General features: G+C 44.3%; 1 protein-coding gene and 1 long non-coding RNA gene across 7 annotated transcripts; one reads left to right on the forward strand and one right to left on the reverse strand.

The window, feature by feature from the left end:
* The first annotated feature begins 26078 nt into the window (after positions 1 to 26078).
* On the forward strand, positions 26079 to 45411 carry Akr1b10 (aldo-keto reductase family 1 member B10). Of its 5 annotated transcripts, none has more exon segments than NM_001013084.2 (11): positions 26079 to 26158; positions 27826 to 28027; positions 30309 to 30476; positions 31802 to 31918; positions 33088 to 33165; positions 36490 to 36612; positions 36878 to 36984; positions 37398 to 37479; positions 38423 to 38506; positions 39045 to 39127; positions 41172 to 42138. In NM_001013084.2, coding segments are annotated over 10 exon segments (951 nt in total). In that variant the 5' UTR covers positions 26079 to 26158; positions 27826 to 27961; the 3' UTR covers positions 41215 to 42138.
* An 11982-nt stretch (positions 45412 to 57393) lies between these two features.
* On the reverse strand, positions 57394 to 64427 carry LOC148006256 (uncharacterized). Of its 2 annotated transcripts, none has more exons than XR_015686455.1 (2): positions 63894 to 64427; positions 57394 to 59026 (listed from the first exon to the last, which is right to left on the reverse strand). It is a non-coding gene; the product is annotated as an uncharacterized LOC148006256 (long non-coding RNA). The 2 variants fall into 2 exon arrangements; XR_015686456.1 differs by lacking the exon at positions 63894 to 64427 and adding an exon at positions 59341 to 60740.
* Positions 64428 to 71651: the final 7224 nt, after the last annotated feature.

A 71651-nucleotide genomic window follows, 5' to 3' on the forward strand; every position in this document is an offset into this window, starting at 1 on the left:
TTGGGACAGGGTTTCTCTGGGTAGTCCTGGCTGTCCTAGATTTCCCTCTGTAAGCCAGGCTGGCCTTGAACTCACAGAGATCTGCCTGTGACCTTGGCTGAGATCTCATACCATTTTTACTAGATCCTGTGCCATTCTAACTCTGTGTGGCTTTAGTTTTCTGTCTATAAGAGCCTGCTCCCCACGAAGGCAAGGGCTGTGGAATCTAATAGGAGCACTCATAATTATCAGCTCATCTATAAGGCTACCCCATTCTCTAAGGACAACTTCTCTAGGTCTAACTGTAAAATACTAATAGTGACAATGTGCTGGCATGGTGTTGCACACGTATTTACTCTCAGCACCGAGGAGGCTGAGGCAGGAAGATCGCAGCAAAATCTGGGCTGGCTCTGGCAACCTCTGGACATAGCAACTTAGTCCTTTTCTCTTCCTTCCTCTCTTTAGTACATACACACATACAAACATACAGACACGCACACATGCATACAAGACATACACAAAGACACACATATCATCCAAACACACACAGAGACACACACATGCATGCAAACACACACACACACACACACACACAAACACACACACACATATACAAAAGAATCACACACATCGCTCACTTGATTCTCAGAAAACACTGCCAGTCAAGTGTCCTCTCCCAGGTTCAGAGACAGAAGGAGAGACCTATGGGTTGGAAGTCACAACTCCCTGAAAGTACATCCTCCAAAGTAAGTTCCACTTCTGCCTGCTGCAGCTCTGTGACAGGCTCTTTCTAACCCTGCACCCTCTACTGTTTGACTCATTGCAAGAGTTCCTAAAGGCCCTGGGTCCCTCTGGTGACCATGTCCTTCACTTTTGCCTGAGCTCTGACAGAGAAAAGTGATCTCAGGAAACCAAACCTTCCTGCTCCTGCTCTGATCCCTTCATTAAGGTGCAGCATCTCAGCTCAGCTTCATCTGTTCATGAATGAACAACACAAGAAAGCCCTGTCTCTGTGGAAGCTCTCAGGCTCTGGAGTCTTGAAACTTACGTCTGTTCTCCCAGGAAGCTGGGAGCCAAGCTCTGGGACAAGTATGCAAACACTGACTGCATCCTAATTGTCAGCTGGCAACACCATCCCTTTAGAATTCACCAGACAAGGAGGCCCACACTCACAACTGCTAACTCTACCAGCTCTGATGAGCTGAAGGGTTTGCTTTGGCCCAGGGGAGGCCTGTGGGGAAGGCCTGCCCTGGGGCGAGCCTGGGCTGGCAGCAGAGCCACATCTAACACAAGGGCAGGTCTAGCTGTGGGCCTTGGGCTGCAGAAGAGAGGATGGGGCTGGTTAGGGAGCTGCAGCCTTGGTCAGCCAGCCTGGACTCAGGGATTAATATGTATTCAAGTTCTCCCAGTCTTCAGTGTTATAGTCTAGCTAATCCCAGGAATTCTGCCCCCAGTGAATCCTTAGGAAATCCTGTGTTTATAAAAGCCACCCTCATGTGTTTTCCTTCTATACATCTCAATTCTGAGTTCAGAGACACAAAAGCCAACAGAGAATCTAGCTGGCTACACTAGTTACTTCTCTGTTGCTGTGATAAGACATCAGGACCAAAGCAAGGTCTCGAACACCTCCTTTGGGCTTATGTTCCAGAGGTTTAGAGCCCATAATGCAAGGCTGAGACAGCAGGGGAGCATATTGGCAGGACTGGATGTTGAGATTACAAGCAAAAAGGGGGGAGGGGATGGAGAGAGAGGGAGAGGGAGGAGGGAACACTGGGTAGGTTAGGATTTTTAACCCCCAAGTCTGCCCCCAACGGTGTCCTTCCCCCAGCAAGGCTTCACCATTTGAACCTCCAAAGAGCATCACCCCTGGAGTCCAGTGTTCAATGCTCAGTCTATGGAGAGCATTCTCATTCAAACCACCTCTGGCTTATGTCTGTGACAGACTCAGTACTTCAATGTTTTTGTTTTTTTTTTTTTTAGAAAGATGTACTTGGACTGGAGAGATGGCTCAGTGGTTAAGAGCACTGACTGCTCTTCAATTCCCAGCAACCACATGTTGGCTCACAATCATCTGTAAGGAGATTGGATGCCCTCTTCTGGTGTGTTTGGAGACAGCTATAGTGTACTTACATAACAAACAAACAAACAAACAAACAAACAAACAAACCTTAAAAAAGAAATGTGTACAGCTAATGGAAGCCATTTAATTTAGCACATTAATTTCAATTTTATTGATTTAAGAGTGAACTATTCCGCTAATTTAAGTTAGCTGACAGATTAAATGAAAGCACTTTAAAATGTGGCATCTTTAAGCTAATTTTGGTGACTTTCAAGAGCCAAGACAAGCTATCTTACAGAATTTTAGCTTGTTCTGATACCAAGGTCCAGTAGGTAGCACTGCAAATTCAGAATAAAATTTCAAAACTTTCATTTTGCTTGTCTAATCATGAAGGACCTTGGAGTGAGGTATGCATCCGCAAAGGGGATGCCTCACTGGCTGGTTCAGCTTTCAGTACTCTGCGTCATAGGGAAATTCTTCCATGTTGACTGTCCTGCAGCCACAAGCACAGACGAAACATTAGTGCCACCTAATAGTTAATGCTCTTTGATTCTTAACATGGTCCCGTGTATCCAGGTCATCTTGGTTCTTACATAATGGAAAGCAACTCTGAACTTATGGGCCTCCTGCCTCTGTGGAGGACTCCAGAGAACTGTGACTACAGGCCTGTGCCACCAGGCCTGGTTTTATTTCTTTTATTTACTTATTTATTTTTAGTTATTTCTCTTCTGTATTGAGATTATAATATAATTACATCACTCCTCCTCCTCCCTCTGAAATCTGCCATATACCCCTTCTGATCACTTAGGAATATATGTACATACATAAAAGTATGTGTATGTACCAACAATGAATGAAAAAGAGGCCATGAACTTGAACACTCAAGCATCCTGCCGTGTGCTGACCAGTGTGCCTTCCGTCACCTCTGAAAGGCCGAGACCTGCCCGGCGACAGGACATCCACCCTCTTTCTCTTCACAGTCCACAGGCTCCCCCTCCTCACTTGTCTGGCCATGTTGCTTCGTGCCATTTTCTTTCTTTCTTTCTTTTTTTTTTTTTTTTTGGTTCTTTTTTTCGGAGCTGGGGACCGAACCCAGGGCCTTGCGCTTCCTAGGTAAGCGCTCTACCACTGAGCTAAATCCCCATATGAAAGTTTGCTATACAGCATCCTGGGCTGGCATTTGTGTTCTCTTAGAGTCTGCATGACATCTGTCCAGGTCCATTTGGCTCTTAGAGTCTCTGTTGAAGTTGGGTATAATTCTAATAGGTCTGCCTTTATATGTTACTTGGCCCTTTCCCCTTACACTTCCTAATACTCTTTCTTTGTTCTGTGCATTTAGTGTATTGATTATTGTGTGATGAGAGGATTGTCCTTTCTGGTCCGATCTATTTGGTGTTTTGTAGGTTTCTTGTACACTTAGAGGCATCTCTTTCTTTAGGCTAGGGAAGTTTTCTTCTATGATATTTTTGAAGTTATTTTCTGAAATCTCCCTTTTCTATTCCCATTATTCTTAGGTTTGGTCTATTCACAGTGTTCCAGATTTCCTGATTGTTTTCCCCCCGGGGAGCTTCTCCAGCTGACCTAGCCTCCTAGCTACAGGTGCAGGGCTCCAAAGGCCGATTGAAACTGCTTTTTATTTATTTTTTCCTTTTTTGAAACAAGTTAAAACCAAATCAAGGTGTGAACGATCAGCAGATAAGGTTTTTACCATTTTTTCTTTTTCTTTTTTTTTAAATATTTATTTATTTATTATGTACATCCATACACTTTCTGTCTGCATGTGTGCCTGCAGGCCAGAAGATGACCCCAGATCTCATTATAGATGGTTGTGAGCCACCATGTGGTTGCTGGGAATTGAACTCAGGACCTTTGGAAGAGCAGTCAGTGCTCTTAACCGCTGAGCCAACTCTCCAGCCCCACCATTTTTTCTTTTAAACATGAAACAAAATATTTAAGCAACGAGAAACAAAGACCACAGATATAAACTGACAGACACGAACAGCTTGGTGCACCAAGGACAGACAATAGACATAACTAGATTGTGTCACACCAAAGGGACCCAGATATCCTACCTATGGAACCCAGAACCAGAAATAAGCATTTCTCCAATAGGTGCCAGCAAAGTGCTAGGACGTCTCCTGCCTTCCTCTGTCCCTAGGAGATCTCTGAAAAAGCATAAGCTCATTTTCCTCCTCTTTCTCCAAAGCATCCACAGAGAGTCCAGGAGGACTGTTTATCTCAAATCCATTCTCTCTCATGTTTAGGGTGTAAACTATCTCTAGTCTGGGTCCAAAGACTAAAACATAACTCTAAAAGAACACATATGCAAAACCACTTTACGTCATCGACGTCGTCTTCTTCGTCTTCTTCTTCATCTTCTTCTTCTTTTTCTCCTTCTCCTCCTCCTTCTTCTCCTTCTCCTCCTCCTCCTTCTTCTCCCTCTCCTCCTTCTTCTCCTTCTCCTCCTCCTCCTCCTCCTCCTTCTCCTCCTCCTCCTTCTCCTCCTTCTCCTCCTTCTTCTTTACAAGTTTTACTCATGCTAGCTCAAATCACCAAGGCCTTTTTTGGCCCTTACCCCAAAACATCCCGTCCCTCCTTCGTCGCCTGCTGGCTTCCAAGGTCGTCATGTCAGAAATTTTCACAATCTCCATTTGTCGATGCTCGAACTGGGCATGGCACCCATAACCGGGTGTAAGCCTGCGGGATTAAAAAACACACACATGCGGGTCATTTGTGTTACAAAAGAATGCCAATTCTGTAGCTTTATTCACCAAACATCTACCCCAATTTGACCGAGTGGAAAATTCTATGAAGCACAATGGGAAAATCCAGCTTAAGGCTTCAGTAACAAAAGACCAAATACTTTCCCCAAATTTACTGGGGAGAAATCCAGGAAGACCAGCCTAAGTCTCAGGAAAAAAGACTGAGAACAAAAGACAGGAAGGAATGGACCATGGCCCAGGTGTATGCCCAGGTGAGTCAGGACCCACCCAGGGCGTTCCTTTTTTAGGAACAAAAGGTTTCTACATGTATCCGCAGGGCTCAGCAGAGGTCAAACCCTGCAGGAGACCAAGAAGGGTCCCACAAGGGGGTCAAACACTGTAGGGGACACAGGAGGCTCCCACAACCACTAAGTCTTCAGTTCCATTAGAGTCTTTGCTGGGGCTTTTGTGGCCTGTGTGAATTCTCAAATGCTGGGAGCTAATGTAGCCTCTGAGGTCCATAGAACCAGCATGACCTCAAGGAAAGCAGAGGTATTCTTGGGTCCCTGGTGCTGGTGTAGCCTCTGAGAAAACAGGTGGAGCTGTGGTTTGTATTATAGAGCCCAGGGGATGGACGTGCAGCTTATGGTATGTTTAAAGGGGGTTGGAGGGCATAGGGCAGGGTCTATCTGGGGTCCCAGGTACCTCATGGCCTCCTGGAAAGCAGGTAAAATTTCATCTTACTTTCTCTTTTTCTTTTTAAAAAGGTTTATATATTTATTTAGTTATATGAGTACACTGTTGCTATCTTCAGACACACCAGAAGAGGGCATCGGATCCCATTACAGATGGTTGGGAGCCACCGTGTGGTTGCTCGGAATGGAACTCAGGACCTCTGGGAGAGCAATCAGTGCTATTAACCGCTGAGCCATCTCTCCAGCCCTTCACCTTACTTTATTAACTTTTCCTTACTGCCTCCATTCTTCCCACTAGAATAAATCCCACCACAGCATTCTTTGCTCTAAATAGAGCACCTCAAGTATTCATAAACTACTTTAAAGTCTTCTTCAGGTTAAATTAGATGTAATGTTTTAAAAAATTGTAACATGGTAGCCTAATCTATTAATGGTTGTTTCTTATTTATTGTACTTACATTAGCCCAAATCTCTTTTCAAATGTGGTCCCCAGGACTGAACATTATATTCAGGATGAAGCTGCATCGATTTAATTGTGTTTTCATGACTGCAACCTGTATCTCTATTAAAGAGGCTGTAGCTGAATATGATGGCTTACACCTGTGCTCCCAGATGCTGACACTGGAAGACGGCTGTGAGCTCAAGGCTAGCCTGGGCCACACAAGCTCATAAACGAACAACCATGAGTAGGTGTAACCGTGATTTTGGTTGCCTAACATTTAGAGATTATTTTCATCACGCAATCCTTACAATCAAACAGCTCCCCTTTACTCTGAAGCACTGCATTTAACTGGGTCTAAGTTCATGGTACTGGTAGCAATCAATATTGCTAATATCATATTTCAAAGAAGACATTTTAACTCTTACTCCCATGACCTATGACTCTTCTAGTTCTTTTTTTTCTTTTTCTTTTTTCTTTTTTTCGGAGGTGGGGACCGAACCCAGGGCCTTGTGCTTGCTAGGCAAGCGCTCTACCACTGAGCTATATCCCCAACCCCGACTCTTCTAGTTCTATACAACCAGAATGGGCATAAGAGTTGCCTTCTAGTTTTTTTGTTTTTTTTTTTTTTTTAAGTTCCTGAAAGAGGATTGGCTACAAGCAGAGTCCTGGCATTCCACCAGAAACTTCCTTCAGTGTTGGGACATAAACATGGATCAGGTGGGGGTGGTCTGCCACCAAACTGCTTCCACCCCTATCCTCCAGGGCCTGAAGATGCCCCTCCATTATCCTACCCCTCTAGACTACAGGGTAAGACCTCCTGTTGGAAGTCCTGGTATCACAAAATCATCATCCTGTGACAGCCAGTGCCATTTCTACCACTCATGCTTCATACACCAAGCTTGCTGCTGGTAGAGCCGTGTGTCAATTTTACAAAAATAAATAGAATAGAGTAAAATAAAATAAAATACGGTCTGGGGGAAGTATAGAAAGTTTTCAGCAAAGATGCTCTTTCTGATGTAGGCGTTGTCAGAAGACAGATGTTCTGACAACAAAGTCAGTTGAGAAAACAGTGAGGTAAGAGAGTTCCCTGGTTTTACCTATCTCCAAAAGCTTGTTGGCAACTCATTATCCAGTCATAAGAGCGGCACTCTTAGGAGGCATGGCCTTGTTTGAGTAAGTGTGTCACTGTAGAGGTGTGCTGTGAGGTCACATATGATTGAGCCATGACCATTGGGAGACACAGTCTCCTTCATGATGTAGACCTCTAGGCTCCTCCAGCACCATGGCTGCCTGCTGCCATGCTTCCTGCCATGATGAAATGGACTGAACCTCTGTAACTGTAAGCCAGACACAATGAAATGTTTGCCTTTATAAGAGTTGTCTTGGACATGGAGTCTTTTCACAGCTATGCAACCCAAATTAAGACACACGCTGAGCTCTCTCACTGGCTTTATAAACAGTCTAAGGGGTGTAATCTGGATAGGAAATGTACCTGATACCTGGCTAATCTCATTTATTTGTAGATGATCGAGCCAAGTCAAGAAGCTAGCTAGACCTAGTTTTTGTTGGTTTTAATTTTTTGAGACAGAGTCTTGCTATACAGTTCCAGCTACCCTAGGATTCATGTTTTTTCAGTCGAGCCTGGCCTCAACTCAGGAGTTTCTCTTGCTTTAGTGCCACACCCACTCCAGTGGAGTCTGCATGACATGAAGCTCTTGTGCTTCGTTTCTATCCACAACAGAGGCCTGTGCCTGGAATGGCTTGGCCTCCTGGAGGTCCTGGCCGTCTCCCTACAAATAGATGATGACTGGGGTCTATGCTTGCGGTGGAGGTGCCTTCTGTGTTCTAGCCTTGGTGATCTTAGCAACCTTAAGTCTGTCAACAATATCTGATTTTAAGAACATAGCCGTGTGGGAAGATGGTCATGTACCTTTAGATGTCTCAGGAACTGAAAGTTCAGAGACAGAAACGTCTCACACCATCATGATCCTGATAAACTCAAAGGCTGCTATGAATTCAACTGCTACACCCATTAGCTCCCAGTAAATAGGAGAGAAATTAATTGCAATTACTAACAACATGACTGTTCCAGAAAAGCCTTACCCCCCTTTTGAATAAGTTTTGTTTAGCATGATTCAAAACAGTAACGATTCTTTTAAAAAGATCATAGACAAGTTCCAACAAGTTGAACAAACTTATCAAGAGTTAACTATGGTTACAAAAGTTTCCTTACTATTCTGAGGGGCCGTAAATATAGAGTTTAAACTTTATTATGACAAAGATAAATGATGAATACATACAAGTCTGGCAGTATAACTGCAGTTTTCTAAACTATTGTTTGCGGCTGAGAATTGTTTCTAGACTGTACGTTCTGCTTTCCTCCTTGCAAGAGACATTTGGTGGGGTAATGAATAAGAGCTGGATGACTGCCAATTATGATGTACCTGTTCTAACTGCTTAAATCTATGCTAAGAAGTAAAGCTTTTTGCAGCAGCACACACCTCGAGTTTGTGTCTGTCTGTCGTGCCGAATCCGTTCTCTACCTGAAATCCAAGCCTTGGTCCCTCTGCTGACACACTCCCCTGGGTGGTCTATGACACTTTAGTCCCCCAGGTGGTGGGATTACAGACACACATTACAATGCCAGGCTTAAAAAGCAGAACTGAGTAGACCTTGCAACAACTGTATACTAAGCCACTACTGTTCAGGGTCTGGCCATATAATCTTGGCGCTTGAGAGGCTGAGGCAGGAGGACTGCCACATGTTCAAGGATATTCTGGATCACAGAGTGGGATTTCATCAGTTGGTCTGAGTTGCCAGCCAACATTACTCCTTGCAAAATTTTCACTAATTATGTCCACTGGAAAGCTCTACTCACCAAAGTCCCCCACTCAGAATTCTCTTTATTGCAGCAAGACTACTTTTAATAGTAATTTAAAACCTTTTAAACTACAACAGCATCATGCATCATGCAGTACTTCTAAAACTTGCACCTAGTTTTGTTAGTCAGTAATGAAGGGCAACCTGAGAGATCCTAGCCATGAAAACACCTCCTTCCAAGCAGGGCTCCCAGATAGCATCTCAAGAAACTCCCTGCTCATCCCACTGCACAGACGCTGGGGGAGACAGTTTTCGCTTCCGCATCACCCTGCAGAAGTCCTGCTTATGCAGCTGGCTGCTGCTCCTCACACACCCCATCATAGCTTTGTCCAGCAGATGGCAGTTTACACCACGAAGAGGTACCTGGGTCTGGCCTTTGCTTATGGGTATTTATAGGTCCCCACATATGCACATAGCACCTCATTAAAAGTACCTACCTATAAGAATAATATATACAATAATTCCTAAGAGTCTTAGTTTGGTTGTACTAATACAAGTCTTACTTTCTGTCCGGGACCAGACTGCCGGACTAGGCAAAGCTAGAATCCTGCCCTGAGCAGATTTGTGAGAAGGCCTTGACCTTTTCAAAGAACAGGTTCCCTGAAGACTGTTGCCTCATTGTCTAAGAAGACTATCTTGCAGTTTAGAGATTCACCTTATGTCCTTGGGCACTTCCCAGTCCCCGTCCCCCTCCCCCCCTGTTCCCCCCACCCCCACCCTAAGCTTTAGTTCCTGCTTCAGGGCTTTAAAAGCTGTACACTCCTCTCAATAAATAGACCTTGACAAGGACACTGCTTGGTCTCGCTCCTCTTTCTCGCCTGTTCTCCCGCAGGTATGGGTCCCCGCTGGCGGGGGCAACTTTCTACTCCAAGTCACAATCCAGTTGCCCTCACGTATGTATCTACCGGCAGACTCATTTTCAACTGCCCATGCTGTAAGATCCATATCTGTTCATGAATTATCTACTCCATTCACTCACAAATGAATAGTATTGAATATGGATTGCTCTGAAAACTGAACTACGTTAACTGGGCTTGGCGTCTCGCTGTCAGGAAGATCCCAGACTCAATTGCAAAGGTATATAGTACAGATAGTTTGAGTTAAAAGCTGAGGAAAAATATGGGCCATGGTGCTTACTTCCTAGATTTAACCCAGAGGATGTCAGAACGGGGAAAGGGACACGGAAGACAGACTCAGATGGGTGGGGAGATCTTTCCAGGCACGGAAGGCAACAGTAGAGAGGGACATCAACCAGCTACGATGGCCTCTATACACAATGTTCTCTGACTTCCACAATAACAGCTATGATATAAACACAGTGTGGGGCCCAAAGTTTCCAGCTCTCCTCACCCAGGAGTGTAGGCATTTATCCTTAGCTTGTGAGAATGATGGTGCTTCCCACACAACACAGGACACACGTGACCTTGACTTCATTCATTCCCCAAGGATCTCTACCTCCCCTAGGCATTACACTGTCCAGGCCCTCTGGAGGAGTCATAACACCCTTCTCCTATGCAAAAAGATCCAGTCCTGTTTGTTACTTCGAGTTGCTCAATGCCAACCAAAAGTTGCAAAGGTTCAAAGGCTCAGATTCACTGTGCTAGAAGCAGCCTTCCTAAGGCATCACATCCGATGCCATCAAATGCCACAAACACTGAAACAACTCTCTGAACTTTCCCTATGTCCACCAGGAGGTTAAGTCCAACTTGATTTAAAGACATGAGCTCATGCTGACAAGGGCTTGCTAGATTCTGAAAAGCCAAGGCCAGCCACAGTGATCCACTGGGTGGAGTGACCAACCATCCTTCATGTCCTCCTGATAATTTCGTGTTTATGGCATCAGCCATTTCCCGTGTCTTTATACCCTCATGCTTATCGTATTCATGGCATGCAGTGTATGTATTTTGTTTGGAATTTGGAGTATTCACCTTTCCTAGGCCCAGCACCTTTCCAGGGGGGAAAATTCAGAAGAAGAAAATGTATTGTGGGAAATACTCAGTATTTTCTTCCCATTCACAGTCTCTTTAATGCTGGTCTCCTCCAGAGATAGAGTAAGAGGGCAGAATAGAAAGTGACCACTCCCAACCTCCTTCACTCATTCATCAGCAGGAATTCAGCTCAGAACTCAGTGGGAGAGCATTTGCCCAGGCTGTGGGAGAAGCTGAAGGGAAGAAGACAAAGAGAGTGAGGAAGAATGGGGTGGGGTGGGGGGATGGAGTGGGGACATTCTCTTGGAGACAGAGGAGGAGGTTTGGGATGAGGAACAGTCAGAAGGAGGATAGGGAGGGGGATAACAACTGGACTGTAAAAAAGATTAAAGAATAATAATAAAAAGATAAAGAAAATGAGTAAGATTAGGGATAAAAAGGAGGAGGAAGAGAGAGAAGAAGAAGAAGAAGAAGAAGAAGAAGAAGAAGAAGAAGAAGAAGAAGAAGAAGAAGAAGAAGAAGAAGGAGAAGGAGAAGAAGAAGAAGAAGAAGAAGAAGAAGAAGAAGAAGAAGAAGAAGAAGAAGAAGAAGAAGAAGAAGAAGAAGAAGAAGAAGAAGAAGAAGGGGGGGGCAGGGGAGACTTAGGTTGGCACTAGCATTCCCAGGGAAGTATGCTGAAGAGGGAGATGATGGAGTCATCCCCACTTTAAGGTGAATTGAGCTGGGCAGTGTGAGCCTTTAATCCCAGCACTCTGGAGCAAGCACAGGCAGATCTCGAGTTCGATACCAGTGTGGTCTACAGAGCGAGTTCCAAGACAACCAGGACTACACAGAGAAACCTTGTCTCGGAAAAGTAAGAAACAAGTTGAATAATGTTAAAGAAAATCTTAGTGATGCAGTGATATGTGTTAAAGTGTGTCACAGAGGGTTTTATTGAAAATCATATGGAAAGTTCCCTTCTGTGGGGAGAGAGAGCAGCTGCAACACTGTATACAATGAGCAAATCAGAATGGCCAGCCTGGAGCAGTCTAGAATTGGCAGTGGAAAATGGCAGTGGAAAATTACCAAGGGGAGGCGCCAGCAGCAAGGATGGTGCTGATCTAACAGGATTTTTGAGGAAGGGTACTCAGACATGCCCCTGCGGGGAGGAGGGTGGTGGAGAGTAGGAAGCTAATCAGATACCAAGGACAAGGAGTTCTTACCAAAATGACTCCACAGAGTTCTTTGACAAACTGGATTCTGGAGGAGGTTCTCCGATGGACCTAGCAGGCATTCAGGTGCCTGACCAGTTTGGCCAAGCAAAGAATCTTTGTCTAAGTTCTCCATGGGTTAAGCTACAAGAAGGGAGTAGAGAATCCTTGGGGCCAGGGTCTGGGCAATCTGAAACCGACTGTGGAAGACGCAGACCAAGGAAGACCCTGGGAGCAACAGTGTAGCTGATTCTTAGCAGAGAGAAAACCAGAAAGTGCCTAGTGAGGCTGAGCAGAACACTGAGGGCAACTGGGTAGGAAACCGAGGGGGTGGGGGAGGGAGAGGAGGGAGAAACTGAGACAGAGTAGCAGATGAACGAATGCAGTGAACGGCAGGTTTGGGGGAGGTTGATCTGGGAAATAAACACATCTCAGGCAGCTGGAGATCCACAGTTTCTTTCCATCTGTGTCCTGTCTGTCTCTTCTGACCTGGAAAAGGAGATCAAAGCCTTGGGTCAGGGGGAAGGGGCAAAGGAACAGCAGGTGAATTGGTGAATTTACAGTCCCTGCCTGTCACCTGCTTCTGAAACTAAGCTGTCCTTTCCTTGTGGGCTGTGGGTGTCCCTGGGCAAGGCAGCTTGTCTGTCAGTCCAAGTCATCCATTGGTACTGCTAAGCACAGTCTTTCTTCCCAAAGGATGCCACAAAGCCACTGACAAGGACCACAGGAGGACCCTGGGAGGGCTGACACTGCAAGTCCCTTAACTGCAGGACAGAGACCCTAGAAGGAATTCCCAGCACTTACTTCCCACAGTAAACTGACTCAGCAGGAAACTAACAGCACTTCCTCTAGAACCCAAGGAGCTGAATAGGGAGCGACATCACTCTGGGCAAAGGGTCTTCAGAGATTTGAGCTCTTAGAGAAAAGCCCCAAACAGATTCCATTTTGTGTTTTGTTAACCCCTGAAAATGCTGACATTTCTTTCTACTCTTTCAAACAGTTACCTAACAAACTCACCAGAGGGTAATCAATTTATGTTAAAAAGCCACATATCTGTGTGTTTATACAAACTACCTATTGTCTATGATGGTAATATCTCTCTCTCTCTATCTCTCTATCTCTCTCCCTGCCTCCCTCCCTCCCTCCCCCCTCTCTCTCGCTCCCTCCCTCTCCTTTGCCTCCCTCTCTCTCTTGCCCTACACACACACACACACACACACACACACACACACACACACACACACACACACACTGGGCATCTTGTCCCAGTGTTCCTTTGCTCAGCCATCACAGGAAGGCAAATATAGCTGAATGGTTGGAGAGCTTGGGAGGCCCCTGCAAAACAAATGTCAGATCTTGCCACCAGAGCCCAAGAGGGGCCAGCCTTCCTCTGTTGAAGCCAGAAACCAGCCAGAATATTGTCCTGTGTTGTTGCAGGGTGCAAGGCTGGGAGAGGATTGGGACCGGAAACAGGTGTTGTGGGTATCAGGTGTCCAGAGGTCCTGCCAAGCCCCTCAGACTCTCTGTGAACAGGAATCACCCAGGAATGTCATACACAACCTGATTCTGCCTCTGCGGGTGTGAGGCCGAAGTCCTATTTTCTGTGATAGTCATCATGGATGCCGAGGAGGGTGTCAGCTTCTAACCTTGCTTGGAGAAGGAGGGGAGGCACACAGAACAAACAAAAGCTGGAAGATATGAGTCTGAGTCTGAAAATTGTTTTGTTCCATTGCTGGGCCTGGTTTTCAATTTCAAACTGTGTTCTAAATGGTTAATTGCATGTGCATAGTTCAGAACTCGGTCTCTGAGCCAGGAAGGAGGACCCCAGGGTATTAATTTTGCTTTAAAGTTATGTTCTTGGAAAGCCTGCTGTGTGGTCTGTGCTCCCCTCTGCTGGTCATGACTTGCATTCACATAGTAAACCCTGCCCATCTGTGTTGGGTGGAATTTTCTTGTCACATTGGGGAGAACTGCCTAGGCTGTTCGAAGCAAGGAAGTCATTACAGACTTACATTTCTGAAGTCAAAAGTTAAGAGATGAGGCAGATTCCAGGACTGTTGGAATTTATTCTAATAGCACAACCCAACATAGGTCTATGGCCTTTAAAGGCCTTTTAAATTTTTTTTCAAGGTTTTTATTAGTGTGTGTGTGTGTGTGTGTGTGTGTGTGTGCGCGCGCGCGCCTAAGGACAACTTATGGGGATTGGTTCTCTCCTACCAAGTGTCTATTGGGCTGAACTCAGGCCATTGGCTGGTAGCAGTCACTTTTACATGCTGAGTCTTCTCACTGGACCTGTCTACTTCTTTTCCCAGTTGGGGGTGGGGGACAGTCTTACTTTGATAGCTTCTGTGAGCCTCCTAATGCTGAATGAGCAGACATGAAAATGTCCATACAGGGCTAGGTACAGTGGGCCATGTCTTTAATTCCAGTACTATGGAGGCAGAAGCAGGTGGGTATTGTTGAACTCAAAGGTATCCCAGTACACAGAGTGAGTTTCAGAACAGCTAGGGCTACACAGTGAGAACCTTTTTCAAAGGAACATATATATATATATGTATATGTGTATATATATATACACATATATCAAAAGTCAGGATTCCCTTAGATTTAAACAGACAGTTGAATCACCCAACAATTCCATACAAGCTTGTCCATACTCTTATACTAATTTTTACAAATTTTATATTCCCTAACCTATAGCTATATGTATCTTATTGAGTATGATCTACCGTGTGATAAAGAACCATTGTTAAACCAGGCATTGTGGCACATTGCAATTCTGGCTACTTGCAAGGATAAAGAAGAATGTTGATAAGTCTGGCCTATAGAGCCAACTTATTGAGGCCCTGTTTCAAAGTAAAATACTCCCCGGTTGTCTCAGCCACCTCACAATGGAGGCGGTGGTAATGGACCAAGACCTGCTTGGTAGCTGAATCCACCTGGGCCTTGATAAAATCAGTTAACTTTCTAAGCACCCATGGACCAAAGAAGAGGAATAGCAGGAGTCCTATAAAGGGACCCAGGATACTGTAGAAGAGTGGTGAGCAGGGGAGAGGCAGAAAACCAATTTTTATACCAGGCTTCATTCTTTTCTCTTTCTCTTTGTCTCTTTTGTAGACTTTCTCTAACTTTTTGTAGGCTGTTTTCTACTAATCCGGTCTTATCAGCATAAAAGCAACATTCCTCCTTGAGGGCTGCAAAGAGCCCTCCCTGTTGGAGAAAGAGAAGATCTAATCCCCTTCTATTTTGTAGAACCTCAGCCAAGGAAGCGACTGACTCTTTAAGATAGGTTATTCCTTGTTGAAGCTCACTGATGTCCCTGTCTATGGCGGCACTGAGCTGATGATAACTCTGTTGGGAGGTGATCAGGGAGGCAACCCCAGTTCCTCTCCCCACAGCTGACAGGCCTAGGAGTACTGCAAGAGTCACAGCAGTGATGGGTTCTCTCTTTGTACTCGTGGAGGTGCCTCTTTCCCAGAACTGCAGGAACTCAAGATTGGGCCAGGGAACTCGTGCAGCGGTGGTGGAGTTGGCAGACACCACATCTCTGGTGCCATTAAGAATCACCCAGGTATAGTTGAAGATCTGGTGAGGCGATGTAGCAAGGGCAGACGTGATGATGCTTCCAGGGATCCAGATGAAGGGAAACATGGTCAGCATGATCTGTAATTAAGCATAGTTAGACTTTTCCTCAGGGTTGTCCCCTGGGTGGGTTAAAGGCCTTAACAAGGCACTCATGTAGCCAACGGGCTCCCCCAGTCTTTGAATCATAAATGCAGGCTGATCCATGTCCCCAAATGAGGACCAGATCAGGGCCATATCATTGGGATGTTAACAGGTCCTTCCATAGGACTGGTGCATTATCATAAGAATTATGGGGGTGCCACAGGCGGTTGCTGCAGTTTTTCCATCCTTGTCCATGACAAGGTAGTTAAGGACAAAGAGTGCATGATTTATTGAATTTTTTTGATTACCGGGGAGGGGGAATAATATTCCCCCATTTGACTATAATTTATGGATCATATTTTTAAGGGTTTGGTGAGCACTTTCAACTATACCCTGTCCCTGAGGATTATAAGGAATGCCTGTGACATGTTTAATTCCGAGTTGGGAACAAAAGTCTTTAAAATTAGAGCTAGTATATCCAGGTTCATTATCTGTTTTAACAATCTTAGTTTGAGGTAAAACTCTGAGGCAAGCCAGAAGATGATTTATAACATGTTTGGTGGCCTCCCCTGTTTGCAGGGATGCATAGATAAAGCCGCTAAGGGTATCAATGGTGACATGAATATATTTTAATTTACCAAAGGAGGGAAGATGGGTGAGATCCATTTGCCAGAGCTCTCCAGGAACCAGCCCACGGGGGTTGACCCCTAGGTGGGGGTCAGGCAGTAGGGTCACGCAGCCTTTGCAATTATGGACTATTTGGCGAGCCTGTTCACCGGTGATCTTATATTTAATCCTAAGGGTTTGTGCATTAAAGTGATGTAAGTAATGTGCTTTTTGGGCAAGTGTAAGGGACGTAGAGAAGGCCCCCTGGGCCAAGGCCACGAGCTGGGTGAGGCGATCAACGGCATTATTACCATCGGCCAAGGGGCCTGGCAATTTGATATGTGCTCGGATGTGTCCCACAAAGAAGGGGCAAGAACGCCTCTGAATATACTTTTGTAAGGTGGCAAACAGGGGGGCAGGATCGGTGGTAGGCCAAATATAGGGTACTGTTCCTAACAGGGGAATAGAAAAGGCAAGATATGAGCTATCTGTATATAGGTTAAAGGGTGCAATATCCACAAAATATTGTGAGGATAGCTTGAAGCTCTACCAGCTGAACAGAATCTAAAGGGGTGGAGAACTGTTGTATTTGACCATCAATGGAAAATGTGCCTTGTCTATTAGAGGAGCTGTCTGTAAAGACAAGGTGGACTCCCGACATAGTGTGATCACATGTTACCTTTGGAAAGACCACTGGGACTGTAATTTTGTGAAAAAATTGTATCAACTTATCTGAGGGGTAATGATTATCTTACCCTGAAAGGCAATGCATCTAATTGTCCATTCATCTACATGTTGACTGAGCCAAGAGACCTGGGAGGGGCGATAGGGTAAAATTAAAGCATCGGGGTCCCTACCAAAGAGCTTATGGGACTGTTCTCTTCCAAGACGTATGATTTGTGCCACCAGGATGGGTGGGAAGGACCCTAGTTGAGGAGGCAGGTAAATGTATCCAGTAAAGAGGATATTGCTGCTAAAAAACTGCTTTGGGAAGAAGGGGGTAGGAAGGACATCATTGGAAAATGTTGAGAATACCAGTGAAAAATCACAAGGAGGAGCTTCCTGTTTCTCAAGATTGTTTAACTTTATGGTCCGCTAGTTCCTGGGAGAAGTTTCCTGCTTCTCAAGATTGTTCTCTAAGATTTTAATCTAACTTTATGGTCAGCTAGTTCCTCGGAGAGAGTTGCCAAACCCGCTGATGCAATTACCCATTCTATAGTCCTAGGAGAAGCTTCCTGGAACATACAATTCTAGGGCCTAACCAGTTTTTTTCTTCTACTGTGAACCTTTGTCTAGCGGGGAGGCAACCTTAAAACTTCTACCTTTTATTCCCCACTTCTTCTAGTGGCTAGTTCTAATCATAGAACTAAATTAAAACATGATATTGCTGATGTAACATCAAAATCTGAACAGCACTTACTCTTTCTCTAATGAAGGTAACTAGCTTATTTAACACACATGGACTTAAAATAAGAAACAAAAGCAAAATTAAGAAGGGTCCCATAAGGGAAGATATCAGAGTAGTCATCCAAGGAGATCTACTAAACCAGCTCTTGAACCATCCCTGATGGTCTCTGTCTCTCTGTCTTTTGTCTAACCTTTTTTTAAGTTTAGTCATGGAGTCTTTAGTTACTCCTGAATGGTCTACATAAAAGCAACATTCTTCTTTTAGTGTAGCACACAGACCTCCTTCTTTAGGGAATATCAGGTCTAATCTCTTATTCTGAAGGACTACCTCTGAGATGAAGGTTAGGGATTCTTGGAAGTCAGCTAAAAAGTCTTTTTTACTCTTTTTATATCTAAGTCAATGGCAGTTCTGAATTCTCCATAAGCCTTGTGTTGCAGGGCAACAGCAGATGTCCTTGTAGCTGCCCTTGCAGTACCTAGACTCAGCCTTAAGATAGCCCTAAGTAATTCTCAACTCTCTTTTGTGTCTTACTAAGTCTTTAGCATCAGGATTTCAATCTGGACACTATATGAACCTATACACCAAGGTCATGACTGTCTTTTAGAACTTCTAAACTTATACAGATTGTGATCCCTGAGGCACAGAACCAAGAAGTGTTAGGAGTACTAACATATGCAATGTTACATCATTTGCAATAGAAGTCAAGCCTATCCCCACACGTATCCCGATGGAACCTAGGGCAAACATGAAATCCTTGTTTCTAAAGCACACTCCTCAAGTGAGCATTATCGATTTCCTGTAACAGCTATTAACAAGCATCTCAAGTGGGATGGTGAGAAAACAAGAAGAGAGTTCAGAAAATAGAGGTCCACTGAAGAGCACAAATAGCATTCAGTCACACAGAAAGACAATCAAAAGATTAACAGACAAAAAACACAAAAGTGCGCACAAAAACAAAAAATGAGGGCTGCCGCAAGATTGCCACAAAACCGGACTGATTCAGATGGCAGCTTCCATGAGCTCACCAAAGACAGATGTAGGGGAGCAGATTCCACATCACTCCTCCTTCCCAACCAGAATCTTCCCATTGTCCAAGTCACAAGTAACACAAAACAAAGACCTAAGACACACAGACAAAGACATATGCGTGTGGAAGGCCCTTCATATTCAAATGGTAACATACATTCATACTGATGGCTTTCTCTCCCTGACACCCAACCATTGCTGCCTGGTTCTCAAACTCCAAGTCTGAATTGCAGGCTTCCCTGATGACATCTGACCCCTGTGACTCCCTCTTTACCTTTGCAGTCCTCAAGATAAATGGTTTGAGCTGGAGATCCTTCTCCCTCCTCCAAACCAGCTCCAGCTAGCTAGACAAGCTGTTACCAAAGGGTTTCTCCATGTTGTTCTGCTGTGACATATTCTTAAAGTGTTAACAAGCAAAAGATAATGACATCAGACTGTGAAACTCAGGGCTAACGCACAGTGAGTCCTCAGTCTGCTCTGTTTCTACTGAAGCCTTCAGTGGGCTGATCTCAGCCAGAATTCTGTTAGCAGAGATGAAAAGCTTTTCTGAGGGGTGTGAGTCCATGACACAACAAAAATGTGTACGTAAATCGTTTAGGAAATTCTTTACCTAGACCTTAAAAATATAATAAAGATAAAAGATGGTTGTAATGGTGAAAAATAGACCAAAAAAATGCAAGGTTTAATTAAAGAACTGACAACATAGCTTCCTAGAAGCTGAAGAGGAAGAAAACCTGGCCCAGGAAGTTCTTGAAGCAGTGCTGGGAGCAACTCTCTACCTACTCAAGAATGGTGCTTGGTGTGGTCGACAAGGGCTGTTACAGATCACTTCCTGCCACCAGTCTTGTCTTTATAAATTATAGGAAAGAGCCAGCTCCAGTGATCACAGTTTTTTAAAAACTGTGTACTCTAGCATACCAACACGGAGAGCTCTGTAACTCCCTGAACGTATTGAGGTTGAAAGTATTTGTATGACAGACGAGGAGAAGAGTTTTCTAGGCTATGATAAGGCCCAGGTGAATTTACTTGAAAAGGTGTCAATCAATAAAAATAGAAGAAAACTGAAAAGAAAAGAAGAGAACAGAAAAGAAAAGAAGAGAAGAGAAGAGAAAAGAAAAGAAAAGAAAGAAAGTTAGTTCAAGGCTAGTCTGGGCTAAATGAGACCCTGCTTTTCAAAAGAAAAAAAAAGACTATCAGTTTTGAATTTAAGAAATAGCATCTCAATAAAATGCATCGTTAATCCAACTATTGCATATGGAGACTTTAATCTAGCATACAGTTGACTTTCCAAGGTCTCAGTAGCCTAAGGGTGCAGGAGGGGTCACTTTACTACAAACATCTCCAGCTCTCTCTACCTGGGAGCATCCAGGGCCTGCTCAGCTGCACTTAGGACACCAAATGTCCCCCATGGGGTGCCTCTTGGCTTAATTAACCTCCCAGGCTGGCTGTTGTAAGAAAAGCCTGTCTCAAAGCCCACAGCCTCTCTCCTTGTCTTTCTTCAGAGCTGCACTACAGACCCACAGTGCTTTGTGTTGGGGGTGGGTCAGGAGCTCCCTATGCCTGTCCCGACCCCATGTGCTTTCTCATTTCAGAAACAACTTTTACCCTCTATTCTGGCTTCAGCATGGATGTCTAGAAGGCAGGGACGGCATCAGAGCATACAGTACAGTGGCTGGATGTCACCAGGAACAAGTGCAGGTCACAAAGTCATCGTTCTAGGAACTCTAAACCAGCAGAGAGCCCTGTGGCTATCCATTGTTACAAGGTAGGGACAACTTGGGAAGCAGTAGGTGTCTTCCAAGAGAGAAGCTTGGTTACTAAATGCTCTATCAACTTTGAGACAATGAATTTCTCAATTATACTCATGTATTTAACATGAATGTCTTGGGTTGAAGGAGGAGGCCCTGCCTCCAACAGAATAACCAGTTGCAAATAGCCAGGCCAAACGTCCCCTGCAAACGAGGGGTGTAATGTGGTTTGAGGACATTGTCTGCTTGCTCCATTCCTTCCACTCTGGTCATCTCCAGCTGCTAACTGCATACCTGTGGAAGTCCCTCCACCTGTTCTCACTGCTGCCAGGGTCAGCATTAATACTGTCAAAGAGGTGGGGCTTACGTGAAATATGCAATAGCCAGGCCAGCGGCCTTTAGGCCCAGGGACTTCTAGAATTCTTCTGTCACATTCTGTGCAAGCCTAAGGGGGAGCCGACTCCTGAGAGTTGTACTCTGAACTCCATATGGCACATACGTGTCCACACTCATGCACATGCGCGTACACATGCACAACAATAATAAACAAACACGTTAAAAATAACCAACTATAAACCAGGAATAAATTGGAAAAGCAATGAAGGTAGAAAGAATCTAATCAAGCCTTTAGTAAACTTTATGTAGCTTATTCAGAGTATGGGACTGGAGAGGTGGCTCAGTAGGTAAGAGCACTTTGTGCTCTTCTAGAGGACCAGCACCCACACTGTGGCTCACAACTATCAGTAACTTCAGTCTAAGGGCACTAGGCACAGTCACGACGCACGGACATACATGTAGGTACAACATTCATACACATTAAGCAGACAAAATCCTAAAAAAAAACAAACAAAACTGCCACTAACACACACACACACACACACACACACACACACACACACACACATACACACACACAAATACACTACCTTGCTGTATTAACCCATAATGATGTCCCATCATGGCAAAGCCTTTGTCATTTTCCCTCAGAGTTATAACAGGCTCCAGCCCTGTCAGCAGTGTTCCAATGCCACTTGAACTGAATCCTGAATGGCAGTCCTTACAGTCAAGACCCTGTTGTTGCTTTCTCCTCTGGAAACAGTCAATAGGCCAAAAGGTTCCCCTTGTTTCCTTCCCCCCAATGAATAAGTTCCTGTTTATATTAACTAGCATTTCAACGTTCAGCCACGGTTAAACTGCTGAATCATGCTGAGACAAGAGAAAAACCAACACAGAAGAAATCTCTACACCCTTCCAGAAGGAAATGGATAAGCATATGTGGTACATGTGACAACAGAATGGTAATAATGGGAAATCAGAAATGAGATGCCAAACCACTGGGTGTGGTCCCCTAAGTGTACATGGTTATGCTATGGAATGGTAATCTGGAAAGGCTTAAAATATTTGATTTGTAATTATGTGTATTGTGTGGATATGCATACAGGAGTGAAGACAGTTACAGGTGGCGGTTATGAGTCATCTAATGTGGGTGCAGGACGATCTTAAGGACTGAGACATCTCTCCAGCCAGGAACACACTGGAAAGTAAGAAGACAGGAGACAGAAGCTTCTGTAAGCCACACCTGTAATGCCAGTGTTCAGATGGTAGACTCGGGAGGATCAAAATTCAAAGTCATCCCCAACTGTATAGAGATAGATTATCTCCCTTGATGAAATATAAACCAATTCAGGCTGAATTTAAAAGTAGATAAAGGCAGGTTTATTGGAGGCAGCTCTCAGGTGGGTTCACTGATCTCACAGGAGGAGGCTAGGGAAGGCTCTGTGGAGACTGGGAGACAGAAAGCACTCACAGAAATGCAGTGGGAGAGAGAGGAGGAGGAGAGGGAGAGAGGGAGAGAGGGAGAGAGGGAGAGAGGGAGAGAGGGAGAGAGGGAGAGAGGGAGAGAGGGAGAGAGGGAGAGAGGGAGAGAGGGAGAGAGGGAGAGAGGGAGAGAGGGAGAGAGGGAGAGAGGGAGAGAGGGAGAGAGGGAGAGAGGGAGAGAGGGAGAGAGGGAGAGAGGGAGAGAGGGAGAGAGGGAGAAACCAAAATGTCTGGATTATATAGTGAAGAGCCCAGCCCCTGGGCAGCAAAATTCATGATAGAGGCCTGGCTTTGCCAGCCAAGCCCTTTAATGGATAGGGACTGAGAGATGCTGGGGGAACATGGAGGCCAGCTCCGCTTTGGAATGTTAAAGAGGCACCTTAGCCACTAGTCCCTGGGTCTGAAACCCAACACACAGCAAATTCAATGTCTGAGAAAGGAGAGACGAAACGGGGAAAGAGAAAAAGGAGGAAAAGCTAAGGAGCAATCCACTAGGCAGTACTACTAGTCATCCTCGGAGAAGCATCAGGCCTGCGGAATACAGCACGGCACAGGGCTCCTGTGTGGGAGTCTGGAGCGGCTCTGTCCCTTCTGAGGTTGACCTTTGCTTGGCAGAAGTGAATCAAGCTAAGCAGAGTGCTATCTAGAAATCTGGATAGTGGGTCAGATAAACAAGTTGACTGTAAAGAGAGTTACAGATAGCCCAAGGCACTCTGGCCTTTGACCTACAGCATCCCCTCCTCCACAGTGTTGTCTAGTGAGCCAACAGGAGAGAGCTTGTGGCATTTTTAGAATGAATAAATGTAGCTTCTTCAATCGAGTGTGGTGTAGACACTTGCTTCTCACCTTTACTTCCTTTTTACATGGGTTAAAATCTGCTATATGTAGCATTTTCTCCAAGTGTCGGTGGGATATCAATGGGGTAGGAGGGCCATTAAAAAAAGTGTCATGGTGTGAGTTCGGCTTGGTCATGACATCTCCCTGACGTTTGTCATCCTATGAATTGATTTATTGGGTCCTCAGTTACTGTCAGCCTTCCTAAAATGCCCACATCACCATCAGATCCGTAGACACAGAGCCTCCAGCTTGGCTCACTCTCTCGAGAACGTGAAGGTGTACACACACCGCACATTTAACAATGCTGCCTATAAATATTTCTAGTCAGCCCGTGTCCCGGTCAGCTAGCTTCCCCAGACATTTGACCTCCTCTCTCTGTGCTGTTGTGGAGACACACTGAAGGTGCCTTAGGCACGTACCTGGCTACCTGCCACTGTCCCTGGAAGTCCGTGGTGGGTCGGGGCTTCCATTCCCGCCTTGATATTTCGGTCCTAGGCTCACCTTGGGAAATGGGGTACGGTGTTCTTATGATGTGGGGCTTCTCGAATCAGCTAGGTATCCCAGTCCCACCCCAATGTTATTGCTGATACCTATTTCTAAATTAGGAATATGATCATTTTTATTCTCTTAAAACTCCTTCAAAAACTTTGGTTTATTCTGATTTTTCTGTCTCTTCTTTATAGAGGGCACGCATTAGTTTTAAAATAACAATAAAAGGGGTTGGGGATTTAGCTCAGTGGTAGAGTGCTTGCCTAGCGGCGCAAGGCCCTGGGTTCAGTCCTCAGGTCCGAGAAAAAGAAACTAATAAAAGAAAATAACAATAAAGTACAAATCAGGCACATTTACACATGGTTCTTGAAGAATTCTAAACATTGGGGGTGAGAATGTATTATTCTATAAATGATGGAAATTTCCATTCAGAAAAAAAAAATACCAATTGGACCTATACCCTTCAGGATAAACTGATCTAAATTGTACTCCTACTGCTATACGCCTATCCCTAGGACACAAGACACTGTTTCACTGCAGTGATATACCTTGACATATTATTTATACATAATAGAAACCAGGTGGAAATCAGGTAGATTCCTAAGAATAGTAGAAATGGCAGAATAAATGAGCATAACATATAATATAATATTAAAGGGTTTGGCATAAAGGAAATTTTGAAATGACTCTCTATAAATGTGTAGAAAAGCTAGCCTCGTGGCGTCAGCTTTGAACATGCGAGTGCAGTGCGGAACAACTGACACACGCCGAGAGGAGACCAGCAAACTGCACTGGGCAACAGCTTCTCAAGTGATGGAATAAAGGTGCTTTATGTTCCCATCTTATAGTTGCCTTTCTTTTTTTTTTTATTGTCCTCAGTGAAATAGAATATTGATAATCACAGAAGTCTGGTCGTTAAATGTAAGCACAAAAAATGTCAAAGCTCATGTATACAGTTAGACAGCTGGTCAAATTTCAGATTCAGAGAGAGAGGAAGAATATTATCAAAGTAAGGATCCCGTCTTGCCTTTGTCTCCTGAGCACTGAATTACAGACATGTTGTTGGTCCTGACTACCTGCATGGATGTTCGGGTTTGGAAACTCAGGTCCCACGCTTGCGGAACAAAGGCACTACTGAAGGAGCCACCTGTCCAGCCCCTCTTTTCTTTTCCTTTATTCTTTTTCCTTCCTTCCCCTGTCCACTTCTTCCCTCCCTACCTTCTTTCCTCCCTCTCTTCCATTGTATCTTCTTTTTCTTTTTTTTTTTTTTTAAGACAGAGACTTTCTAGCTTAGATGGGGCTGACTTAAAAATCCTTTTGTAATCAAGGATGGCTTTCAACTTCTGTGGTGCTTTGAATGAGAATGGCCCCTCATAGACACATATATTTGGATGCTTGGTTGTAGGTTGATGCCTATATGAGGTGAGGGCTGGCACACATTAGGTCAAGGCCATGATCAGACAATAAAAAACTAAGATGGGGACAAAGATTTTGTAAGGCAGGAGAGAAGGGGAAGGGAAGTAGAATGAAGGTGGAGATGGGAAGGATAACCTGATCTGGGTGATGTTGGATGGCGAGTATCCTGTTATGTATATTTTTTTAAGAAATGGATTTCTATAAGTAAATTTATCTTATCTAGGTGGGTGGTTTATATCCTTATTAATTGTTTATTGTGCGGATGTATTGTGGATTGAGAATTTAACATATAAATCTGATTGTTGGGTTACAGTTTGTTGAGTCTTGGTTTTACAGGGTAACTGGAACCAGAGAGTTCAAGGCTAGTGGAGAGCCGCCGGGAGAGATACTAACCAGAGATAAATTACGCTTAGTTCCATTCGGCCCCATGGGTGCCGGAACTAACTCTAGGGACCAGAGTGGCAAGGCGCCACGCTGAAACGGCACACTGCCTGGGTCTGAGAGTACTTGGGGGCAGTGTGGAGATAAAGATAACCCACAGTTCCATGTGGCCCTGCGGGTACCAGCACTAGCGAGAGTTAAAAAGGTTCCGTCTTTTTAAAATATTTATCGCAACAGTTGGTCATCAGGGAATGGAACCGTTTAAGAAGGATTAGAAGGATTAGGAGGTCTGGTGTTGTTGGAAGAAGTTTATCACTGTGTGTGTGTGTGTGTGTGTGTGTGTGTGTGTAAAACCCCATGGCAGACATAGTCTCTCTCAGCCTGTTACCTATGGATTAGTATATAAAGCTCTCAGCTTCTGCTCTAGCACCATGCCTGTCCAGTGATGGTTATGACTAACCCTTCAAAACGGTAAACAAGCCCCCTATTAAATGATTCCTTTAAAAGAGTTGCCTTGGCCATAGTATCTCTTCATAGCAACAGAGCAGTGACTTAGACAACTTTCAATCATCCTACCAGCAGCTGGTATTATAGGCATGAACCATCAGGCAGGGGTGGCAAGTGTCCAACCTATTAGACCAAAGGTCATTCTTACCCCTTGATGAATTAATGGACCAGGCCACCCAGTGTTCATTCATGCGGTCACTTATCAGTCTTCCCTGGGTTTAGGGTGGGGGTGGGGGATAGGCTCATAGGTCACTTTCTAACCAAAGGTAATAAGTTTATCATCTTGAGTATTATACAGCTCACTTCTGAGTTAAAAGGGAAAGTTCTAGCCATGCGTGGTGGTGCTCCTCTTTAATCCCAGTTCTTGGGAAGCAGAAGAAGGTAAGTTTAAGGCCTGCTTGGTCTACATAATGATCTCCAGACCAATATCAGGTACATAGTGAGACTCTGTCTCAAGGGAGGTGGGAGAGACAGAGGTTCTCCTTTCCAGTGTCCTTTCTCCCAAGAGGCATCTGAATAGAGGCTGTTCCTTTGCTCTAAGCCTTTGCAAGCCACCAAAGTCCAGTCAGAGGTCATAGTCTCTTGTTCGCACTATCAACAATTTTACTCTCCTTTCATTTATCATCATTATAAATCTATACCTTTTCCCTCCAAGACCTCTTCAGCCACTGGGAAGTCCATGTCCTTGCAGCAATATGGGAAATGTCAGTGCTTCTCTTTCAGACCTTTTCAAGTCTGGGTTATGTCGAGTGAGTTAAGAGACAGAGAAATATATCAAGTACCTGTTTCTGGAACATGTCTATGTAGGTCTGGTTCAGACATTACCAGGTTTAGCATTGAAAACTCCAAAGGTTTTAGGTTTGGTGTCCACACTTGTAATCCCAGCATTCAGGAGACCAAGGCAGGGGGATCTTGAGTTTGAGGCATGAGTTTTGCGTAGTGAACTCTAGGCTAGACTAGAATATATAATAAGATCTTTAATTTTAAAATATTAATAAATAAAAGCAAGGAAAAGTATGAAATATGGTGAAGCAGGAAGACTTACCAGCAACTGTCGATTTTCCTCTTGCCCAATTCCACAGCAGAAGCGAAATTCAGGTGAATGTTGTAGCTAGATTTTTTTATTATTCTTCCAAAGCAGATGTTTTAGTTGTTTACTGTAACTTTCCCCAAAGCTCATTATTACTCTGAGGATGATTTTATATATATATCATATATTCATCTCTCTCTCTCTCTCTCTATCTATATATATATATATATATATATGGTAAATATCCAAAGTGTCATCCATGAGGGAGCTTTTTAAGGTCACTTGGTCTTGCCAACTTGTTCTGTCCTGGATGACTCTTGTATGAGTATCCTGTCTTAAAGTACTCAGCTCTTCTCTTCACCTTTCTCCAGAGCCTTTGTGTTGAGAGGCCTGCCTTCTCCCAACACTCCCCCCCCCCACACACACACACAGCATAGCAGTAGCTGTAGTGAGAGAAGATGCACCTAATTCTCAAGAGACTTGAGGCCCCAGGGAAAAGGGAGGTCTCCAGGGGGGGGGGGTGGCAACGGGGAGGAGGAATGGGATGAGGAACTGTGTGGGGACCTAAAGGGGAGGCAACGACAGGAATGTAAATAAAAAAAATAATAAGAATTGAAAAAAAATTCTGCAAGGATAGATCTTACACTAGTATCTCTTGTTATTAATATTGTAGCTAACGAAATAGTGGTTTCAAAAATAATTGATGTGGCTGGTCCGACAGTAGTGGACTTATCAGTACTAATCGATATCCAAATGATTAATTGCTTGCCTTGAATTTTTTTCTTAGCTGAAAACTTGTTGGACGCACACAGAGTTCACTAGAATATGTCCACTCTCACAGCAATGACCTTCCTTAAATAAACCTATGCGTTCATCTTTCACGGCCTGTTATTTTTGTCTACACACTGGCACAGGCTCTGCTGCGGGAGCCTTGCACTCCGCAGCAGGGAAACTTTGTATTCCGCAGTGTTTACGCTGATCAGACCTAAGAAAAGCTGAAAAGCGCTTTCTGTGCCAGTGCCCGCCCCTAGGCTGTAGCTGCTTGCCAGTAGGAAGAAGAGCCTGTCTCCTCAAGGACACGGAACCAGTCGCCAGATTCCTAATTTGGGCCAGAGTCGTCTGTCTGCTACCTTTGAACCGTTTCTGCAGCAAACATGGCCGCCTTCGTGAAGCTCAGTACCAAAGCCAAGATGCCCATTGTGGGCCTGGGCACCTGGAAGGTGAGTGCGCAGTCTTTGGACAGCTACCTCTTTCAAGTGGAGACAGGTCTTGGCATTTCCTCCCCTTTGCACAGTATCTGCCCGGTGAGGGTCAGGGTGGGAGTGGGGGTGGGGATGGGGGTGGGGCAGGTTAGATCTCTAAAGCCAGGACCTAAGTTGCTTTCAGCTTTTGTGCTGCTTCAGGCCTCAAAGCTGGCTTATACCTTCCCTAACAAGTGTCGGGTTCCCAGCTAGTTCTGGATTTTACAAAGAACAACAACAACAACAACAAAATCATCTCCAGGGTATTATTCTCTTTGCAAGCTTCTCCTTGGAGTTACTTCGCAATTTACAGGTTTGGGCTGTGTATCTGTTTCTGGTTGAATTATTTAGAACCAGAACACTGAGCTCCAAATGACCTTGCTCCCCTTGCTACCCACTGCCTACTTCAGAGTAGCCTGGAAGCCTGTGAAATCTCAGTCTCAGACCCCAGCACAGGCTACCAAATTGGCACCTTCACTTTACAAAGACCCTGGCTAATTCCCACAAATTAAAGCCTGAGGAGGATCAGGGTGACAGATAGCCTGGGCGGGAGTCAGCTCAGTGTTAGCATTCTAAGCTCCACCCCCACAGTTACCTGGCAACAGTCAGATTATGCTCCAACCCCACAGTTACCTGGCAACAGCCAGGTATGCCTGACACTATAAAAGAGGCTGCTTGCCCCCTCCTCTCTCTCTTGTTCTCTTGCCCTTTTGCTCTTCCCCTCTTGCCCCTTTGTCCCTTCTCTCCCCATTCCCCTCCCCACTTCTCTCCATGTCCTCATGGCTGACCTCTATTCTTCTATTTCTCTACTTCTCTCTTTGCCCCTACTACCCTCTTAACTCCCCAACCCATGTCCTGAATAAACTCTATTCTATACTATACCGTTGTTGTGTGGCTGGTCCCTCAGGCGGAGGGGATGCCTTAGCATGGGTGTGCAGAGACACCCCCTTCCCCCACACCTCTGTAGAAAATACCCCCCCATCTTTTATAAACACAACACTCGGGTCCCACCCTGGCTGTGTTCATCTCTCCTGGCAAGCTGCTCTGAGGCCCATCCCAATGCTTAGTGAAGCAGTTTTACACCAAACCAGAAATTTCACATCCATCCAAACGACCACTAGCCACTTGCAGATCTCCAGGGAATCTGCTCACATGGGGAACTTCACAGAGATGAACTTACAGAATTTCAACAGCAGACACAGAGACTATAAAGGAGTTGGTTTCAGGATGAGGAGCCGATGCTGCCAGAAAGGACAATGTGCTGCTCAGTGCTCCTGCAGGAGGGTGGGGCTTTGGGCCTGGACCCCGTGCTTCTGAGTGGCTGGCAGCAATTCTTTGTCTCACTCAGTGATGGTCCAGCTGTGGACCTCTGTTTTATGAACTTCTTGATGTCTGACAACTACGTAAAGGATCTCTAGACTCTGCAAGAGACGGATTTATTTATTTGTTGTTGTCTGAGATAGGCCCATGTAGCTCTGACAGAGAGCTTAGTAGGCAGCTGAAACTGGTCTTGCCCTCATACCTCTACCTCCCAAATGCTTGAAATTGCAAGCAAGAGCCATCTCACGGAGAAGCTGAGGTTCCAGGCTGGCCCAAACTCTCTGTCCCCTGCCTTTACCTCCCTTGTGCTTTGATTCCGGTATGCACGGTTATGCTTGGCCATCAGTGAGTTTTGAGGTCGTGGTTCTGAGGCAGCCTCTCGCTCGCAGTGTAGCATGGCTAGTTTGGAAATTCTTGTGTAGAACAAGCTGCTCTCGAAATCACAGCAGTCGCCCAGCCTCTGCATCTATACCTCCGGGATTGAAGGCATGTATTACCACCATGCCTGGCTTAACTTTTTTTTTTAACCTTTTTTCATTTGTTAGTATATTTCTGTGCTTGCAAACATGTTCATAAAAGTGATCGAGTACTTTCATGCCATGGTGTGCATGTGGCCTTTGAAAGGTTAATATGCAAGAATCAGTTCTCTCTTCCTACTATGGGGGTTCTGAGACTTGAGCTCAGGCCCTAGATTTGGCAGCAAGCCATATTCCATAAATGAAACCAATTACATTATATGCTAACCATACAAATTAATAAAATAAAATAGTTTACTCTTTTCTTTTTAAACGTTTTCCAAAGTATGTTTTTCCCCAACCCCAATGGCCATTTGAAATAGATCCCAGCAAGACTGTGGTTTAGAGAATCTGGTCCATGTGGAGCATGTTAGGGGAGGACTTGGAAGAGTGGCTTCCAATGTTCTTTTTTTATTGCATTTCAGTCTCCCCCAGATAAAGTCAAGGAAGCTGTGAAGGCAGCCATTGATGCTGGATATCGCCACTTTGACTGTGCCTATGTGTATCAGAACGAGAGTGAGGTGGGAGAAGCCATCCAAGAGAAGATCAAAGAGAAGGCTGTGAGGAGGGAGGACCTCTTCATCGTCAGCAAGGTACAATGACTTGGTGGACATGACTTCAAGGCAAGTGGAAGTATCTAGGTATGGGCAGTGCACTGGCTGGGTCTGTGTGTCAGCTTGACACAGCTGGAGTTATCACAGAGAAAGGAGCCTCCCCTGAGGAAATGCCTCCATGAGACCCAGCTGTAAGGCATCTTCTCAGTTAGTGATGAAGGGGAGAGGGCCTAGCCCGTTGTGGGTGGTGCCATCTCTGGACTGGTGGTCCTGGGTTCTATCAGAAAGCAAGCCGAGCAAGCCAGTAAGTAACATCCCTCCATGGCCTCTGCATCAGCTCCTGCCTCCAAGTGCCTGCCCTGTGTGAGTTCCAGTCCTGACTTCCTTTGGTGATGAACAGCAATGTGGAGGTGTGAGCTGAATAAACCCTTTCCTCCCCAACTTGCTTTTTCTTCATGTTTTGTGCAGGAACAGGAACCCTAAGACAGGCAGCTTCTTGTTTGTTGTATTCTCTCAGCCCCTCTCTCTGTCATTATATCTGCACATGAGTATCCACACCAAGTTAGTACTAGTAAGAAAGTGCAGATGGCGATCCCCTTATCTCAGTGGTTCTCTTATAGTAAAGATGGCTCAGCTGAACCTCCTTTCCCTGCTTTCTGTCAGTGGAATCTACCCTCCGGGTGGCAGTAAGATGTATAGTTAGGATAACTCCTGAACCCTTCTGCTTAACACTGTGGTCTCAGTGACTGGTCCTAACGTTCTCAGGCGCGTGTATTTTTGGAAATGGAGGGAACATTATTTATTGTCATGTAGGTTCCTCCTCTCGTTTCAATTCAGTAAAAAGTGTGGCTTATAAGGCATTATTGCAAACCAGAGGCATTGAGTGTGAGGTATTTGAGGAGCTCAGGATCTGCAGTGGACACAGCATGCTAAAACACCCTTGTTCCAGGACATTGTAACCGGTGGGAAAGATAGACTCCCTGTTGGAGTGGGCACGCCTGATGGGCTTGGAGATCAGAGAGTACTGAAAGGGTTAACTGCCTCTAGAGGCATCAGGATGCTTTTGAGGGTCAGACCCAGTTCTTGCCTGCTGAGAGCTGGCAGCCAAGGAAGAGAATGACACAGGAGTATCTGCTGTTGATCAGTTATCAGATGTGCTAACCTCAAGAGCATGAAGAACACACATGCAGGACTTTGACTTGATGAGTGCTGGTGACCTACTGTGTGGCCTTAACTAACCTTAATAGACATGAATGGTTTGTCCTGTGGTTAGAGCAGCTGCAAATCTCAAAGTAGGGAGAGTGACTGTGGTGTGGCCTTTTTTTCCTTAGTTCTAATGTTCGCTCACTTGTCCCACCCTGCAGCTGTGGCCCACCTTCTTTGAGAAAAGCCTGGTGAAGAAAGCCTTCCAGAAAACCCTCTTGGATCTGAAGCTGGACTATCTGGACCTGTATCTAATTCACTGGCCACAGGGATTTCAGGTTTGAGCTGTTCTTTGCCCTATCTGTAGCTGCCAAGAAAACAGAAGCTGTGTTGGAGTTGGGGTTGGGGATGGGGTGTATCAACACAGCTGGGGCAGGGGATGGGCTATGCCCGGAGTTTTGTGCACAGCCGAAAGCCAATGGCCTGTACAGTAATCTAGGGCTGTATTTGTGGAGTACCACGTGCTTACGTTTTCTTACTGTTAGTTTGGGAGAAACTGATTCTGGCCAGCTCAGCCAAACTGTAAACTGGCCTGTCACTTCTTCATTCCCTGGGCAGAGGGGATAGGAATCTCTTGGGACAGTGTTGTGTAACACACTTCAGGAATCGGCTCTGGCTATCAATTATAGCATTGCCACACTTGTTAGAAGCTTCCAGGAACAAACCCCTGAAGAAGCAAACAGAGCTCAATACCTGGCGCCCTGCACCCGCCTGCTCCTCAGAGTTGAAAGGGGTTAGTGAGGGTCTGGAGAGATGACTGGGCAGTGAGAACACTGACTGCTCTTCTAGAGGGTTCAGTTTGACTCCTAGTACCCACATGGTGGTTCAGAACCATCTGTAAATCCAGTTCCAAAGGACCCAACATCCTCTTCCTGGCCCCTCAGGCACAAGACAAGCTTGCAATGCACACAGGCAAAACACCCATTCAAATTAAACAAAAGAAAACAAAAAAAAAAACAAAAACAAAAAACAAAAACAAAAAGGAATTGAAGGGATGTGAATTCTCTGCTGCCCAAGTGACCGGTTTTGGTGACGATAGCATACTCCAAACCCCAGGCTAGAAGCTGGGTAGGGTCTTCTGCTAGCCATACCCTTTTGATGGAATCTTTGAATCTTTGACTAATAACCTTGAAACTAAAATGTCCCCCAAGTCTCTATGGATTTGGGCATGTTGGGTAATTTTCATGGTAATGATAATGGCTTTTTATAACGTAGTAAGGACAGTTGGTGAAACAGTGCCCATCAGCATCAGACACCAGGGGGTTATAGCCCTCAGTGGATTGACACATATATTTTATTGACGTTTGCTGTCTAAAGTGTGTTCCCCAGAGTGTGACGAGTGGCCATGCAGGAGTTTCTTTTTGGTATGCTGTTGCCCTCAAACCTTGCTTCAGAGAACCAAGTGTCCAGGTTAGAGCCTGACGAGCTTTTTGTTTTGCATTTACAGTCTGGAAATGTCTTTTTACCCACAGATGATAAAGGCAATGTTCTCACCAGTAAATATACATTCTTGGATGCTTGGGAGGTAAGTTCCAGCTTCTCCAAGTGTGCTGAGAAAAAAGAAATTCTGGCAAGTCCCTTCGTGACTCCACCCAAGTACACTGTGTCTAATTTCACTACTATTCTTTATAATTTTTCTCTCTCTTTTCCAAACATCCATTTGTCTATTTTGGGGAGAATGGCACTTGTGGAGGTCAGAGTACACTTGGGGGGGGGGGGTAGGTTCTCTGCTTCAACTGTGTGGGTTTTCAGAAATTCACTTCAGTCTTGGCCTCAAGCCACCACTATCCATAGAGCCATCCCAACACTTTAAAGGAATGAAACAATGCAGTGCTGAGCTGGGCATGCCTTGAATTCCAGCACTCAGAAGGTAGAGACAGGCAGATCTCTGTGAGTTCTAGGTCAGCCTGCTCTACATAGCAAGTTCCAGGAGAGCTATAAGTACAGCTACACAGTGATACTCTGGATAGATGAATAGCTAGCTAGCTAGAGTCTTGGTCAGTGTTCTATTGCTGTGAAGAGACACCTTGACTAAGAAATCTACTATAAAAGAAAGCATTTAGGTCTGGAGAGGTGGCTCAGCGGTTAAGAGCACTGACTGCTCTTCCAGAGGTCCTGAGTTCAAATCCCAGCAACTACATGGTGGCACACAGCCATCTATAATGAGATCTGATGCCCTCTTCTGGTGTGTCTGAAGACAGCTACAGTGTACTTACATATAACAAATAAATAAATAAATCTTTTTTTAAAAAAAAGAAAGCATTTAACTGAGGGCTTGGTTACAGTTTCAGGGGTTTAATCCATTATCATGGTGGGAAGCATGGCTTTACACTGGCAGAAATGGTGCTGGAAAAGTAGCAGAGAGTGACATTCTGATCAAGCACGCCCTCAATGACATACTTCTTCCAACAAGGTCACATCTATTACAACAAGGACACACCTCCTAGTTTTTCTCAAGTGGTGCCACTCCCTAATGACTAAACATTCAGATACATGGGAACCATTCTTATCAAATCACCACAGATAGGTAGGTAGCTAGGTAGCTAGGTAGCTAGGTAGCTAGGTAGAAAAAAGATACGTAGACAGACAGACAGAAGATGATATCATACTGCAGGTGAGAAGCTTTGATTAGACACCAGCATGACCAGATATGTCAACATGGGGTAGTACTGTGGACCTACAGCTAATTCAGTAGAATCCTCACTGACCACAATTAATGATAAAGGATATTCTTTAAAAAGCATAAATAGATCGAGATGAATCATAAGCCCACTCAAACCTGACCCAGGTCGCAGGGTCATTTATCTTGTTTCCCACTGAGAAGATGCTGGGACCCTTAGATCTCACCAGTGCTAACTGCCTTGCCTAATAAAGTCCTTCCTCACTCACTCTGGTGCTTCACAACTTGGTGCTAAAGTCTCCAGGGACATTTGAACATCCTAATGTCCATGCTGCATCCCAAAGGGAATTGGTAGGATTCTCTGGGAGTGGAGTCGGGACACCCATTTATTTTAGAGCCTTCAGAGGGTGCAAGATGCATCCAAGATTGGGAAACACTACACCATGTCAGCTGTGCACACACTGCTTGTGTCCCTACCTCTAAGCCCTGGCTCCTCTTTCCTCCCGATCTGTTCACAACTTTACCACCTTTCTTCATGTTGTTTTCCCAGGTCCAACTTAAATTCCCCCTCTAATGTCTGTCCAAGGCTCGGCAACTCCTTCCTTTCCTTCCTGATGCCTGTGCTATTTAATGTCAAATAAGCTGAAGTAGCCTAGCACTGAGGCTGACGGCTCAGTGACAGAAACCTGAGCACTTGAATTGGACTGCAAGAATCACAAGCAGGGAGCTCATTGTATGTATTTATATTCTAGCAACGACTGGACAGGGACACATAACAGATGACTTATAAGCTCATTTTCAGCTTTTGGCTGCCACTATAGGATTGGATAATTTGGGAAAGTTTAGAACAAGATCACTGTGGGCAGAAAAAGAAGAAGCCAAATCCTTGGGTTGATTCCATTTTGGGTAATTCCATGTAGTTAAAAGGATAGATTTTAACCCAACTGCAGCTCTAGGCTAGGTGTTCCTAACAGGGTCCATATATCCTCAAGGTCTTCCTCAAAGAACTCCAAACTGTGTTTGGTAGGGAAGAGAGGAATTACAGCGCAGGTAAGCAGATAGGCCTGGGTGTGTGGGCTGATAATTACAGTCATGTTGGGGGCAGAGGCATGTGTGTGTGTATGTATGTATATGTATATGTATATGTATATGTATATGTATATGTATATGTATATGTATATGATGTATATGTATATGATGTATATGTATATGATGTATATGTATATGTATATGTATATGTATATGTATATGTATATGTATATGTATATGTATCTCCCTTCTAACCCTTATTCCACCCTGATCCATTCCGACACTAGGTAGGAGGGAAAGAATGTTAGTGGGGGAAGGGGGTATAAGTTTCTTTAGTCGACTGCCTGCTGATTAGTTAGGGTATTGGGTTCCATGGTGCAAGTCCAATCTTCATCAGGTTAGGCTATCTCCAACTTTGTTTTGTCTCCTTGCTCATGACCAGCTGGCAAACTGCAACAACAGGAACCAGGAGCACTAGGGGGGAGCAGTCACCTCCACAGGCCCTCTGAGGATTCTCTCACTATACCCACTCCAGACTCCCTAAAAATTAAATTATCTGTAGGCAGCAAAACTCACACCCCTGCTAGTGCACGAGGCAAATCATAGTCACCTGCTAGGAAGCAGCCTCTTATCCCACACCCAGGATTAAAACAAAAACATATTCACACAGTGTAACTGTGTTCTTAAGGAAATCAAAATTCTCGCTACATGAAGTTCACAATTCAAAGTCCACCTGGGCTGCAGAGTCATGTCAAACCCAATGTGTTTGACTTAGAGAAACCCTACTTTAAAACTCACAAATGAAATTTAGAAAGTCTGGGGAATGGTTCTGCTATGAAGCACTTGTCTAGCTCATGAGGATCTCTGGGCTCGATCTTCAATACTACTAAATAAAACCCAAAAAGAGAGCCAATGGAGTGATTCGTGGCACAGGGCTTATTTCCTGAATAACCAGATTTGGGTGAGTTGAGAACAGGAAGTACATGAAACCTGCCTTCTCATTTCTCATTATGTCTGAGCTGGGGAAGAGTAGGAGAGGGCTGGAAGCAGCCATGAGGCCACCACAGTCTAGCAAAGTTGCAATTAAGAAGTAGTAACATTATGGTTGGGTGTCATCGAAACATGAGGAAGTGTGCAAAGGGTTGCAGCATTAGGAAGGTTGAGAACTGCTGATCTAAACAATGGACCTCCCTGTGACAGGGCATGGAGGAACTGGTGGACCAGGGGCTGGTGAAAGCTCTGGGCGTCTCCAACTTCAACCACTTCCAGATCGAAAGGCTCCTGAACAAGCCTGGACTGAAACATAAGCCAGTGACCAACCAGGTGAGTTCCGAGTGGTGCAGGGCCCTGCTCTGCGCCTGCTTCAGCACTGGGAGGCAAGTTCAGTTCTGTCTGCAGAGTCTCGCCATTGGGGTCTGTGTTCAGGATGCTCAGGGAGGTGGGAGGCAGGTCTCTGGGTCTGGTGTGTAGCACGTCTATCAGTGGGCTGTGTTTGGCCTTTGTGTTGGTCCTTTCTTGTGCCTGGAGTTCCCACTGAGCCTCTCAGAAAGGCCTCCTTCTCTAGTGATGGAGATGTTTTCTCTTGCAGGTCGAGTGCCACCCTTACCTCACCCAGGAAAAACTGATCCAGTACTGTCACTCCAAGGGCATCGTGGTCACAGCCTACAGTCCCCTGGGCTCCCCAGACAGGCCTAGGTGAGGCTTCAGAGTACCAGTTCTCTCTTTCAAAAGAAAAATTTTAAATTCCTTAAAATTGGCATTTCATAATTTGTTAGTGTTAGTATGTAATTTCTTTGGCAATGGGTCACCCAACAGGAAATGCAGCTGTAAGAATGTTTAAAGTAAGTAAACAGTGGTCATGGCTGATGCTCAGAGAACGTGAGCATCCTGCAGGGCTGGGTCACACTTTCCCACCTCTGAAGCTCCTGGTTGACAGATGGGCTCATGGGCTAGACACAAAGCTTTTCCATATTTCTGCCTGTCTCATGGGAGGAGGAGGAGGAGGAGGAGGAGGCTATGGCACTCAGCCTTGACACTGTCCTGGCAGTCGGGCTCACAGGCCTGCAGTAGCCGTGGGGACTTTACTCCAGCCATCTTTCTTCCTCTAGTGCCAAGCCTGAGGACCCTGTATTGCTGGAGATTCCCAAGATTAAAGAAATTGCTTCAAAGCACAAGAAAACTGCAGCCCAGGTAAAACTGTGTGTTCCCCCTTTCCCCTTTTTATCTAGCAATCGACTCTTTCTTGTAATCGTGTGCTGCTTTAAAACAAAATCTCCATCATTTGATTTCACCAATGAAGACGCAGGAGCCAGGTGCTGGGGTGAAAGCTGCTGTCTCAGAGAGGCAGAGAAAGCACCCGGCTGGCCCTTCTCTTCAGCTGATGTCCCAAAAGGCAGTTCTTCTCTGCACGTCTCAAACAACCCCTCAGACTGAATGCCCTTCCCTTCTACTTCCTGTATGTCTCTCCATCCATTTTCTTTTTTTTTTTTTCTTTTTTTTTCTTTTTTTTTGGTTCTTTTTTTCGGAGCTGGGGACCGAACCCAGGGCCTTGAGCTTCCTAGATAAGCGCTCTACCACTGAGCTAAATCCCCAACCCCTCCATCTGTTTTCTTGACTTCTTACTTTCTATGTTTTTTGCCCCGTGTTCACTCTCTGCCAACTGGTTGCTTGTTCCACCTCTTGACCTATGGCTGACCTTATTTCATCCTGTTTACAATAAACAGAAAGTTCTGAGAGTAAAGGGCCTGGGCTAGGACTGAGCAACACCACAAGTAGAAACAGGTTTTTCCAGTAAATAACACAATCTCAGGGTTAACAGCATGATCGAATATCTCGAAACAGTCTTGTTTTTATTTGTATTGCCTTCTTTTAATCTGCTGGGATCGCAAGCAAACTTGGCACCAGAGAAGTACTCTGTCCATCAGTCAATGACCACAGGCTACCCTCCTCCTTCCTATCCAGGAAAACTGCACTGTAGCTCCCAGGATCAGGAAGCATAAATGGAGGACTTGCAACTGTCTCTAATAATAGTTAAAGCCACAGAGAAACAGAGATATGTTTTATTATTCATTTCACTAGGAGGGATTCTATGTAGGTAAGTGAATGCCTGACCACCGGGCCTCTTTGTGCACAGGTTCTGATCCGGTTCCATATAGAGAGGAACGTGGCCGTGATCCCCAAGTCTGTGACACCCTCCCGCATACAAGAGAACATTCAGGTAAGACCCGGGCTGCTCATCTGACGTTCCTCAGTTGAGTGGACTTAGAGAAGAACCTGTCCTTAAGCTTTAGTCCCACCCCATCATTGCCAGTGTTTCCCTTCTTCCAACTTCCTTATCAACTCTTAGGCATGGCAGTTGGCCTCAACAGAGGTGCAGTGGTCACTTGTGTATCAAGAGTAGGTTGGAGGCAGGCAATAGCAACAGCCTGCCAGGTAGATTTCTGCCTACCCTCCAGCACTTAGACCACAGGCCACACGCTGTCCTGGTTAACTGTGGGCCATTTTGGTCTACTCACCCACCATTGTGCAGAAGAGGATAGAATGGATTTAAAAAGCTTGTCTCTGACAGGCTCCTCAGGGATTTCAGTCACTGCACACACTTGCATACCTATAAACCCTGCTTGTGTACCATTAATCCCTCTTAAATAACCCAGTCACAACTTACAGAATAATTTGGATGCAATGTGTACCTAGAACCTCAGGTACCACTAGGACCTTCCTTGCCAAGGATGGTTTTGGGACTCTTCTCTTTCTAGGTCTTTGACTTCCAGTTGAGTGAGGAGGACATGGCCGCCATTCTCAGCTTCAACAGGAACTGGAGGGCCTGTGGCCTGTTTGCGTAAGTGGTACTAGGTTAATGAGAGGTTGGTCAGGCCTCTTTCTTTCTTTCTTTCCTTCTTTCTTTCTTTCTTTCTTTCTTTCTTTCTATCTTTCTTTCTCTCTTTCTTTCTCTCTCCCTTTCTTTCTTTCTTTCTTTCTTTTTCTATACACTAATTTTATGTATATGAGTACACCATAGCTGTCTCAGACACACCAAAAGAAGGCATCAGATCCCATTTCAGATGGTTGTGAGCCACCATGTGGTTGCTGGGAATTGAACTCAGGACTTCTGGAAAGGTAGCTCTTAACTACTGAGCCATCTCTCCAGCCCTGATCAGGCCTTTTTCTAAGGTTGAAGGGTTAGTAGGAAGGAATGGAAGGCACGAGGGATTATGGGATGGTTTTTGTCTTCAAATACTATTTTCTGACAGTCATGAAAAGTTAAAAAAAGTTTGAGTCCTGGAGAATCACTAAGAACAGAGACATTGTTATTTGATGCTCAGTTTCTGAATCTTACCCACAGGGTGAGGATTTTAAAGAAAGGAGCTGTCACTGTTGTGTGGGAGTCAAGCTCTCTTTCCCTCACTCATTCACTCAGTGACTTACTGCAATGTGCTGTGGCCAGGAATGGTCTACATGTTTGGGACATTGCACTGCAAGCTTCCTGTTCACATGCTCATGTTCTACAGAGGGAAACTGAAATAACTCTGATGTGTGTGTGTGTGTTTGTGTGTGTGTGTGTGTGTGTGTGTGTGTGTGAGAGAGAGAGAGAGAGAGAGAGAGAGAGAGAGAGAGAGAGAGATCATAGAGAAGAGTGAAGTTGGGCAAAGGTATAGAAGTAGCGATCCCTGTGTAGCAGACACTTCACTACATGACTACCCAGGGGAAGCTGTGCTGACAGGCACAGTTGAAGGAAGTGAAGGACGAAACCACATGCCTATTTAAGGAAACTGCATCTATGGCAATGAGAGCAATCGTGAATGGCTCGATGTAAGAGGTTTAGAGCACTTGAGCCAGGAAGCCAGCAATGCTGGAGCCGAGTGAGTGAGGGGACCGTAGGCAAATGGCAAGCCAGGGACCACATTAGGCTAAGGACACACAATGGACCAAGGGAACAACACTGGTTTTGTATCCAGAGAAACTAAGAAGCCAGGAAAGGATTTTGAGCAGAGGCTGGCATGGTGTAGCATGTCTTAAAACGCCACACTGACTTCTGCGTTGAGAGCAACAGGGAGGTAGTTACAATAATCCAAGGAAATGACAGTCCCTGGAATTGAGTCACAGTGGCAGAGATAGCAAGGTCAGATTCAGGAAGATAAACAGAAAACAGCTATTTGAGTTTGCAAAAAAAGTATTTTTTTAAAGATATGGTTTTGTTTGCCTTTTCTTTTCCTGGTAATCATTAGAGAAACATCATATAAAAGATCGGAAATCTGCTTGAGATGCATTTATGATGTTTGTTTTGGCATCAAGAAGGATTGCTACATGGAGTTGGATCTGTGAGCGAGGTCATAGACTGAAGGACTTGTAAAACTAGGTGGTTTGTACTCGAAACTCTACCACTTAATAGTGATGGGGCCTTGGGTAGTTTGGGTGATGTCACCAAGTTGCTCTATCTACAGTATTAATTACAGCCAACATCCACTGGATACTAGTTTAGCATACAGCAGACACTTTAAGCTCTTTGCCTATATTAATGTCATATTGACTACTCACAGCCAACCTGTCGACCTCAACAGTATTTCCCGCTTCACAGCAATGTGAGAATGAATTGAGAGAATGGTTCTGAGGCCCCCAGATGTGTGTCTGTCTGCTTATGATTCCTCATGGTGACAATTTACTAGTGATCTCATCATTGATTGTTTGCAAGCCCTCTTTCAAGTACTTGTCTTATACTTTAGGGGGAGGGTCATGGTCTATGCACCACCATCTAATTTTCTCATGGTTTTATGGAGAAGAGGCTGAGAAAGCACAAATGTGCTGCATATACCACCTAAGAGTGCATCTGAGATCACACCCGTTGCTTCGTTGGAACAATTTCCTCTTTATGCTTGTTGCTGCAGGGCAAGTCGTAATGAAGACTTCCCTTTCCACGCGGAATACTGAAGCTGAATTACCTGATGCGTTCCCGTGGAGGACACTCTTCACTGATTTCCAACCTACCCCTCCTGAATCCTATTTCTTGCCAAGCCTATCGGATATCATACCGGGCCAGCCGTGATAGGGTAATTCTCATTTACATTCTTGTGTTCAACTAGAATCAGACTGACACAGGAAAATGCAACTCGGCAAAGGACAATGTTGTTCACTAATTTGACCTGACTGAATGTTTCCCAGACACCAGGAGCACTAGTTAACACTGAAGCTTAAAAGGATAAAATAGTAAAAGTAGCAATAGTCATACACATTTTCAACAGAGTGCTTTTCGAATGATGAACTCATTGGGTTCAACTCTCATTATTCATACTTTACAGTGAGAAAATGGAGGCACGAGGGAGCCAAGACCTTGCTGACGCTCCCAGCTAGTCAGTAGCTAAAGCAAGTTTCAAAGGAAGGTGCTTCTCAGGAGATCTCAGGGCAGTTTAATACTCGTCCTCGTCCTCATCCTCCTCCTTGTCCTCCTCCTCCTCTTCTTCCTCCCCTTACTCCTCCTCCTCCTCCCCCTCCTCTTCTTCCTCCTCCCAAGTCTCCTCCTTTCCAGGCCCTCCTCTTTCTCCCATGACTTTCTGGACTCTTCCATTTTGCCTGTAATATGGCTTCATGCCAAAGTGTCAAAGCTGTTGGTTCAGTAGCCCTTAAAATTCACAAACTGCCTACTCCTTGAGAGAAGTGGGGAAGTCTGGACATGAAGACATTTACTATTGCCATGAAGTGGAAAACAACTTTTAGAAACTATTTTTAGAAAAAGAATTTAGAAACTATTCCAATCATCTAGAACTGTCCACAAAAGAGCATAACGAGCGATTGGCCACCCAGTTTACAAACTAAACTATGCTAACATTAAAAAATATTTTAAAAAATCTTTATTAATTTACTTATTTTTACTTTTTCTTTTTCTTTTTTCTTTCTTTTTTTTTTTTTTTTTTTTTTGGTTCTTTTTTTCAGAGCTGGGGACCAAACCCAGGGCCTTGCACTTCCTAGGCAAGCGCTCTACCACTGAGCTAAATCCCCAACCCCTATTTTTACTTTTCAAGACAGGGTTTCTTTGTGTAGTCCTGGAACTCACTTTGTAGACCAGGCTGGCCTCAAACTCATAGAGATAGGCCTGCCTCTGCCTCCTGAGTGCTGGGATTAAAGGTATGAGCCACCTCACCTGGCCCCAAATGTTTTTTTAAAGGGAAATTTATTCAAGAACTAAGTGATAGTCAGCACAGTGGACGACTACTCTGTAGAACCCCGTGCCGGTTTCCTATGATCAATGACCACTGAAGATCACTGTGTCACCCCATTCTCTGCTTCCCATAGGCCTAGTCATGCTCACATAAATATCCCGTGGGCCCATGGTGCTGGGACATGTGTGCACACTTGCAACCCAGGCTTCCTTGTCAGATGGCTCCCTCTGTGATTGCTCAGTGGGGGCTTCTGGTAGGAGGTTGAACGTCTGCAGAAAGAGAAAGGTAGTACATCTGTCTTCTCTTAGTGGCATTTCAGCAGAAGCGACATTTCCTGAGTAACTCCACTGACTCCCCCTTCATGCTTCCACATAGATTCTGATCCTACCAGTTGACACCACTTCTGGGGTAGGACATCCCTCTTCCTCCTGTGTCCTCTCATCCCCAGGATTGGCCGTCTCTTCCTGCTGCTGCCGACCTTGGAATGACCTCATACCCTCTTGATTGATGTCCCAGCTCTTCCATCAAGGTTTCAGATGTGTGATGCACCCTGGTGAAGCTCTGATGGTTCTTTCCTTGACCTTTTCTGGTTTGTGGTAGTTATCAGAATCCCCAAGGCTTTTTGCTTTGTAGCTGTTCCAGTTTCACGTCTCCATCTGCCTTCCCATGACATTCTGATACTAGTCATTGGATTGATGAGCCACCTTCACCTTCCCTCCGGCCAAGACAAGAGCTGCGCTACCTTAGAGGGAAGCAGGTTTGTGAGAATAAAACTACCTTCAAGGCTAGCCCCTTCTCTAAGAAACTCTTTTTTTACTGGGCTATGGTAAACCTCACTTGGGAGGCAGAGACCAGCCTTGTCTAAGGAGTGAGTTCCAGGACAGCCAGGGCAACACAGAGAACCCCTGTGTCCAAGGAAAACAAAACAAAAACAAAAAGGGAAACTTTTTTCTTGCTGTTAATTGTAAAACAATATTAATAATAATGAGCTGACATGGTATTGCCAAGTGTTGACTCCCAGCACCAAGGAGGCTGAGGTAGGAAGAGTACAACAAGATCCAGTCTGTTTCTGTCTCTCTTTCTCCTTCTCTTTCTCTGTCTCTGTCTCTCTGTCTCTGTCTCTGTCTCTGTCTCTGTCTCTGTCTCTCTCTCTCTCTCTCTCTCTCTCTCTCTCTCTCTCACACACACACACACACACACACACACACACACACACACACGTACAAAAGTGCCAGAACACACTGCCAGTTAAGTGTCCTCACACAGGTTCAGAGACAGAAGGACGTATCTGTAAGTTGGAAGTCATGACTTCCCTAACTAAAGTCTTAATACTTCTACATTTTCCAGAGTAAGTTCCTTTCTGCCTGTGGAGATGTTGTTATTCAGAGCCAGACTCATTCTGACCCTGCACCCTCTACTCTTTGACCAATTGCAGCAGTTCCTAAAGGCCCCAGGTCCCTTCAGTGACCATTCTTTCTTTCTTTTTTTTTTTTAATTTCATTCAATATATTCTCATCCTTGTTTCTCCTCCCAGTTCCCGCCTCCCACCTCCCAACTGAACTCTACACCCTTTCTTTCTCTTTGTCTTTAGAAAACAAATAGGCAAAAAAAAAAAAAAAAAGCCACAACAACAAAACCCAAAGCAAAGCAAGAAAAACAAGAAACAGCGTACACACAATATACACAAAATCCCATAGAAACATAAGAACAGAAGCTATTACTTTTGCCTGAGCTCTGACAGGAAAACTATAACCTCAGGAAACCAAACCTTCCTGCTCCTGCTCTGATCCCTTCATTAAGGTGCAGCATCTCAGCTCAGCCTCATCTGTTCATGAACAGACAGCAGTGGAAAGCCCCAGCTCTGTGGAAGCTCTAAGGCTCTGGAGTCTTGACACTTATCTCTGTCATCCCAGGATGCTGGGAGCCAAGCTCTGGGACAAGTATGCAAACACTGACTGCATCCTAATTGTCAGCTGGCAACACCATCCCTTTAGAATTCACCAGACAAGGAGGCCCACACTCACAATTGCAAACTCTACCAGCTCTGATGAGCTGAAGGGTTTGCTTTGGCCCAGGGGAGGCCTGTGGGGAAGGCCTGCCCTGGGGCGAGCCTGGGCTGGCAGCAGAGCCACATCTAACACAAGGGCAGGTCTAGCTGTGGGCCTTGGGCTGCAGAAGAGAGGATGGGGCTGGTTAGGGAGCTGCAGCCTTGGTCAGCCAGCCTGGACTCAGGGATTAATATGTATTCAAGTTCTCCCAGTCTTCAGTGTTATAGTCTAGCTAATCCCAGGAATTCTGCCCCCAGTGAATCCTTAGGAAATCCTGTGTTTGTAAAAGCCACCCTCATGTGTTTTCCTTCTATACATCTCAATTCTGAGTTCAGAGACACAAAAGCCAACAGTGAATCTAGCTGGTTACACTAGTTACTTCTCTGTTGCTGTGATAAGACATCAGGACCAAAGCAAGTCTCGAACACCTCCTTTGGGCTTATGTTCCAGAGGTTTAGAGCCCATAATGCAAGGCTGAGACAGCAGGGGAGCATATTGGCTGGACTGGATGTTAAGATTACAAGCAAAAAGTGGGGAGGGGATGGAGAGAGAGGGAGAGGGAGAGGAGGAGGGACCAATGGGTAGGCTAGGATTTTTAACCTCAAAGTCTGCCCCAAACTGTGTACTTCTCCCAACAAGGCTTCACCATTTAAACCTCTAAAGAGCATCACCCCTGGAGTCCAGCGTTCCAATGCTCAGTCTATGGAAAGCATTCTCATTCAAACCACCTCTGGCTTATGTCTGAGTATACATGTACACTTGGGCTGGAGAGATGGCTCAGCAGTTAAGAGCACTGATTTCAAATCCCAGCAACCACATGGTGGCTCACAACCATCTGTAATGAGGTCTGATGCCCTCTTCTGGTGTGTCTGAAGACAGCTATAGTGTACTTGCATATAATAAATAAACACATCTAAAAAAGAGAATAAGTACAGTTAATGGAAGTCATTGAACTTAGCCTGTCAATTTCAATTTTATTGATTTAATAGTGGAGTATCCTACTAATTTAACAGTTAGCTGACAGATGAAAGCAATTTAAAATGTCAGAAAGAGAAAAGGGCAGGTCTAGCTGTGGGCTTTGCGCTGCAGAAGAGAGGATGGGGCTGGTTAGGGAGCTGCAGCCTGGATCAGCCAGTGCCTTTCAAGTCTGGTAAGGCGTAGAGATCACTGTGTACCTCCTGGCTGCAGTACCACAGTTTGGCTGGTGTTGCAATACTACCAGGAACTCCATTTCTAATGAATCCTTGGAAAATGCTGTTTAGAAAACTCTTATGTGCACACCTCTACTTCCTGTGCACCTCAATTCTGTGCACTGTGACAGCACAGAACAGGCTGCTATAGCCTTCAGCAAAGCAGGAAAGCCCCGCCCCAGTATCAAATCTAGCTTTATGCTTATGTTTATGCTTATGCTATGCTCCTTTGATTTTTTTTTAATAGATATAGTTGAAATTTAATCAATTAGCATGAATAATGTCTTCCAGGAACCATAGTGCTTTGTGACACACTCCTTCAGCTTCTCCTGGAGGGGTCATTCTGACCTTTTCTTTCTGACAAGCCTGGGTACAATGGGTGTGTCCAACTCTAGGATGGTCCCTTTCGATCACCGACTTGATTAGAGTAAGAAAATAACCCAGCACAGTACTGAGGCACACCTCTGAGTTTGTTCATGGAGGTTATCTCCCGAGAGGATTAACAGAGAGGCATACCCATCCTAATGTTGGAGGCACGTTTCTGAGAGGTTGTTGAATGAAATGGGAAAGGGAAATCCCAGCTGAAGGCCAGGCCCCCTTTTTTATTTCTTCCCATCTCCTGATCAGGTTCTGATATGAGCAAGAATCCTTACATTCTTCCAACATGGCCTCCCCACCACAACAGACTGCCTGTAGGCCAGAAAAACTACGCTTCCTCTGTTTTCTGCTAAGTATTTCACAGCAGCAATGAGAAAGAGAACTAATACCACATCCAAAGCCAGTCAAACCTTAACAGGTTCGTTTACCAGGCTAAAGAGAAAGACAATGTAAGCCCTGGGGCTAAACCCAAACAAGACAGAGTTAGTACAATGCCAAGAAAGAAATGATGTAAGAGTGAACAGCAGCAAGAGGCAGCCTTCTATACTTTGTACCCCCAGAAAGGGAAACCAGGATGAACTCACATTGTTTCACCTTAGGAGACTCTGAACCCTGTGTACCAACAATACAAATAATATTAAAGGCATCTCCTTTCTTTGCTTTCTTTTATCTACTGCCCCCGAGCAACGTATTTTAACTCTCTCAATATCTGCAATCCATTTTAGGAAAGCCATGACATACCACTGTTGTGAAATGTTTAACAAACAACGGAACTATTTACCCAGTCCCCATCTACAGTCTGATTTCAGCTCTTTCATATATGGGTTCTGACGTAGACAACTGTTTTCAGCATCTTCTGGAGGCTGCTGGAGTCAAGAATCCCATTGATGCCTATCTGAGTTTAACCTGTTCTAGGAAATGGAGATAAGAGAGAGATTGATGGTCCCTGAGATTAGCAGAGAAGAAAGAATGGAAAGGGCAAGTAGGGGCCTTGGACAAATCACCACCTTTGTGTCCAGAATGGGGCTGGGAAGCTGAGAAGGGAGAGAAGCAAAGGCCCACATAGCTCCCAGCTACATCAGAACTAAGAAGGCACAGACATGCTCCACTCTCTTTGTCACTCCTGCTGAGATCAGAGAGCTAAATGAGAAAAGGGCATGAAAACAAAATCTGTGGCAGCATTATAAAGCAGAGGAGTGGGTTTGCTGGGCAAATATTCTACCAACTGAGCTATATAGCTGCACCCACTCAAGTGGGGATATTAACATAAAACACGTTTGTCAACTTGACAGGATCTAGGATAAAGGAAGGGACAAACCTCTAGCATGTCTGTGAGGAATTTTCTAGATTAGGTTAATGTCTCAGTTTGGATTTTATTGCTGTGAAGAGACACCATGACCAAGGCAACTCTTACAAGAGCAAACATTTAATTGAGGGTGGCTTACAATTTCAGAGATTCAGTCCATTAACTTCATGGCAGGAAACATGGCAGCCGACAGGCAGACATGGTGCTGGAGAAGCTGGGAGTTCCATATCTTGATTGGAAGGCAGCCATCTGGAGACTCTCTCTGCAAGCTTCCTCTGCAGGAGGAAACTCTCCTTCATCCTGGGTGGAGCTTACACATAGGACATCAAAGCCCACCCCACAGTAGCACATTTTCTCCAACAAGACCACACCTATTCTAACAAGGACACAATTCCTAATAGTGTCACTCCCTGTGGGGCAAGCATTCAAATACATGACTCTATGGGGGACAAACCTATTTAAACCACTACCAATAATTAAGGTGGCAGGAACCACTCTAACTGGCTAGCATCATCCCATGGGTTGAGACTCTAGCTAGCTGCATACATTCATTTCTCTCTGCTTCTTGAGTTTGGATGCAATGTGATAACTATTCTACACTCTTGTCTCAATGTCTTCCCTGCATGGTAGACTGTGTTCTTTAAAACTCTAAGCTAAAACCAACCCTTCTTCCCTTAGGTTGTTTTTGCCAGGTATTTTGCTATAGCAATAAGAAAAGTTATAAATGCCTAACTCTAACTCATTTTTCTTTTGCTAAGATTTTTCTTCTAGACTCTGTATGCAGTTTTAACCAAGTGAATTTTACTATGCACGTGTATTCATCAGAATAAAAAAAGGTAGAAACGTTTCTTAAAATTATAAATGAGAGTAAACTGGTAAATTCATGAAGATAGGAGTACCTAAGCAAAGGTTTTATTAAACACTCTGAGGTTGATTAAAAGTAGCAACAGGTTCCTTATAATAAATCCCATCAAGAAATGGAGTCTCTTTCTAATCCTCTACTTTGTGCTTTTTTTGGCAACTCGTTTGACCAAGAGAATGTGGCAGAAGTGACAATGCATATATCTGATGAACAGAGACACTTTGGGGCAATGGCAATCATCAGCACACATGGGGGTCATGGGACCAACGGCCTGGTGGTACTCCTGGGGCAGGAACTATGTCATACCTCCCCTTAAGCAGCCATGCTGGATCTGGAACACATTTAAGAGAATGTACTTGCCTGGAGATATATATATATATATATATATATATATATATATATATATATATATATATATATATATATATACATACATACATATGTATCCAAGTGACTATTCTTATTCTCAAAAACATGCCCTTATAATTAATTGTTTACAATAATAATTAATGTTTGAAAGATTAAGACCAAATACATTGTACTAATTTATTAATAGTAAAAGTTATCAATATTAAACAATCATTTTGGATAGGCTATACATATTTGCTTTTGTGGCACTATTTTATAAAAGTCAAATATCAAAACAAAACCACTCCTCTGTTTTACAATGCTGCTATAGTATTTATTTTCAAAACAAGCAAGTTTATGAGCGCTATTTCTTTTTCTTTGTTGTCACTTATTTCCCGGAGTTGTAGTTTCTATGCATTTCTTGTGTCTGCTTTATTGAGACAGAGTCACATGCAGTCCATGGTGGCTTTGCACTAGCAGTATACTTTATGATGACCTTAGACTCTTGAGCCTCATGCTTCTACCTACTAAATACTGGGATTTCTGATGTGGTCTGTTTCCTATCTTTGTATTATTTCCTATTCAGCTTTCCAAGTATGTCCCATAGCTAGCATACATGTTCATAAAAGATGTGCATATTTTAACATTGTAAACTTAGAACCACTGCCCCAAAGTTGATCTGCTGTCTTTACTACTCTACTTTAAATCCTACTGTCTGGAGAATATACTTTCCCCATTACTCAGAGCTAATTATGTCATAGTAAATAAAACATACAGTTTTCAGGAATGAGGAATAGAGATGGTCGTGAGGCTGTGGAGAACGAGGAACAGGCCTTTTGCTTGGACTTTGGGGTCATGGGAAAGGATCTAGACAACATAATCATGAGGGCCATAAAAGCCTACATGGTCCTTTTTGGAAATGTTTCATTGCCAGACTTGGCCTTGTGTTTGAATCGTTTGAAGCAAATGTACCCTGCAGTCCCATGACTCCTGCATTGATTAGTCAGGACGATTTTAGGGACATTAAGGATAGAAAGTTAGAGTGGCCTCGCAAAGAAAGGGTATGGATAGAAAAATATAGGAATTTATATGATTTAGGAATAAATAGTATTAGAAGGAGAGTGCATGAGGCTATGGAATTGTTAAGATAAGGAAATGAAGATTAAAAAATTAACAAGGGGGGGTGGGTCCAGAGTCAGAGCCATTACTGCTGGAAAAGGTCCCTTAGAGCTCGGCAGCCAAGGTGTGTGACTTCACCGAGGACCACACCGCAGAATTCAAGAGGCTTTCCAGTTGTTGGACCAAACAGGAGATGGCAAGATCCTGTACAGCCAGTGTGGGGATGTGATGCAGGCCCTGGGCCAGAACCCTACAAACATGGAGGTGCTCAAGATCCTGGAGAACCCGAAGAGCGATGGGATGAATGTGACTCTGAGCACTTCCTGCCTATGCTGCAGACCGTGGCCAAGAACAAGGACCAGGGAACCTACGGGGATTATGTTGAAGGCCTTTGTGTGTTTGACAAGGAAGGGAACCAGTAAAGGCACCCGCACCATCATGGTATCGAGAACCAGGCATAGGCCTTCGAGTTTTAAGAAAAAACACATACTCAGGTCATTTGTGTTACAAGAACGTCAAAGCTTTACTAAAGTTCTCAGAATATATAACTCAAGTCCACTGAGTGGAAAATTCCAGGAAACACAGTGGAAAAACAGGTTTATGCCCTCAAGTTAAAAACTAGAATTGATTCAACTCTGTTACCACCCAGGTGCCACTGCCCAGGCCAAACAGAAAGGTCCGGATGTTTCTTTGTTAGGAACAAAAGGCTTTCACATGCTAATGCAAGGCTCAGCAGGGGACAACCATTTGAGGGGGCCTGAGAGGGTCCAACAAATGACACGGTCATGGGTGCTGAAATCTGTCCCGTCTAGTCAGTCACACTGGGCGAGAATTTTGACAGAGGAAGAAGTAGAGATGCTAGTGGCCTTCACCAAATAAAATTTGCTCTCTTTGCAAAAAAGAAAAAGAAAGAAAGAAATTAACAGATGATATAGAAGCATATAAAAAGCTAGTATTCTGTTTTTCTAGCTATTTGAAGAATTGAAGATAACAATGCCCAGAAAGAGATTAGAAATAAATTGTTTTGTGAGTTTTACTCACATAAGTTCAAAAGTTTGTAAAGAATGATTTTAGTGTTAGTTTTAGTGGTTTGTTATTTTTCTATTCTTACATGGGAGCAGTTACTAAAGACTGTTGTCTGCTGTACAGAAAACCAGAAGAGCTGTGACCAGCTACCCCTATACGGTATACCCCTATACCCCTATTCGCTTTGTGTTTGGGTTTGCGCTAAAGAAACAGGGGCTGGGACTATTGATCTGGGACTCATGGACTTTATGGAAATCTAAGAATTTTTGACAATTGTTAACAAGGGTCAGTCTTGCTGACAAAGCTTTAGTAATTACAAGACTGGGGTTAGGCTCTCTAAGAAGGAGAAGGCAACAACATAAGAGGAGAGAAAGAAAAAGAATGAGAAGAGGGAAGGAATTAAGTTGAAGAACCAAGCTATTAAGCTGAAGTTGAAGAATACAGAATACTGAGAATCGTCAGGGAACAGACAGAGTACTGAAGTAGCTAGCAGCTTGCATCTACTGCTGACTCCGAGTCACTATGGAATCAGCACTGTTCCCATTCCCACCCTTCTCGGGACCCTCCTCATGTCCAGGCGGGACCTCGGCAAATGTAATGTTGTGATTTAAATTAATATATTACTTAAAATTATACTAAATGCTATACATTTGAATTTATATATAATTTTTAGTTTACTTGAAGTATTATTTCTTCTTCCTGCTGTAATTTAACTTTGTATTTCTTCTAAAATGTTGCCAATAAAATTATAGAAAAACTTATGTGGAGCTGAGAAAAAAAAAACTGTAAATGACTTGTAAATTGAAATTCTGCCAGGCATGGTAGCACATGCCTTTAATTCCAGTATCTGGGAGGCAGAGGTAGGTGGATCTTTGTGAGTTTGAGGCCAGCCTGGTCTAGGTAGTGAGGATAGCCAGGACTAAGTAGAGAGACCTGTCTCAAAGAGTAAATTCTTAGTTTAGAATTCTTGGTTTATGAATCAAGGACTCTTTGGACAATCTCAAATCTAAACTATCATCATGAACAGGTCTACTTTGACAACTGTTTTTAATATTTTCAAGGGAGTTTCTTTGTAAGTGAACCATTCAAATTGATAATAGCTGGTCTCGAGATTGTGTAATTTCAGGATTATGAAACTTCTGGGGCCAGCATGGTCTATATATCGAGTTCTAGGATAGCCAGAGCTGCATAGAAATGCCTTACCTTAGATAACAATGGCAGCTATAGATACTATACTATATATACTATAGAACTTGTAGTTAAAGACTAAGAAATCCTAGCTATGTCTCAAACAAAACTTTTCTGGATTTTGAAGAATTTACATGACTATCCCTTTGTAAAACCCTTGCTCTAGTCTCAGGATGGCGCACCCCAGGTAACACGAGAGACCAGTCTTGATGTAAAAACAAGAGGTCGTTTAATAATAACGAAGCTCCGGGCCAACACGTGTCTTACGCAGGAGACAGAGGAGTTGACCACGAAACTCAAAAGTTAGAGGGTTATATAGAGAAAGCTAGGGGGTTTTGACGCGGTTACATACAACTGGCTCATTCAAACATAGCAGTGAGAACAAAGCAGAAAGGGTACGTGCTAGAAGTTAGGGGCTTATCAGGGGCCGGAGGACACCTAGTTGAGATATGGCCCTGAGTGTGCTAGGGGGAGGTGGACACCTAGTTGAGATATGGCCCTGAGTAAGCTAGGGGGAGATGTCTTCCTGCCAGATGTCCCATGAATCAGTCCCATTAACTCAGGCTGGTTCCTGCATTCCTTTTCCTTATCTTTATGGCTTGCCAGTCCTGGCTGCAAGGCTTAGCCCTGGGTCTGTGACCTTTTGGGGTTTATTCTTTTATGGCCTACTAGTGCTGCCTGGGCAGTGCTTCTTGCATTCCTCTATCTTTATGGCCTGCTAGTTTTGGCTGCAGGGGCTTACTCTTTTAGTTTTGTATCTCAAAACCTAGAATTCGTATAATTCTCCTTTCACCTTCTCCTAGAGTAGAATGCTCTCATCCCTGCACTGAATGAGGTATAAGAGAGCATAGCATGGCTTACCTATGTAGTTTTTTAGTTAGATGCAGCTGGTTGAAGTCCTAGACTCTGAAGGCAGTGTCTGGGATCTGCATGGTGCTGTCAGGTACTTTATAAAGCTGAAACTGTTTTCTGAAGCCATAGCAGCAGCTCCTCCTCCTCCACCACCACCACCTCCTCCTCCTCCTCCTCCTTTTCCTCTTCCTCCTCTTCTTCCTCCTTCTCCTCTTCCTTTTCTTCCTCTTCTTCTTCGATTTATTTTATTCATTTCATGTATGTGAGTACACTGTACCTGTCTTCAGACACACCAGAAGAGGGCATCAGATCCCCATTACATATGGTTGTGAGCCACATGCGGTTTCTGGGAATTGAACTCAGGACCTCTTGAAGAGCAGTCAATGCTCTTAACTGCTGAGCCATCTCTCCAGCCCAGCATTTTCTTTTATTCTTATTTTCCCAGAAGTGAATAATAGAGTTTCTAGTCCACGAGGAGTGCAAAGCCAATTGGTCTACCAAATGAATTCCTGGCCATCCACAGCTACACACCACTGCCATGTTTAAAAATAGAGGCACTGCTTGCCTATTAGACTTGACTGATGAGATCCCCAGAGCATCACTTGCTAGCACCATGCCGGTCCTAGATCCAGTCCTATAGCTCCTATGCTAAATTCTCTGGTAAGCATAGTTCTCATCCTCGCCTTAGAAGCTTCTTTTTGGAACAGTCGAAGCTATTACAAAAATCTACAACTGTTCAAAATGAAGAGAACAACGGACACCAGGGCGTACCTGAACCCAGTTAATGCATCTATGTTGGGGACAGCATACCATGAGAGGGACTGCCAGCAGTAGGCCAGCATGGAGACATCTCAGAAGTCCACAGCAGTTCCTTGTAAAAAAGGATGGCATCTGGGGCCCTGAGAAGTAGGAGACACATCTCTCCAGGGGACTCACCATCTGAAATAAGGGACTGTCTGTAGTAGGCCAGAATGAGGACCTCTCAGTAGCCCTTTGTAAAAAACCAGTTGTTCCCATTTCTCCTAACCTTAGCCCTGGACAACGGCTATATAGATTTCATTTGTGCATGACTATTTTTCAGTAGGCCTTGGTGTGCATAATTATTTTATTATAACTGACTTTTCTATTCCTTCCTCCTTCTGCTCTGGTGAGTTCTGTGAAACTGGATGTTCCTCGATGTAATGATTCTTAAACAATTAAAATAGGGGCACAGCACAGCACAGTCCTAATGGCCCAGGTGCATGTTGTGTGTTCTCATCTTGGAAACAATGTAATAACTGTACCATGGTAGTTGCAAAGTTTGAAGAAATTATTAGAAAATAAATTAGAGCCAACATTGTGACCCCAAGAAATGAAAAAAAAATTGAAGTTATAAAATAAGTTTTGTACCATATTTGAGAGTGGTTCCTGGATAAGCAAGTATGGAATATGTAAAATCTTATAGTAGTAAAACTAAGTCAAAACACTGGGACTCTGAGGAGAGTCATTGTGTGCAATGTACAGAAGCAGAAAGCTAGCGGAACTACTGAGTTAAGAGGTAACTTGACTCTTTCTGGCCACTGCCTGACAGCTTCGCCCATGTCATTTATCATTAGAGCTTCACAGGAAAATGCAAGTAGCTGACCTTGGAGCTCTGAGCTCTGAAGTATAAGTCAAAAGTTAAAGTTTAAATAATGATAAGTTTGCAATTATTACCATTTTGGCCACAGGTCCGGGAATAGGAGAAGCTTGAAACTTTGGGGAACAATTGTAATTCTTGATTCTTTGTGGGATGCAGTTTTGTTTTTTTAATTTGATTTGGCAGTGATTATATAATGTCTTTTTAAAAATCTGCTTTTGGGGTATCAATAAAAGACTAGGGCAAGAAAAAGGCGAGAGAGCACGAGAAGAGCATGTAAAGAGTGAGTGAAGAGAGAATGTGAGGTGTGTGGAGAAGTATGTGTCTGAGAGTGAAAGGAGAGAGAATGTGAGGTGTGTGTGCAGAGTGTGTGTGTGAGTGAAAGGAGAGTGCGTGTGGTGTGTGTGAGCTATGTGTGAGGTGTGTATAAAGAGTGTGTGTGAGAGAGAATGGGGAATGAATACAGGTGTGTAGGAGTGTGGGAGTTCGAGAAAAGAAGAGCACACAGTAGACTGCACAAGAGAATACAGCGTGTGTGCAGCCTCAGGCTGTGAGCGAGTGAGCGAGAGAGAAAGAGAGCAAAGAGTGAGGAGAAGAGAGACTTTAAGCCTTGAAAAATTGCCTGCCAGTTTGTACCCAAAAAGTAGTCTGTGTATATTTATTACGTGCCTCCCAGATATCCCTGCTTCCGATTGAGAACTCTGATCTTGTGTTGAGGCTGGGCCCTGACACATCTACAACTCAACTGCCGCAGTGCAGGCTCAGGGAGGATGGGGCGGGGGGGGGGGGGGGAAGATTGCAAGAGTCAGAGGAACAGGACTTCTGCTGCAATGTAGTGTCTTCTAGACATGGCACGGAAGCTGCACCCATGAAATCTCAACAACATGGTCGTCTAAACAAGACCTGCATAATGACACCACCAATCAACATGCCAACCTGAATGGGGGCAGTCTCACGGGGCCTTACCCCTTAGACAAAATGCTACAGGCAATCAGTGGTTGCTGAGGAAGGGAAAATCAGTCTTCTGCAGGTTATCCACTTCCAAGTGGTCAGCCCTAGACACGCACACACACACACACACACACACACACACACACACACACACACACACGAGCAAAGCATAAGCTGACTAAGTGGACTTAGTTGTGTGTATATGCATATGTATGTGCATATATACATATATATATATACATATATATATTATTAAAGAAGAAGAGGCCATGAATTTGAGAGGAAATGGAGGATGGGAGGAGTTATAGGAGAAAGAGGGGTAAGAATGATATAAATATCATTAAGAATAAATGGAGTTAGGGTGTGTGGAGATCCAGATTCTAGCAGTCTTTAATCGAGCTGGATACATTCAGAAGTTCATGCATAATGTTCTCCCAAAGGACGGGAGTTCAGGACCTAGCGCCCACATCAGTCAGCTTACGTCATTTGCACCTCCAGCTCGGTTTCCTTCAGGCCCTTGCGCTCATGCGAACATATCCCCCTACACATGTACATAGCTGAACTTATTAAACTAAGAGAATCATACATTAAGGGTTTTTATATTAACGCAAACTAATGCCACCCTTACCCATATTGTTTTGGAAACATGGAAGTTTTATGTGAAAAATCTTACATGTAAGGACAGGCTTCTTATGCTTAGCAGTATTGCTCTACCATGTTATAATCGATGTCCTGTGTCCACGACTTGTCCGAGAGTCCTATGTGTACCTTCACTCATCATTAACGTCTCACGTAGATTTTTTTTTAAAATATAATAGACTGGTTGATGGGGCACAGAAAAGAACTTTTTTCAGTTCTAGGAATGAAATGTACACAATTTCCTATTCTGTAACAAAACCTTTTCTGGGGAGATGCAACATACACGTCTACTCAACCCCAGTAGGGAACTCATGACAGACCCAAGTCCGATTTGGTGAGCCAGTGGGTTTTATTAGGGTAATTTATGGGGTATGGTTTAGGGGGTATTGGCAGGAGCAGAAATGACTCAAAGACAGTTGCATCACCAATGCCCACCTTAGCATGGGTGACAGCTCACACAGCTGGGAAGAAGGAGACACAGCACAGCCTAACAGTTTGGAGAGTGTTCCTTTCAGGTGGTTGCTTGGTCTAATCCTCTTTCAGGCAGATCGGCAGGTTTCTGCCTCTTCCAGGCCCGTCTGGTCTCAGTCTTTTTCACAGCTTGGATTCTCCCAGCGTCTTATCGTCTTATCGGCCCCTCCGTTCTTATTGCTCCCTTTGGCAGGGAGGGGCCTAGGGGACTTTTGTCAGTTTCAGAAACTGAAGCTATTTTGAGTTTTCTTTTTTGCTTTCGTTTCGTTTCGTTTGTTTTACCTTATTAAGGAGCTTCCCTGCAGGACGGAATGTTCCGATCTCAGAGGAAAGTAACACAACACTTCCTTGCCAGGCAAGTCCCCCTAAGACAGAGCTTTAGCTTGCGACTTTTCCGAAGTGATTTTTTAGCATCTTGACCCAGTTCCTCACTGCATTGCTATGAGTGGCCTGCGGCTGTCATTTTCCACAGAACAATATGTACTTGAACTTTATTTTTTTGAGCAAAGGACTCTATCTCAGGCTGGCCTTGCACTCTCTATGTAGCCAACAATGACCTTGACTTTTAATCCTCTTTCATTTTTAATCCTAAGCACATGGCATCCTAGATGTGATTTCTACTATAGCCATGGTCGTCCTTAGACCTTCATTAATCACAGGTCATCGGACTTGGCTCGGAACAAAATCTTGTTTCCTGTCATTTTTTTCAGCTCTAAAAATCAGCAGCCAGAAACGTAGCAGAACAGTTTCCAAAGTACACATTACCTGGCAAAGACAGTCACGCCTCTTCTTCGTTCAACAAATACCTTCAATTTTACTTACAAAAAGAAAAAAAAATTATTTCCATGCTGAAATGAGACAGCCCCTGGCTTGGAATTGAAAGATCCCACGCAGAGAGACCCTTACTCAAGTCTTGGGAAATCGCGGACCCCAGACACAGAGAGACCATTTTGGATATAATAAGCAAAGGCGAGGTTTATTACGGAGACCTATTACAGAGATCTCCGGGCCGACACATATCCCACGCAGGAGACAGAGGTGTCGACCCCGAGAGGCTGGGAAAAAGAGTATTTAAAGGCAGAGGCTGTGAGCACCAGGGGATGGGGGATGTCAAAGGGGAATGCACCACAAGTTACAGGATTGTTTTATGGCTCCAGGAGATAAGGGGACGCCAGAAGGTTTTATGGCCCCCTGGTTCCTGGAACAGAGCTACTAAATCAGGAGAAGGGTAGGGTCTTCAGGTCCTCATTATTTTTAAACGTTTGTCAAAACTGATGGAGCATTTGTATTTGAAACACCTCTGGTTAGGCTTGGGCTGTCCGGTTTCTTGGAATGCTCTCTGTAGGACACAATGGCTGAAAAGCACAAGTAGGGGCTTATCAGGGTCTGGAGGATGGCCCTGAGTGAGCTGGGGGGGGATGTCTTCCTGCCAGACGTCCCATGAATCAGTCCCATTAACTCAGGCTGGTTCCTGCATTCCTTTTTTTTATGGCTTGTCAGTCCTGCCTGAACAGTGTTTCCTGTGCTCCTTTATCTTTATGGCCTGCTAGTCTTGGCTGCAGGGCTTAGCCCTGGGTCTGTGGCCTTTTGGGGTTTATTTTTTAATTTTTATATTTATAAACCTAGAATTCGTATAATTTTCTTTTCATTCCCGTCTTCTCCTATTAAATAATTCTAATCTTAGAATTTTGATATCAAGTCTTATTTGGTCTCACCAGTTGTCCTAACTGACTGGTACTGTTGTCTCACAACCATCAACCGCATAGCACCCACTCAATTTTTAACAAAAGCAATTAACCTGTTTGTCACGCAGGAGCCAAAAACTAAAACCAAGAAAATTATTAATAATGGCCCAGCTGTAGCAGAGAGTAGGGTAGTCATCTAGGGAGATCTACTAAACTAGCTCTCGAACCATCTCTGATGTGTTTTTCTGTCTGTCTTTTGTCTAACCTTTCTCTAAGTTTATTTATGGAGTCTTTAATTACTCCTGAATGGTCTGTATAGAAGCAACATTCTTTCAGTGTAGCACACAGACTCCTTCTTTAAGGAATATCAGGTCTAATCTTTTCTTATTTTGAAGGACTACCTCTGAGAGGGAGGTTAGGTATTCTTGGAGGTCAGCTAAAAAGTCTTTAGCATCAGGATTTTATCTGGACACTATCTAAACCTATATACCAAGGTCATGACTGTCTTTCAGAACTTCTAAACTTATATAGGTTGTGATCCCTGAGGCACAGTCCCAAGAAGTGTTAGGAGTATTAACATATGTAATGTTACATCATTTGTAATAGAAATCAAGCCTATCCCACACCTATCTTGATAGAACCCAGGACAAACATGACTGAATTTCCCTCTAGGTCCCAGCTCTCAGCCCTAACAGCTAGTACACGGCTGGTGAGGGCTGAGAATTGACGGCTGTCAGGGTGGTCAGCAGCACCAGGTACGGTCCTTTCCAGCGAGGCTCGAGTGTCTGGGCTCAGTGTAGCTGCTTCCGACCTGGAACTGATGGGATGTCTCAGGGGTCTCCGGGGCATAGGCTGCTGTCAGCTGTGAGCAGATTTCTTTCTGTATCACCTGTAGGTCTTTTAGCCTGGCACACAAATCATTATTACTATGGCACTATGACATGTTGGTTCAGTAACATCATCTAATACAGTCAGGGGAGCTTAGGCCCCATATAAGATCTCAAAGGGGGTAAAGCTGAGTCTGGAAGGGGTATTTCTTGCTCTGAAGAGAGCAAGAGGGAAGGAGTGTCACCCAGTCTGTGCCAGTCTCCATGGTCAATTTGGTCAGGGTCTCTTTTAGAGTTCTATTTATTTACTCTACGTGTCCTGAGCTTTGAGGTCTGTAAATACAATGTGATTTCTAATCGACCTCTAAATACTTGGCCACACCCTGGCTTACCTTGGCGGCGAAAGTAGGGCCGTTGTCTGACCAGATTACCTTGGGCATTCCAGACCTGGGGAAGATTTCTTCCAGTATCTTCTTGATGATTGTAGAGGCCGTCTCTCGTTTGGTGAGGAAAGCTTCTATCTATTCCTGAAAAAGTATCTACAAGCACTAGGAGATACTTGTGATTATATTTTTTCTGGTTTTATCTCAGTGAAGTTCACTTTGACTTTTTATTAAACTCTCTAGGTCTCTTTGTCTTGTTTGTTTGTTAAGCATTCACTTACTGACATATCTTATACTTTTTACTGTCTCTCTTGGCTAAAATCTTAAAGTCTATTACATATATTTTAACTATTTGGACAAACTTCTTATCTCCTAAATGAGTCCATTTCTTAATTTGGCAAAGTGAGTCTTTTGTTTGTTCTTTGGGGGGGGGGGGTACAGCTTTCTCCCCAAGTGTGTCATTGTCTTTTTATCTTTTAAACAACTTGGGCCTTTTCTTCTGTTGTACATTCTAAGTGAGGCCATCCCTTAGTCTAATCCCAGTTCCCAGTGGCTGTCTCTTGTAGGCCTGTAACCAGGATAGGCTCCTGTATAGCCATTTCTCGAGCCACTTTATCTGTTTTGTTACTGTCCCATGTCACTGAATCTCTTTCCTCCTGATATCCTGAGCAATGAATAGTACTCACAGTTGTTGGCTTCATCAGGGCATCTAAGAGATGGCAAAGGCATCTGTGGCGCTGATGTGCTGGGGGGTTGGGGTTCAGCCATTCTAGTTGACATTGTGTTGTCTACCATGGCAGCACCCACTTGTCTCTGACCTTTATTCGTGAAGAGAACTGTTCCCGTCTGTGGACAAGCTCCTCGGCTTTCAGCAGGGGTCAATCAGCCAGTCACAGAGGTCTTTCCTCCACCCATGGGCTTCTGTCAGTGTTTGACACTCGTGCTGTGGTGGCTCCAGGTCCGGATTGGGCAGCAAGGTGACCAGATTGTCCCCAACTGGTGGAGAATCTAGTCCATGGCAGCTGACTAGTGGTCCCATCTTTTGGGACACTCTATCAGCCACTCTATCACAGTTTAAGTCCTGGATTGGGTGATAATTGTCAGTGCCCGGCTGGCAGGAACGGTGTGTTCCAAGCAGAAAAGCACTAACTCATTCATCTCCCAGCATCAGTTACTGGTGTACTGAGACAGGTCTTAAGCTCCACATATACAGTCTATAGATATGTATACACATGGCCTCATCCAGCCATTTCAGCCCACGCAAGCCAATTTGGAGAGCAATTTTCTCATGAGCAAGGGATAGGGGCAGTCAGGGATGACCATGAATTAGTGGGTGGGTTACCCGGCCCACGCCAAGGTCCACTGTTCTTCGGGCAGTCCATAAGTATTGTTTGTTGTCAGTAGGCCCCTGTACCAAAGGTCTTTGGATACTGGCCCACTGGAGCATAGGAGCACAGAGCATTGGGTCCCTGTCCAGCACTCTAGGACCAAGAAGCTCTCCAGTGGCCCCTCTTGTTCTTTCTTGGGCAGTCCCTGACCCAGTGTCCTTTTTCTTTGTATTAGGCACACTGATCTTTAGCCAGGAATTCTCTTCTGTTGCCAGGTACTATCTTCCTAGGTTCCCTAACTACTGTGGCCAGTATATGTTCCTCTCTCGTCTTTTATCTCTCTTTAGCTCTCTAACTTCCTCTTCTTTTTGTCTCTTTTCTTCTCTAGCTTTCTGTTCTTTTTACCTCTTTCTTTTTTAACCTTATTTTCTCTGTAACTTATATTAACTCTCAGCAACTTAACTTAACCCTTTAAATTTCTGTAACATTTTCTTTATCCTTTTTTTATCTTAGCCAGATTGGTGGGGCATTTTTTAGCCCCTCAGAGACCCACCCTTGGAGCCTGGCAGCAGACCTGGAGCACTCCCTACCTTTAGGCGTCTGAAGAGAGCAGGCAGAAGTGAGGGCCTTCCATCCATCTCTGGAACACTTTTTCTGGCCTCTAGTAGGATTCTGTCTTTCCTCGGTGGTAAAGAAGACCTGTAACAGTTACTAACAAGCATCTCAAATGGGATGGTGAGAAAACAAGGGAATCTTGAGAATAGAGGTCCACTGAAGAGGGCAAATAGCATTTAGTCACACAGCTAAGCCAGGAGGCTTTCTTGGACAAAAAGACCTTGTGTCTGTGAAACAGAGAAGTGAGCAGAGGGGCAGTCTATCTGTTACAGGTTGTCTCTCTGGACTTAGATTTTCCCTTAAGGAGTACCTTCCTTTAGTGTCAGCTCAGTGGCTTTATCGCTCAAGAGACCCATCCTCTAAATGGCACTGGGCTTCCAGTAACAACTAATAACAAAAGGATGGAGAGACGTTAGAACCTGGGTGTTAGATTCTAAGCACTGACAAAAGAATTGTAACCAGTTCACTTGGGGCTTTCAGGACCTCAGTAGCAGCCCTTTACCAAACTTTCTCAGTGGGCTAAAGGCCCATGGAAAAGAAAACATTAATCCTGACCTTGGCCACAGCCAAAGCCTGAATTTTAAATCTTGACTGGCAAAACAAAACAAAGTTCTTTACAGTTTGTTGTAGATTCTTTGAAACTATTTTAGGGGCTTCTCTGCCCCCCAACCTGGGACATTTCGACCATAGGGGCAGGAACTGGCTGCTGTGGGGATAGGATCAAAGGCATTCTCCATGCTAATGATGACCAGTGAGAAAAGTAATTTAATGCTGGAGACTGACTCCTCTCTTGGAATAGGGCCAGCAGATAAGGCAGGCTCCTTAAAGAACTTCTCCTAATGAGCACTCTCTTTCTGTGAGCAAGAGTTGAAGGTCTGGCCACTAAAAGCAGAAATTCTTTTCTTGTTTTTGTTTTCTTTAGAGTCTTCCCCCACCTCACTCTCAGCCTTTTTAGATCATTCTTCCTGTAGCATTTCTAACACAGCCTGTCCCTTTTTTATATCCTGTTGACAGCATTTCTGATCTTTTAGGCAGCTACGCACTAAGTGTCATACCGGCTGAAACTCCGCCTTTAAGATTCCTTGCTCCCAAGCAAAATTTAAATCCTTTTTCAGCTTATCTCAGCTGTCCACCGTGAGATTCCCAGAGATCGCAAACCAAGGTGTAGCAATTCACTAAGAAATCTCTTTGTAGTGTTTCTTTTTATCCTAAACCTTTTTCTTTTAAACAGCTCCTGAAGAGCCAGAAAAATTGGGTGAGACTTGAGAAGTCCCCATGCTCGCTGTAGCAGCTCCGCAGCTAATTTCGCTCCCCCCTACTGTGTGTTGCGAGCACAAGCACAGATAAAACACTATGTTTTAAAAACTTAACGTTGGCTATCAACCAACACACCGCCACTAGAGCGGGGTCCATAAAATTAAGTTTTTTACTCACTATACTTGTTTCATACCGGAGGCCTAATCTGGGGAACTTTTTTATTTATGAGCGGTTTCTTCCTCAAGGCTTTTGTTAATGTCTGTTTACACAACTGTTAACAGCAGCTAGGTTGGTCAAAGGGAGTAAAGGGAGGGGTCTCTCTCCTTGGGGAGGAGGCTCAAGAGAGAAAGACAAAACTCCCTGGCAGAAAACAATTTCTCTCAAGCAAATTATTTTTAACTTTTAACTTAAGCACCAAGAGGACCAAGTAAAACTCTTTGACGAACAAAGCAAACAGTTTCATGATTTCAAACACAGTCGTCAGTCCAAGATTCAAACACAGTCGTCAGTCCAAAATTCAAACACAGTCGTCAGTCCAAAATTCAAACACAGTCGTCAGTCCAAAATTCAAACACAGTCGTCAGTCCAAAATTCAAAAACGAAACAAAAGCCAAAAAGACACTCGACAATACCACAGAAAACAAGCCAGACAAACAATATCAAGACAAAGCATCTTATAACCAACTTTCACAGATGCCTGGTACCTTCAGTACGTGGCCCAAACTGCAGCTTAACCTTAGCTGCTTTTGGGATGAGATGGACCATCTGATTCCACCTCCCAACAGGATTCCAGAGTGTCCTCTTGTCCTAACGACTAAGCACACTTGTCCGTGCCTATATTTAAATAGGCAGCCGAACTCGACCTCTGACGGAGTGGGATTCCTCGTCCACTCCCGCCTAGGTAAAAGGAGCATTCCATCTCCTTTGTTCCAGAAAACCAGAGTCAGGTCCTCCTGACTGTCCATAGCCGGGCTCTCCCGACTGTTCTCCGCCCGTGGAACGTCTTCCAGGGGCTGCAGCCTTGCGGGCCCGGGGCGTCCCCCCTTCCGCAGCCAGGGGGTCCTCACGGACCACAAAGGCAGCTGCACTGAGTGGGGATACACATCCACTCTCCTACAGGGCAGGAATACACATCCACCCTCTTACCACAGGGCAGGAATACACATCCACCCTCTCAGCACAAGGCAGGAATACCCATCTGCCCTCTTACCACAGGGCAGGAATACCCATCTGCCCTCTTAACACTGACCAGTACTAAGACACACATATATACACACACGGCGGAACCAAAACAGAGACAGACACAGACTGACAATTGCGGCGCCGCTCACACAGAAACACTCAGACAAACATCCAACTCACCTCCAAGGGGTCTTCGGAGTCTGGGGTAGTCGCGCAGATCCCGGACGAGCCCCCATAAATATGAAAGATCCCACGCAGAGAGACCCTTACTCAAGTCTTGGGAAATCGCGGACCCCAGACACAGAGAGACCATTTTGGATATAATAAGCAAAGGCGAGGTTTATTACGGAGACCTATTACAGAGATCTCCGGGCCGACACATATCCCACGCAGGAGACAGAGGTGTCGACCCCGAGAGGCTGGGAAAAAGAGTATTTAAAGGCAGAGGCTGTGAGCACCAGGGGATGGGGGATGTCAAAGGGGAATGCACCACAAGTTACAGGATTGTTTTATGGCTCCAGGAGATAAGGGGACGCCAGAAGGTTTTATGGCCCCCTGGTTCCTGGAACAGAGCTACTAAATCAGGAGAAGGGTAGGGTCTTCAGGTCCTCATTATTTTTAAACGTTTGTCAAAACTGATGGAGCATTTGTATTTGAAACACCTCTGGTTAGGCTTGGGCTGTCCGGTTTCTTGGAATGCTCTCTGTAGGACACAATGGCTGAAAAGCACAAGTAGGGGCTTATCAGGGTCTGGAGGATGGCCCTGAGTGAGCTGGGGGGGGATGTCTTCCTGCCAGACGTCCCATGAATCAGTCCCATTAACTCAGGCTGGTTCCTGCATTCCTTTTTTTTATGGCTTTTCAGTCCTGCCTGAACAGTGTTTCCTGTGCTCCTTTATCTTTATGGCCTGCTAGTCTTGGCTGCAGGGCTTAGCCCTGGGTCTGTGGCCTTTTGGGGTTTATTTTTTAATTTTTATATTTATAAACCTAGAATTCGTATAATTTTCTTTTCAGGAATGTGTCTCACGGAAAGTAGAGGGAAAAGCAGAAGGTTTACCCAGACTACAGGAAATGAACAGGAGACGAGGAAGGCTGTTGCCGTTTCCTCTCCAACCCGAATCGGCCCGTACAAAGAAAACACAACTCAATTAATGTGAAAATAATCCAGCGTCTAGATTTGGCAGATCCACCCTACACTGTCCTATTCCTAGCTCCCAAATCTCTCATCCCTTGCACCTTTTATTTGTCAAGTCTCCAGCTTCTTCTTCTGCCACGACGACTCTCTCCTCGCTTCTTCTCTTTCTCCTCCCCTGATTCCTCTAACTTTTCTCAGTTCCCCATCGTCTGCTCAACAGTCCCTTTTCCACCTATCTTCCTTACTCCTCTCCCAACTCTCTCTCCACTCAACTCTTTAATTCCCTCCCCCTTCCTCAGGTTCTACTGGCTCAACTGTCACCAACTGTCTTCTCTCACCCTATTCTCTGATTCTAATCCCCCTCTCACTCCCGACTTTTCCCTCTGTCCAAATCTCACGCTCTTGCCTTTATTTAACAAATTCAGAGAAAATTTCAAGGCAAACCACAACAGAAGGCTGCTTCGGGTTTAACAGGCGAAGGAAGTAATAGCAGTTGTTGGGAAAGGAGCTAGTGCATAATTACTCTCTAGGACCTGGCTTTATCCAGAGACAAGGCCCTGAGGCTGTGATCCAGCCTTGAGCAGGGAGAGCATTGGAAAGAATGATCAAAAGCAGTGTAACAGGGACTAAGCTGCTAACTCTTTACAAGCGGGAGAGAAGCTTCATTACAAGGAAACGTTTAAACTGAGAGTAGGAGATTCAGAGACAGAGATGTCTACCACAAAAGCGCGGGGTGGGGGGTGAGGGCAGAGGGGCTATGTCGGCATGAATGAAAATAGCCTCCACAGACTCATAGGGGTGGCATTGTTGTAGACGTGACCTTCTTGAGGAAGCCTGTCACTCACTGGGGTATTTGAGGTTTCAGAAGCTCAAGCCAGGCCTAGTGGTTTACTCTTTGAAAGGAAAAGTATCAGCTTAAAGAGATTTGTTTGCAGAGGGTTGGGAATGAGAGACAAAGATGGGAGATAGAGGATGAGGGAGAGGGAGGAGGAGTATTTGTCCCTAAGAACAAAGGACTGCCTCTGAATAGAGAGGAGACAGACTCACATAGCCCAATGGCAGTTTATAACTTCCTGTGGTTATTTTGTTCCCCGGTCTATGTAGGATTGAAGTATCCACACTTTGGTCTTCCTTCTTCTTAAGCTCCATATGGTTTATGGATTGTATTGTGGGTATTCTGAGCTTTTGGGCTAAAATCCACTTATCAGTGAGTAGACTCCAAAGATTCAAATAACCCTATTTTAAAAAATGGAGAACAGATCTAAACAGAGAATTCTCAACTGAGGAATCTTGAATGGCTGAAAAACACTTAAAGAAATGTTCAACATCCTTAGTCATCAAGGAAATGCAAATCAAAACAACCCTGAGATTCCACCTCACATCAGTCAGAATGGCTAAGATTAAAAACTCAGGTAACAGCAGATACTTGTGAGGATGTGGAGAAAGAGGAACACTCCTCCATTGTTGGTGGGATTGCCGACTGGTACAACCACTCTGGAAATCATTCTGGAGGTTCCTCAGAAAATTGGACATTGAACTACCTGAAGACCCAGCTATACGACTCCTGGGCATACACCCAAAAAAGATGCTCCAACATATAACAAGGACACATGCTTCACTATGTTCATAGCAGCCTTATTTATAATAGTCAGAAGCTGGAAACAACCCAAATGTCCTTCAACAGAAGAATGAGTACAGAAAATGTGGTACATCTACACAATGGAATATTACTCAGCTAAACAATGACTACATGAAATTCATAGGCAAATGGATGAAACTAGAAAATATCCTGAGTGAGGTAACCCAGTCACAAAAGAACACACATGTTATATACTCACTGATAATCTAATGATTTTTAGCAAGGCAGAGGAACTAGGACAAAAGGTCAAGGCCTGCCAGAGTCAGGCTGGCCAGAGTCCCTTCACTCTCTTTCTGTTGCCTTTGCATCCAGATGTAGAACTCTCAGCTGCCTCTTCAGCACCATGTCTGCTTGCATGATGCCATGCTTCCCGCCATGACAATCGTAGAATAAACTTCTGAACTGTAAGCCAGCCCCAGTTAAATACTTCCTTTATAAAAGTTGCCATGGCCATGGTGTCTCTTCATGGCAAAAGGAACTCTAGCTAAGACAGAAGTTTCAGAAAGAAATCTGTGGTAAAAATGCTAACACTTGGCTTTTATAAGTTGGGGGAAGGGATGAATAATACGTGATTTAGTTTAACACAGCGTATGTGACAAAGAACATTGAGGAGCCAGGCACCATAGATTAAAAGCTGTGAATCATAGCTCTCTAGCATACGTCTGAAGGGAATGGTGATGGTTGTGATAATTTATGCTTTCATGCAGGATCTAAAAGTTAGACATTTTGCTCTTAGTCATCGTTAATTTTGAAGACTTGATACAAGAATAAACACAACTTAAAGATTTTAATAAAATTTTGTGACTTGTGTCTTAATGTTTTGTCTCAATGAAGAGATACTATGATCATAGCAACTCTTACTAAAAAAAAACAAAACAAAAAAAAAAAAACCCAACATTTAATTTGGACTGGCTTAGAATTTCAGAGCTTTAGTTGCTTATCACTGTGGCGGGAAGCATGGCGGCACACAGGCATGGTGATGGAGGGGTCGCTGAGAGTTCTTTGATCCAGACTCACAGGCAGCAGGAAGAGAGACCCTGGGCCTAGATTCGGCCTTGAAAATGTCAAAGCTGAACGAATCCTTAGGATACATTATTTCCTTCAACAAAGCCACACCCCCTAATCCTCCCCAAGTAGTGCCACTTCCTGATGACTAAGCATTCACACATGTGTGAATGGGGTCATTCTTATTAAAACCACCACACCCTGGAAGCACTTTTTTGTATTGTTTGTTTTGGGGGCTGACAAGACTTTTCATTTACTGGTTCAAAGGAAGAGGCAAGGATGGACCTAAGTCAAGGTGACCCATTCTTGTCAGTGTGGAAACAAGCATGTGCAGGAGGCTGTCTGCCAGGAATGGCTTTCCTTCCCAAGCCAGAGCAGAGCCTCTCTGGCGGCATCCCACATCTTAGGGAGTGAAAGGTAGAAGTTCTAAGGTTGCCCCCCATAGACAAAGGTTTAGAGTAGAAGAAAGAAAGTGGTCAGGCCCTGAAACTGCATGTTCCAGGAACTAGCTGACCATAGAATGAATAATTACATCAGCTGGTTCAACAACTCTCTCCCAGGAACTAGCTAACCATAAAGTTAGATTAAATTCTTGAGAACAATCAAGAAACAGGGAGTTTCCCCTTGTGATTTTTCACTGGTATTCTCAACATTTTTCCACTGACGCCATCCCTATCCCCCTTAGGTTGTCAGGGTCGAACTCCTCTACCCCTGCATGGGATACTAGTCTTGACCCCAGTGCACTGGTTCCTATCAATAAACCTATGTGATTACAGCAAGGACGGTCTTACGTGAGTTCTTGGAGGGTTGCGTCATCCGGAGACTTGAGTGAGGGTCTCCCCGCTTCGGGGGTCTTTCAGGAGCATCACCCTTCTTTGTCTCCTTTGGTCCCAGCTTTCAGTAATTTATCTGCTGTGCTGCCTAAGTGCCTAAGTATTCCCCGTGGAGTGAATACCCTTAATCTCTCTACTCCCAGCTTGCCATTCAAATTAGAGAAGTAAACTAATGCCATTTCTCTTTTGGTTTTTAATTTTTTTTTTTCTCTTTTGGTTTTTAACTATCCTCCAGCAGTCTTACTGCTTTAATTTCTCTGGGACAATGTGATTCAGACCTACTTTTTCTTAACGGGTCAGATTTTATTAATTCCACCAGGGACGAATATGACCACTACCACAGTTTTGAGCCAGATTTGAAGCAAGCTATAATGGATACTAGCCAGGATGGTGGACTTTGGCCAGGTCCATTCCAGAGTTACCCCAAAATGGCTACGAGCTACACCGGCCAGATGCTTATAAAGGCAAACCCACGAGGCTATGTACTGCCCACCTTCATCCAATCAGGAGCAAGCGTACATCCTGATGTACTTCCAGCTCGCACATGATCAAGCGCATCCAGTGCAGTTGGGTCAACCAGACTTGTTCAGGGAAGTGAAAATATAGGCTTGTCATCTTATATGAACAACAGCCTCAAACAGCTTAGGAAGTATTTGTCCTCGGGTAAGAGAATTGCAGGTTAGAAGCATTTTTGTTTTATGGGTCTCTTAGGAACAGTAATTAAAACTTAAAACATAACTTTGGCTCTCACAATTTCTGTAGGAAGAATAATCATTCCTAAAAAAAAAAAATTAGCCATATAGCAACATATACTCTAGCAGGCTGGTGCTATGTCGCCTCAACACATAGCCAGGATTAATTTAAGACACCTGGATTCTCTAAAAGCTTTTTCCTTCATGGGCTCTGCTAAGGTCTGGATCTAGAATGTTTCTTGAGGGCCAAGGTGTTAAAGACATTGTCTTAAGTGTTGCTCTGTTGGGGGGCAGTGGAAACCTTCAGAGATGGGGTATAGCATGTACCAAGTCCTAAGATTGTCCTCCAACATCCCCCAAACCAGTCATTGGGGGTGCATGCTTATAATCTCAGCACTTGAGAAGTGAAGATAAGACCATCAAAAAGTTCAAGGTCACCCTGAGCTACATGGTAAGTTCTAGAGCCTGGTATACAGCTCAAGTAATTTAAAAGGTGCGGGAGAGATGGCTCAGTTGTTAAGAACAGTGCTGTTCTTACACAGGACCTGAAGTTGGTTCCTGGCACCCATATTCGGGTTCACAACAGCCTATAACTTCAGGTCCAGGGGAACTGAAAACTTCTCCAAGGCTCCACAGGCACTTGCACTCATGAACGTATGTACACACACACACACACACACACACACACACACACACACGTACACACACACACACTCACACACACTCACACACACACTCACACACACATTCACACACACACATACACATACACACACACACACACACACACACACACACACACACACACACTTTAAAAATAAAAATCAACCTGAAAAGATCAAACAAGAAAGCCACAAATCAAACAACAGCAGTTGCATGGGTGTAAGCATCAGTAGGTGGTGGGGGGTAGAGAAGCTGAGAGGTCTCTCCCATGGGATTTGGATATTCTCACATCTTCAGGTGGTTATTAGAGCCTAGCTATGTGTCCAGTCTGGAGATATATTCTAAGAGTCTTATCAGAAGTTCATGAAGATGTCAGAGCAGATAACAAGTAGACAATAAATGGGGCTCTATGTTGTCCAGCATTCCCTCTACCTACAATCACGATGCTCTAGTCAGCCACAGCAAACCAGTCTACAGGACCTTTAGTCCTGATGAGGCTTCAACCTAGTTCACTTGCTGACCCTGCCTCCTTCTGTATTTTACTTTATTCCCATTTACTTCTGGATTAAAATATACAGCATTTAGGATTTTCTATTTCCAGGTGCCAGTGGGATTTCAGAGGAAGGGGAGCGTGTAGAAATAAAACCGTGTGAGACAGAGCAGCTTGGCTGTGATTTCTACCTGATGTTTAGCTTTCCTGCCTAGTGTATCTGGTCTTTGATGGGGTGAGCCCTGTGTGCAGGCTTCTGAGACGTCTATACCACTATCCAGTCTCTATCCATGGACCCTACTCCCCGAGTCCAACTTACCTGACTGTGACAAGTGTATGCCAGCACATTACATTGTTTTACAATTCTAACTGGATTTGGTGGCTGGCTCGTGCTCTTTTCTCGGCGAGATTCTACAGTACACAGAGACAACCCTGTGTGTAGAGACTCATGGAACAGAGAAGGGACCCTTTGCATGCACCTCACCATCTGCAGAGGTAATTGTCCTGGGATATGGAACTTCTACGAAATGCCTCAATGACATACTTGGCAAAATTACTTACTCCCATTACAAACCGTTTGAGAACCAACGGAATATCTAAGAACAGTGGAAATGACCAAGTAAATGTTCACAAAACCAAATCTTTGGCAACCATTAAAATGTGTGTGGTGAAAGTAATTTTAAAATGGTGCTTTAGGGTTGGAAAGGAGGCCTAGCAGTTAGCGAGCTGCTCTAACAGAGGCCCCATGTTCAATTCCCAACCCATAAACCTCCAGGGAATCTGATGTCCTGTTATGGCCTATCCAGGAACCTGCACGCATGTGTATGGACACATACAAAAGTGAAAGAACAAAAACAAAACATTAAGTCAAAATGACTTGTTACAGATGTTTAGTTGTTAGGTGTTTAGAAAGTTTGTTTTATGACATTAACTTCCAAAAAAAATGTATAGTATGTAAGAACTAAAACATATATGCTCAGAGCCATTATTCCTAATACACATATGAGAAGACAGGAGAAAATAGCACTGGGAATGGCAATTTAAGTGATGGGAATATTCTGCTTTATGTTCTCACCTTTGTAAAGCATCTTTGGCTTTCTTAGTACTCAAGTACATGGTATTTCATAATCATAAATGATCTTTCTCAAATCAGGCACAATTTTTAAGAAGCTTGTTATGAACACGATTGGTCACCTCCCCAAATCTGAAAGAAAAGAAAACAAGGAAGAAGAAAAGTAGGTAGTGAGGAAGGAAGGAAAAGAAAAGGAAGGAGAAAGAGAATTTGATGAGAAAAGACCAAAGTGGCAAGCAGGTAATTTTCATCCACAGGGAACGTTCTTGCCTAACAATCTGACAGAAAATGCATGAATACGAATTAAATGACAGGCATTTCCAGAGAGGTGTCCATGACCTACATTAAAAAGAGAAAATCTTTCCACAAGGTCATCTGCCAGTTTCCTCTGCAAAAGTCATCCCCTTGTT

The sequence above is a fragment of the Rattus norvegicus genome, chromosome 4, assembly GCF_021556685.1.
Source record: "Rattus norvegicus strain SHRSP/BbbUtx chromosome 4, alternate assembly SHRSP_T2T, whole genome shotgun sequence".
In the NCBI taxonomy this organism is placed as follows: Eukaryota; Metazoa; Chordata; class Mammalia; order Rodentia; family Muridae; genus Rattus; species Rattus norvegicus.

Coding starts and splice junctions, on each gene's coding strand:
- Akr1b10 (XM_087656533.1), top strand. CDS start 36,493: ATGGAGGAACTGGTGGACCAGGGGCTGGTGAAAGCTCTGGGCGTCTCC. Junction 36,613..36,877: donor ATAAGCCAGTGACCAACCAG/GTGAGTTCCGAG, acceptor TTTCTCTTGCAG/GTCGAGTGCCACCCTTACCT. Junction 38,507..39,044: donor GCATACAAGAGAACATTCAG/GTAAGACCCGGG, acceptor TTCTCTTTCTAG/GTCTTTGACTTCCAGTTGAG.